The sequence below is a fragment of the Aquarana catesbeiana genome, linkage group LG11, assembly GCF_042186555.1.
Source record: "Aquarana catesbeiana isolate 2022-GZ linkage group LG11, ASM4218655v1, whole genome shotgun sequence".
Taxonomy (NCBI): Eukaryota; Metazoa; Chordata; class Amphibia; order Anura; family Ranidae; genus Aquarana; species Aquarana catesbeiana.
Genome location: NC_133334.1, coordinates 119,604,660 through 119,676,748, shown reverse-complemented (window position 1 = coordinate 119,676,748; position 72,089 = coordinate 119,604,660). Strand labels below are relative to the sequence as shown.

The 72,089-nt window shown below is 42.5% G+C and overlaps 1 protein-coding gene across 1 annotated transcript; it reads right to left on the bottom strand.

The window, feature by feature from the left end:
• Window positions 1-12,410: 12,410 nt before the first annotated feature.
• Window positions 12,411-62,540, bottom strand: TPPP3 (tubulin polymerization promoting protein family member 3). Its single transcript, XM_073604959.1, has 4 exons — window positions 62,273-62,540; window positions 22,710-22,904; window positions 19,929-20,082; window positions 12,411-16,967 (listed from the first exon to the last, which is right to left on the bottom strand). Exons 2-4 carry the CDS (start codon window positions 22,895-22,897, stop codon window positions 16,779-16,781), a joined length of 531 nt encoding a protein of 176 aa, XP_073461060.1. The 5' UTR covers window positions 22,898-22,904; window positions 62,273-62,540; the 3' UTR covers window positions 12,411-16,778.
• Between the last annotated feature and the right edge of the window lie 9,549 nt (window positions 62,541-72,089).

The window sequence follows — 72,089 nt, the reverse complement described above, 5'->3', positions numbered from 1 at the left end:
CCCTCAGTATATCGCTTTCTAAGTTCTGGAACACGAGTCCAATGGATCTGGCTATAGGAACCCCCAAGAACTAGACAACACCAGTCTTGGAGTACATCAGAACTAACTCTTTATTTGAGATCTCACACACATTTATACAGCAGGCTGACTCAAAGCTAACCTAATTAACATGAGCTAATTTACTAAAACATTTACCCAGACCAGATGACAGACTTGTGGGCACCGAGCTTCACACAGTAGTATAAACACAATAGCTGGAGCTAATTACAATTAACAATACAAACAACAATCTCCCCCCTCCTCAGTCTATTCATCAACAGTTCATCTCCTAGCCAGTCTTGGAGGCTAATGTGATCAGCTCACTCAATTAACAGGTTGAGTTCAGAATCAACCAAACCAATAATAGTCTCTACATACATCCTGGGAGATATTGTGGACAAATATTACTGTCCCATTTTAAGTAGTCCAAGATATATTTTCTCACTCACCCTGTGCCAGGATGGCACAGGGTGACTTAGACATAAGATGTATTCTGAGTTCCACGGGCCCTCCCGTCACAGATGTCCTCCGAGATTTGTTGCAGTTATGTGTGGTGTTTTATCTCCATGATATCCTCATATTTTCCAAGTCCCTGGAGAGCCACCACACAGATGTCTGTCGTGTGCTTCAGAAACTAAGAGAGAACAATCTCTTGTAAGCAGGAGAAGTGCGAGTTCCATCGTGAACAGGTTAAATTCCTGGGCTATGTCATTTCCTCTGCTGGTTTTTCAATGGACCCAGAGAAACTTTCCTTACTTTTCCTACAGTGCCCCGACCCGTGGGATTACATCCTCTGCAGCGTTTCCTGGGCTTTGCCAACTATTATCAGAAGTTTATTCGTAACTTCTCGTCTCTGGTCAAGCCCCTGACTGATATGACCAGAAAGGACGGTAACCCACAGAGTTGTTCTCTGGAGTCCATTAAGGCCTTTGAGAGTCTCAAGGCTGCCTTTGTTTCTGCTCTTGTGTTGGCACATCCTGATCCTATGTTACCTTTTATCCTTGAGGTTGATGCTTCTGAGACTGGTGTTGGCACCCTTCTGTCTCAACGTCCTACCTCTGAGAGAGCTCTGCATCCTTGTGGCTACTTTTCTAAGAAATTGTCACCTGCGGAGTGCAATTACAAGATTGGTGACGAGAGTGGTTGGCGATCATTTTAGCCCTGAAATAATGGAGACATCTCCTCGAAGGTACCACTGTGCCGGTTCTCATTCTTACTGACCATAAGACTCTCACATTCTTGTCTGAGGCTAAACGCCTCTCTCCCAGAAGGGCGCGATGGGCTCTTTTCTTGTCAAGTTTTAATTACATTGTCTCATTCTTACCCGGTACTAAGAATGTAAGGGCTGATGCCTTGCAGGGGTGGATCCAGGGGGGCAATGGGGCAATTGCCCCTCCTGAGAATTCAGGCGAGTGGGTGGGCGGGTGGGCGGCTCCACGGGTGAGTGAGCGGGCGGGCTGGGCTGTCGGCCGGCTTGGTTGGTGAGCGGGCAGGAGGCTTGGCGGGCGATCAGCTGGGCGGCTTGGTGGGTGAGCGGACAGCTGGCCAATCAGGGAGTCGGCGGGTGGGGGAGCAGAGAGATGACATCATCTCTCACCGCCCGGCACTTGCCCTGCATCCCTGCAGTGCAGTTCCACCCTCACTGTGCAGGCAGCTGCGGGAAGCAGAGAGATTACTTCATCTCTCTGCCGCCTGGCTGGTAATCTGCTGCCTGACTCTGGGAAACAGCAAGAGACCACTTTAGCTGGAAAGTGACACAGCAAGAGACAATCCGCAATGTGTGGCAGGCGACGTGGCAAGTGACAATCCGCAACGTTTGGCAGGTGACGTGGCAAGTGACAATCCACAACGGGTGGCAGGTGACATGTCTATTGACAATCAGCAATGTGTGGCAGGTGACGTGGCAAGTGACATTCCGCAACATGTGGCAGGTGACATGGCAAGTGACAATCTGCAACATGTGGCAGGTGACGTGGAAAGTGTCAATCTGCATCTGGTGACAGGCGACATGGCAAGTGACAATCTGCAACGTGTGGCAGGTGACATGGCAAGTGACAATCTGCATCTGGTGACAGGCGATGTGGCAAGTGACAATCTTCATCTGGTGACAGGCAATGTGGCAAGTGACAATCTGCATCTGGTGACAGGTGATGTGGCAAGTGACAATCCGCAACCTGTGGCAGGTGACGTGGCAAGTGACAATCTGCATCTGGTGACAGGCGATGTGGCAAGTGACAATCTGCATCTGGTGACAGACAATGTGGCAAGTGACAATCTGCATCTGGTGACAGGTGACGTGGCAAGTGACAATCCGCATCTGGTGACAGGCGGCGTGGCAAGTGACACGCTCAGGGCTCCCACTGATTCTGTATTATGGTGAGTTGAACGATTTCATTTTATATAACAATGTAATAAGAGAAATAATGCACTTCAATCATCCTGACCCATATCAACCATGGTGCCGTGATGATTGAAGCGCCAACACCAGCCAAAATTACCCCCCCAAAAAACGTATTTTCTGGCAGTGCCCCTCCTGAGACTAGACTCTGGATCCGCCCCTGATGCCTTGTCACGACAATTTTCCTCCACTTCCAAGTTGGAGTTGGTTCCGGTTCCTGTGAGTCCTCCTGATCGTATTCTGGCTACGGTTTGCACCAGTCTCACTTCTTCTTTGGGTGACAAAATTCTTGCTGCTCAGGTCCATGCTCCTCCTGAGAAACCTTGTGACCGCTGATTTATCCCAGAGATTCTCCGTACTGCCGTGCTCCAGACTTACCATTCTCCCAAGGCAGCTGGCCACCCTGGGGAGAATCAACTCGTTTAAGCCATTTCCCAAAAATTGTGGTGGTCTAGTCTACGTCCTGATGTAACTGACTTCGTAGTTGCCTGTTCTGTGTGTGCTCAGAGTAAGACTTCACAACACCTTCCAGTGGGCCTCCTACAACCCATACCCAATGGAGAGAGGCCCTGGACCCAACTGTCTATGGATTTCATTGTAGAGTTACCCAACTCCCAAGGCAACACTGTTATCCTTATGGTGGTTGACCGGTTCTCAAAGATGTGTCATTGTATTCCACTTAAGAAGTTGCCCACTTCTAAGGAACTGGTTTCCATTTTTGCTCAGGAGATCTTTCGCTTACATGGGCTACCCAAGGTGATTGTCTCGGACAGGGGTAGTCAGTTCGTGTCCCGGTTCTGGCAAGCCTTTTGTGCACAGTTGGGAATTCAGCTTGCTTTCTCCTCTGCGTATCACCTGCAGTCTAATGGGGCAGCAGAACGAGCCAATCGTCAGATCTATTACCGTGGGCAGAGCTTGCTCACAACAATGCCTTGAGTTCTGCTTCCCGATTGTCCCTGTTTATTGCGAATTATGGTTTCAAACCTCCATGTTGCCTGACTCATTTGTTCCGCAGAGTATTCCTGCATTAGAGGAGCATCTCCGTGGTCTTCGTTCCACTTGGGCACAAGTCCAGGAGGCTTTGCGTTATGCTAGCTGATAGCTACAGACTCCATGCTGACCACAGACTCCTGCCTGCGTCTTCCTACCAGGTTGAGGACAGGGTCTGGCTGTCATCGTGCAACCTCCAACTTCGTGTTCCCTCACTGAAGTTCACACCTCGGTTTATTGGGCCTTTCCGTATTCTGCGCAGCATTAACCCAGTGTCTTACGCATTAGACCTTCCTTCCAATATGGGTATTTCAAATGTATTTCATGTCTCCTTATTAAAACCTTTGGTCTACAACTGCTTTACCACCTGGTCCTCACCCTGTACAGGTTGAGAACCATGAGGAGTATGAAGTACAGTCCATTGTTGACTCCCGTAGGTTCCGTGGGCACATACAGTACCTGGTGCATTGGAAAGGGTACGGTCCAGAGGAAGGCTCTTGGGTCTCATCCTCAGACGTACATGTCCCTGTCCTCCTTCCTGATTTCCATAGATGTTTTCCCCTCAAGCCTGGTGGTCCTCCGAGGGGGAGGGGTCGTTGAGGAGGGGGTACTGTCAGGGCTGGGCTCAGCCCTTCCTTCTCTCAGCTGTCGGCTAATTGCCAGCTCCCATCTCTCTCCACAGTTACTCAACTGTTGCTGATCCTGCTCGTCAGTCCTGCCTACTTAAGCCATCCAGTCCAGAGGAGCTCTGCCTTCGCCCTGGTCAGATCACAAGAAACTATCTCCTGCATTCCTGTTTACCCCTCCCTGATCCCTGACTTCTGACTTGGCTGACTATCCGGTTACTGAACTTTGGCTATGTTTTGACTACGTTTGTTCTTTTTACTTTTATTATTAAACTAGTGTGATTTAACTGTACTTCTGTCTCGGTCTGATTTCATGGTTTCTGACACTGAGCCTGCTTCAACGCCTCCTAGTTCGACTTCCTTCCTGAGCTGGTTTCTTCTGCCGGAGCCGGTTCGTGCTGGGCCAGGGCCCCCTCCCTATGATCATCCTGCGCACTGGGGCCTATCCTAACCCGAAGAAGATGGTGGCCACGGCCCAGGGAGTTCCAGCAGGTGTCGATGGCGGGCCCCCCTCTGCGGTCGGGCCCTCGGACCACGTCCGATGTGCCCAACCGGTCAGTCTGCCCCTGATGGCCACACATTCATCTAATTGGTCCACTGTATGGAGGAGAAACTAAGCTACCCTTGGACAGCAGCATTGTCAGCCTGTGGTGAGAGTAGTGTCAGATGGACTAGCAGATTTAGATAGGCTTGACTAACAAATTAAAGCTGAATTTCAGCTAACACTTTTCAACCACTACAGCGGGGGGGGGGTGAAGTAAGAGACAGGATTGCACGTCTGTGAGCCCTCGCAGAGGTGCAATCCCGATCTGCCTGTGCCCCTCAGAGACAGGGCAGCACTGCACAGCAGGAGGACTGTGTGATTGGCCCTCCTGATCACATGACGGCTGTGTCCAATCACAGCCATCATGTAATGTAAGTAGAGAGCCATTGCAATGGCTCTCATCTTCTCCTCACATAGAGCCTGTCAGTGAGGAGAGGAAGAGATCATCTGTGCTGCAGCCGGGAAATCATTGAGTTTGATTGCTTTTTTTACCCACTGATCACCCAACTAGTGTCCCCAAACACAGTGTCCCCATACACAGTGTCCCAAAACACAGTGAAAACATCTGCCATACAGTTGTCCCAGTGAACATCTGCCCATCATCATCTGGCACATCTGCCTGTCAACATCTGTCACATCTGCCCATCATCTGGCACATCTGCCCATCAAAATCTGGCACAACTGCCCGTCAACATCTGGCACATCTGTGTCATCATCTGGCACATCTGTCCGTTATCACCTGCCACACCTGGCGCAGATCTGTCCATAATAATCTGCCACATCTGTCCGTAATAATCTGCCACATGTGGCACACAACTGTCCATAATAATCTGCCACAACTGTCTGTGATCATCTGTCACATCTGTTGCACATCTGTCCGTGATCTGCCACATCCCAGTAATCAACATCTATAACACATTTGTCTGTGATAATCTGTGCATATCTGTTCACATGGCTAAAAGATTATACAGCTGCAAGGAGGCTTTCCAGATACTCCAGAGTATGGCAGACGAGTGTAGTGAGGAACGCTCTCCGTCAGACTCAGATAGCGACTATGAGCCAGTAGAAAGCAGTGGCTCTGAAATGGAAACTGAGGAGCATAGAATCCTAACAAAGAGGCTCAGGAGATTTGAGCAGGCGCAGGCATCTCCAGGTTAATATGCAGGCATCCACCAGCAGTGCAGTCCTCCAAGATAATATGCAGGCATTCACCAGCAGCGCAACACTCCAGGATAATATGTAGGCATCCACCAGCAGTGCAACCCTCCAGGATAATATGCAGGCATCTACCAACAGCGCAGCACTGCAGGATAGGCAGGCATCCACCAGCAGTTCTGCAACCTTCCTAGAGGATAGGCCAGATGCTAGCAATGGGGCGTCCCATCCACAATGACGCAGGGCCCATACTAGCCTCCCAGACGTTCTACTGTATCCAACATGGCTGCCCGATATGGAAGTAGAACCTGTAATTCCCCTTTATACAGCCCAGCCAGGCCCTCTGATACAGTCTGAAAATGTAACCCCAATTTATTATTTTCATTTATTTTTTACTGATGATCTCCTAAATTACATTGTGGAGCAGTGTAATCTATATGCCAGCCAACATATAGCCACCAATCCAAATTCTTCCTGTGCCTGCCCTCTTGTTTGCAAACCCTTCACCGTGGAAGAATTTAACATTTTCCTTGGCCTAACCCTCAACATGGGGCTGACAAAAAAAAATGAACTCCATGCCTACTGGTCTACCCAACCTATTCACCACATGCCAGTCTACTCGTCTTTGATGCCCAGAAACCCTTTACAAAATGATAATGAGGTTTTTACATTCCAACAACAATGCCCAATGCCTCCCTCAAAATCATCCCGATTATGATAAATTATTCAAAATACAGCCCCTAATCATTTTTTTTTTTTTTTTTTTTGCTCCAGCTTCAAGCAGATGTTTACCTCGATATAAATGTGTAGACGAATCCCTAGTACACTTCACAAGAAGACTTGGCATAAAACAATACCTCCCCAGTAAACAAGCCAGACGTGGGGTAAAATTAGCCAGACATGGGGTAAAATTTTGCAAGGCATGTGACAGGGCCATGGGTTACACATATGATATTAAAATTTATGAGGGAAAAGACAGACAGCTAAACCCCCCTGGAAGCCCTACCTACACGGGAACAAGTTGCAAAACTGTCTGGCAGCTGATCGAACCATTGCTTGGGAAAAGTTACCATCTATACGTAGACAATTTCTACATGAGTCCCCCACTTTTCCTCCATCTGTACCGAAAGAAGACTCTGGCCTGTGGTACAGCACGGACCAACCGCAAGGACTTCCCACAGAGATTGGTCGCCAAGAGATTGAAACGGGGAAATGGCTAGTATACGGAATGAAGAGGTACTAGCCCTGATGTGGAGAGATAAAAGAAGAGATGTCTACATCCTTTCCACAATGCATGATGACACCTTGGTGGAACTGCAGAGAAGAGGAGGTCCCATCAAGAAGCCAAAATGTGTGCATGACTATAACCTTTACATGGGGGGGGAGATATGAATGACCAGCTGATGCAGCCCTACTTGGCCACCAGGATATCACTGTTTTGGTACAAGAAAGTCGCTATTTATTTGATGCAACTAGCCCTGTTCAATTAGTATGTTATTTTTTCTAAGTGCACCCAAAGTACCCTAACCTAGGAAGACGTTATCGCAGCCCTTCTCTATCCTCATGGCCAAGCCCCTCAACTAATTTGCTCCGATACATTAGCCAGACTCCATGAAAGGCACTTTCCTGAAATCCTCCCTCTTACCCAAACAGGTCGCAAACCCCCCAAAAATTGTGTGTGTTCAAGTAGAGGAATTCACTATGACACCCGATACTACTGTCCCCATTGTCCTTCCCAGCTAGGCCTCTGTATTGGAGAGAGCTATCGGAGCTATCACACTTCACTACACTATTAGTAAAGTGAAGATGACATTTTTCCAGTTTCCACTATCTGATACTTCTGTGAATGACCCGACTGTTTATCAACTATGCCTCTGCCAACCATGTTTCTGCCTACCACGTGAATTGACCTCGGCCTGTAAAATGACCATGCTTTTTGCTTGCCTCCTGGACCGATCATTTGCCCTGCCACTGTACAGCACAGGGGTCTCAAATATGTGAGGGACTCCAAAAAAGATTTTCCGAGTGGAGAAAACATTTTTCTCTGGGTTATTGTTTTCTTGGATTAGGGTCTGGAGACTCGGAGGCTTTGTAGAGATTTGGGTGGGAAGAAGCCTCTACCCCTGTCTTCGGGCTTACCTGACCAAGGCCTAAATGTTATAGTGCTGCCTGCTGCCACCTGAACTGGCCATGCCTCTGCCTGCCACCTGAACTGGCCATGCCTTTGCCTCCCACCTGAACTTTCCATGCCTCTGCCTGCCACCTGAACTGTCTGCTAAACCATGGACCGTGTTCATACTTTGCCATATCTCTTTCTGCTGCCTGGAAAATTCCTGGACATTTCCTTTGGCTGTCTGTTCCAATGCTTTGCCTGCTCTGGGAAGATATTCCTGCCTGCTTAAACCACAGGTAATCCTTTTTTTACCCTTTGCTCAGCAGAATATATTTTGGGGTGTAATTCTTGGTGTGTACATGCTATGTGTTAGAAGCCTGAAGGTGCTACTTGCATGTTGGGCCTATGTATGTGGCCAGGCTATGGAAAAGTCTCACACATGGGGTATCGCCATACTCAGGACGAGTAGCAGAATGTATTTTGGGGTGTCATTTTTGCTATGTATATGCTATGTGTTAGAAAGATCTTATAAATTGCCAACTTTGTGAAAAAAAATATGTTTTTGTTTTCTTTCCACATTTTCCACAAACTTGACATGTTCAAAATACTCATTATGCCTCACAGAATATACACTGGGGTATTTTCTTTGAAAAATTGAGTCATTTTGTTGGTAATTCCATTGTCCTGGCACTCCAGGGCCTTCATAAATGTAATATGTACTCAGGAAATTAAATGTGTAATTTATGCCTTTAGAACGCCTGATTGTGCTACTTGGATGTTGGGCCTCTGTATGTGGCCAGGCTATGGAAAAGAAGTATCGCCATACTCAGGACAAGTAGCAGAATGTATTTTGGGGTGTAATTGAAAGTATGCCTGCATTGTGTGTGAGAAATAACTTGTAAATATAACAATTTTGTGAAGAAAAAAAAAAATATATATATATTTCTTCATTTTCCAAAGCATTGTGGGAAAAAAATTGCAACTTCAAAAAATTCTCTATGTCTCTTAATAAATACCTCAGACTGTCTTCTTTCCAAAAAGGGGTCATTTGGGGGGTATTTGTACTGTCCTGACTTTTTGGGGCCTCAAGAAATGAGATAGGCCATCAGTGCATCAGGATTGATCAATTTTCAATAATGCGTAGCATAGCTTGTAGACTCTATAACTTTCACACAAACCAATTATCATACACTTATCAGGATTTTTTTTACCAAAGACATGTAGCAGAATACATTTTGGCCTAAATTTTGAACGAAATTTGATTTTTTTGGATTTCTTTTAAAAAAGAAAGTAGAATATGCAGTTTTTTTTCAAAATATTCGCTGTTTTTCGCTTATATCACAAAAAAATTAAGTGGTGAATAAATACCACCAAAAGAAAGCTCTCTTTGTGTGAACAAAATGATAAACATTTAATTTGGGTACAGTGTAGCATGACTGAGTAATTGTCATTCTAAGTGCGAGAGCACTGAAAGCTGAAAATTGGTCTGGGAAGGAAGGGGGTGAGGTGGAGTAGAGACAGATTGTGTGTTCATACTAAGTTTGAATACCAATCTCTCTCTCCTCCTAGACAGTCCTATTCTCCCTACAGTTAGAACACACCTAGGGAACAGAGTTAACCCCTTGATCGCCCCTAGTTTTAACTCTTTCCCTGCCAGTGACTTTTATACAGTAACATATAGTAACCTAAAGTGTTATTGTTCAATTATTTTTATTATTTCAGGTACTTATGTAGTGCTGTCAATTTATGCAGTGCTTAACACATATGTATTGTACATTCACATCAGTCCCTGCCCTCAAGAAGCTTACGATCTAAGTCACGTGTGACGAAACGCATAGGTGGGAGTGACGCGCTGCTGTCATCGCGAGTCCCCGGAACTGCGGGTGCTGTTTATCTAGGATTCGTTTGAAAGCGTTTTTTAATCTCATGAAATGTGTGTGTAATTTTAATTTTAATTGAATCAATAAATGTGCCCATGGGGTTTAACGCTATCGGAGCATCTCTCTTTTAGTCTCATATTACATGTATATGGAGTGATACCTGAGTGATAACCAGTTACAACCACAAGCCAGTGGAGGAGCCGGAGGGATTGTCATAAGGGAATCTAGGGCCGGGTGCCCTATTATAAGCTCGTTTAACTTCCCTTTAATTAGGGAGTCACACATTAGTTGGTAAGCGTATATTTTACTCATCTGGTGGTGGTTTCACAATGTGAATGCTTTTCCTTATTGTTAATGGAGGTTGATCACATGCAGTGGCGGCTGGTCCATAAGGGGCGCAGACTAATGGGTGTCGATTAGGTCCATCAATTTTCAACAAGCATGTGATTAGAGCCTGAGGCTCTAATTGGCTTGTTTTAGGTTGTCCTCTGTGCCTGAACCCTCCCACTTTTGATTTTAGCGAAACAATATTCATCATTGCATCACTTCCGGTTTCCGGCTTTTCGTCTTGGCCAATCAGGAGGCTGAAGATTTGGAACCTGGAAAGAAGACTAGGTTATCACGGAAGCCACAGAGGGGAACCGTGACTGGGGTGAGTGCTGACCTGGAAGGGTTTGTTTGAGCCCCCAAATTTTTTTTTAGCACCAGCCGCCACTGATCACATGATTAAGAGCTTTTGAACACAGAATAGGATCATCTTTCTTTCACACATTGGACTTTTTATATAATTTTTTTCATAAGAAATCTTTTTTATTTTTCATATTGGTTGATTCGGGGCCAGTTCACACCACATGCAGTCAAGTGTGTTTTTGTTCTGCATCAAAAACGCATGGAAAGTAGGTTATATGGTTTCCAATGGTATAGTTCACACCAGTGCAGTCAGTTCCAGGGCTTTTCAGTTCCAGAAAAAAAGTAGAACATGCTGCATTTTCCAGCACTGGACTGTACCGGAACGCAGTAAAACGCATAAAAAACGCAATAGAACACATCAAAAATGCACTTGACCCTTCTGTAGTGAAAAAAAAACAGGAAAAAAGAAGCAAAAAAAGCACCTGGAATGCATCCGGAAACACTTTAAAAATGCACCGGAACGCATCAAAAACGCGCTAAAAACACGCGTGCAGAAACGCATCTAGAAAGGATCTGGAGTGCGTTTTTGTGGTGTGAACCAGCTGTCATGCAATTTATATCACATTCAAGCGTGAATCTTTTTGATGTAATTACAATATAAGGTCCCTAAGGCACATACATACATACAGTACACATACTAGGGCCAATTTAGTTAAGTGGTTGTCAAGCCACTATAATCTATTCATCCCAGTGTCTGTGCTATATATAAAAAAATGCCAATTTGTACCTTATATCACAGCGTCTCTCAGTGCTCACGTCAGACGGGGAGGAGAGAGGAGAGAGAGGCGAGCAGTCACGTGAGCTGACTGCTCGGGAGATGCTCTGATATTGGGTACAAATCGGCATCTTTTTTATAAAGCTCAGACACTGGGACATATATTGTTATATAACAGAGGGGATGGGATGAATAGATTTTATAGCAGCAGGAGGGGAGGGCAGTGTTTCCAGCTGACAGGCAGGGAGGAGAGCTGAGGATGACAGAGGCACTTAAGCTGACCACGGTGTCAGGGCTCAGCAGCCATGATAAACGATGGTCAGTTTATGGGGGGGGCAGGAACAGTCAGTTATTTTAGGTTATGCAGGGGGCGAAGTGACACAGCACAAGCACTGTGCTGTTATACATGCTTTAAGGGAACATGTTTTTTTTTTTTTTAAGGGTAACAAACAATTTAACCTACCAGCATGTATTTGGAGTGTGGGAGGAAACTGGAGGACCCAGAGGAAACCCACACAGGCACAGGGAGAACATGCAAACTCCAGGCAGGTAGTGTCATGGTTGGGATTTGAACTTACAACTCTAGTGCTGCCAGGTGGAAGCACAAACCACTGTGCTGCCCCTATAACAAAAGATGTGCCTGCACAAGGACAAAATCACAAAGGTATTATTTAAATGAAAGCTGCAGATTTAAAATGATTGCAAATTACTTTTGACATTAACTTGCTAAAAGCACATATAAGAATTTAGTGATTGGGTTCCCTTTAGGCTTTTAGGTTAGATTTGGATAGTGCTTAGCAGAATCCTTCTTCAAACTCTGTCCTAGAAAATGACAGGCAGCACATCCCTCTGCAGGGTGGGGCATGGATAACTCAGGGTCCAGGACACGAGTATGATGAAGGCCTGTCAATTCAGGGTCATGGTTAGTGGAGTTGAGACTTTTTTGTCATGGCAACCAAAACACACTCAAAAACATTGAAAACACCTGGTAGCAACAATCTTTATGTTTTTGTTACCAAAACACAGGACTACATGGCAACGCTTGCATATCCTCAAATCTTAACCCCTACCCTGCCAAATAACATGATTTTGAGATATCTATCCTTATCAATTAAAATGCACAGCACAACGCAGCCACAACCACAGTGCATATCTTCACAATGATATGTGTATGTTTGAAGGATTTTTAGTATTGCTATGTTACCATGCATACTTTTTTTTATTAAAATCTATATTTTTATAAACATAAAATCACACTGATTTACAAAATGATGAATTTATTGCAGAGAAAGAATATTTCATACATACATATATATTTATTTATAGACAGAAAGATATTTTTTATACAATAACCATTCAATTTTGGAACAGTGTAATATACAACCAAGAGAATTAGTTAACTCACTGCATAGCAAGGACAGATTATATAATCATCTGTAACAATGTTATCAATACCTGACATGGTTTAATTCACTAAACTGGTAACAAATGAAGGGAAAATATGCATCTGAAATGACACAACATGGCTCTTTTACTTTAATTAGCTAGCACTAAACATATAGGAGTTGATTTACTAAAAGCAATTGGGTTGGTCACTTTTCAAGGGAAGTTGCACTTTTCAAGGCAATTTTTGGCAGAAATTAGTGAATGTCGGGCAAAGAATACCCAATCACGTGCAAGAAAAAAAAAAAAAAAAAGGATTTTTTTTTCTTGCACATGATTGGATGATGGAAGGCAACAGAGTTTCACCTTCACTGAGCTCTGGTTAAAATTCCCATGCAGAATGCAACTTCTTCTGCAAAGTGAGCAGTCTATTTGCCTTCAGTAAATCAACCTCATTGGGTAAAACGATACACACTATTGGGTTGTTGTGCTAACACAGAGTTATAACATTATATTTTACAATACAATGCATTTTTATAGAATAGATCAGTTATTGAAAGCAAGCATCTGGTTGGCTTCAGTGGGAGGGAATTTCACATCTCTTTTCTTCCAGTTATTGTATGATACCTAATATATAACAGTGACCCATACAGAAGGGGGAGTTTGTGAAATTTGGTACAGCGTGAATACCAGACCAATGACCTACTGATCGCGCAGCCACAACTATCACTATTTTTGGTCTGATGTGTACAACTTTATATTAATTTCCCTACCAAAAGTGTTATGCTGGTATAAACTTTTCATCCAACCCCTATATTACTGCATTTGTTATTTTGCCAATAGAAAGCCAATAGAAAGGAAAATATAGCAAAAAAATAAAATGAAATGAAAAAGGCACTTGTGTGGTTTTAGCCATCAATTTCCTAAATTTTGTGGTCCATGTAACTTCAGCCATGGCAGGGGTGTGTCTTTTGCCTACATAATATGTGCTAAAAGGTGTTTCTCTTTATCATGATAAAGCTGGGATATATGCACATGTTGGACAAAACCAAATCGAAACAGGTTTGTGTCGATGAGCTTACTTTTCATATCAGTTTGAGATGCTTTTCACGTCATCCTGAATGTAGTGCTAGCTGCATCTGACCTGCAAATTAACTCCTTTTGATTTACATTTGACCTATATTCCCACATAGAAGTATGATGAGAGAAGCAAAAGAAACAATATGTCACTCCAGTTTGGCCCAAGCTTGCCCACTGTAGCCAGATGCCCATCCATCTGTTTTGCTGACAGCCACTGTACAAGAAAAACGAATGACCACACACCAGCTATTTCCGACCTTTTATAATTATTCATAAAAGCAGTAGATAGCAGATGAATGGAGAACTTTGATGTGTTTCATGCTCACCCACATTTAATCGTAGAGAGCATGAAATGCGTTAGTTCTCCATTCATCTCTTGTGTACTGACTTATAGATGAATAAAAAAAGAAATCATAAATAGCTGGTGTGAGGTCGTCTGATTTTCCCGAAGAATGGTAGAAAATGCAAACACAGACGACACAGATCCTACTTTTATCTCCTGTCGTATAAGATTCAGGAGAGCTGATTTATTAAAACTGTTACAACAGCGATGTTGCTCAAAGCACCCAGTTTGAATGTAGCTTTTATCCTCCAGTTCTTCACACCTCTAATGGCATCATTCCTTTTGGTGCCAAATATTACCTAACAGCAGGACAACATCTGTATTGCCAAAACTCCAAGAGACAAATAGATATATGACCTCATTAGTAAATTGTCTCATCATATGAAACTTCTTCACACGTAGATCTTTTCTTTCATCAGGCCTGTCTTTTTTTATTCATGTGAAATAATTATAAATCTAAAAAATGTGTTATTTTTCAATACATTTTTGTGAATATTTTGTAAACATTATGTAATACATTTGATGGCAAAATAAAAATTCTAGAACTGATTATTATTTTAAAAAGTTGCATTTCATTGCATGTTTAGTCAATTTACTTTGAATTGATTTATAAACAAACTTGGCCTGTGAAAATTGGGGGCAAGAAATAGCCGTATTGAAAGAAACCAGATTTCACCCGTCATTTTATAGTGTGGTTTATGGAATTAAAATGGGTTAATTGGTTGCTGTAGACAACATCGCTTCAGTGTACATAAATCAAAATTATGTGTGCAGAAAATATTCAGATGAAGTCCCATTTCGGAAGGTATGTCCTATAGCAACCAACCAAATTTTGTATTTATCTTCCACTGCAACGTGTGGAAATTAAAAGGGTATTTTAAGGCGCGAGGCAATATGTGACTAAGTTATTGTAACAGCCTACAGAAGATATCCCCTTTTTTTCTTTGTCATTGAGAATATACCAACACCGTGCTGTGCAGTCATAGGATCCTGTTACACAAAATACCACGCTATCTGATGTTCATTTATCACTAATTTATGGAACATTTTTGTGTGTTATTATCAGTCAACAATGTAGCAAACCTATTTTATCCAATTATATTGAGTGGGAAAAACTTCCAGGCACCACATTATCAGGACAGCTGTCTTGGCAGACATTCATAGATTGCCATTGCTAACCCCTTTATGAAAATGTGTTGTTGTCTGGATGCCATGTTGACCCTCTAGCTTCAGTGCTTTCAAAGTCACTGACCTGCATGCATGGCTTAGTGACAAGTACTGAGCCAGAAAATCAGCATGGAAGCCAGGCAAGTGGGTTTCTGAGAAGAAGGTTGACAGTGGCAATCCCTGGATTTCTTATTGCCATGGACAATTTTAGATTAGTATGTACTACTCATCATGTGCCATTATGCCAATACTAGCATTTAAATACTAGACTGCACCCAGTTTGACTGCTGCATTTCAGGGACCATAAACGCTACAGTTCTACATCTACCGATGTCTATAAATGTTTGCATAGACAATGCCTAAAATAGGATGATCATCGCCAATCAGGCTGATGATGTTCGGACTGTAACACAAATGCCTGTAGGCACATTACAACTTCTGCGGGCAAACCTGCCGACCATCTTGGGAGAAAAAAATGATCGCTGAGGCTGTATTTTCCTGGATAATTGCAGTTGTTTTTCTGAGATTATGCAAGTGGTGGGGGTACCTCCAACATACACTTGCATACTTGGTTAATATAGGCACATTTATGCTAACATCATTCCAAAGATAACACAACAGTCACCTTCTTAAAATTTTGACTGACCTAAAGTGAAACTGTGGAGAGGAAAAAAAAAACAACTGGATTCATACTTATGTTTTCAAAGGTATCTTTTTCTGTAGTGTAGCCAGCCCAGGATGTGCAGAAAGCTATAGGATCAAAGTATCATAGGGTCACACACCTTTTTAACACTTGTGCCTCACTATTGTTTGCCAAGGATGCCCATCAGAGTGATAGGCCACTAGTGAGCCAGTAGTGGCCAGTATGGAGGGGTATGAAGCTAGAGAGCGGGTTGGAGTCAATGGCCATGGAAGTTGGTCACTGTGTACTGTACAGGTCAGAGCACCCTGCTGATCAGGCATCCAGAGAACCTATAGGGACACTTGCTGATGTAGGGTTGCCACCTCATCCCTTTAAACCCGAACACATATTAATTACACAGGTTCTGTGGCTGATTAAGGTGGTAATTTAACTCACTTGGTGCCTTATCTGCATTTAATTAGCCTCAGAACCTGTGTAATTCATATGTGTTTGGGTTTAAAGGGATGAGGTGACAACTCTATGCTGATGTCTGCAATAAAAGATAAGAATTCATTTTTGTATCCACACATTCACTTTAGGCCTTTACAGTTTTCACAAAATGTAGTCCTTACTTTGAAAACTTGAAGAGCATGTGCATGCATCACGGAACAAGTTAGTTATAACAGATAATAAACTGTAATTCAATTTTCAGACATAAATAAGTGATAACTGAGCAGTCAATATAATCAGCTGCTACTCAAAAACAGCAATGCATATACCTCAAACCCAATTAACCATTGTAGAGACGTGCATGATGTCATCAAAACAAAATCTTGTTTTTGGAATTAGCAACATAAAAGGGTAGGAATATTTGTACTTCACAAATCATTCACTTGCTTTGGTGCTAGAAGGGGCCAGAATAGAACCATGATCACCTTCACTACTGCTGTGGACTGCTCTTCACCACTGGGAACAAAGAGGTCAAATATGTCTATGCAGGAGTTAAGGTAGGCTGTCTCCTCTTGAGGAATTCCTATTTCTTTACCTTGGACTCATAAGTGCCAGCATGTTTGTATGCACCTACATAGCCAGTGTTTTCCACAAGGTTCTCCCGGCCACCTTTACCCTTTCCTTTCCCACTCTCATCGAAGCGTTCCTTGTGGGATCCCGTGTATTTGGTTGTGTCTGTAAGACGTTCCACAGCTCCGGCTGATGTAGCTTTCTATAGAAGGGAAAGGTATTAGATGTATGATATTGAGTACATTTTAAAAGAGAAAAAAAGAAACCAGAAACACAGCAAAATAAGCAGCAGAGAATCTTGATGGATTTTTTTTTGTTTTATTTTATGTAGATTAGTGAATGGTTGCAACCCCTGTGTGGGTTTTTTTTTCTTGTTAAACAGTTGTTACAAGGACAGGTGCCCCCCCCTTGCCTACTGGTAACAATTGTATAATGTTGGATTTGCTATCATTTTCTGTCCCAAAGACAATGATTGGCAGCACAAATAGAGATATTGAATCTCCAGAATGAGGGACACAGACAAAAAATACCCGACAGTTAACCCTTCCTTGCTCTTTCTAAAACTACAAAAAAAGTTTTGGCTGAAAAACAAAGATTACTTAGAAACTAAAACTTTTGTTGACACCTATAGCCAAGATTAGGTCTATCTATATAACCAGGTTATATTGTGAGTCAGATAAAAAAATCAGAACCATGGCAAAAACAAAACCCCAAATGTATCCGTATTTGGTAAACACGGCAGTCATTTAAAAAAGCCACATCCTTTTGGGACTGGTTTTGTTGAACAGGCTGTGTTAAGGAGATATGCACTTACAGTATAAGGTTTAGTGTGTTCCCTTTTTTGCTGTCCTGCATCCTGTGTAAAATCAGAGGCAACCCTAAACCTAGAGAGGAGGCCTTCTTTCACTTATATGGGATGATTTTGGAGGTTGTGCTTGGAAAACGAACCCACAGGCAAAGTGCAGGTAGGCACAGCTGGAATGCACGATGAAGGTACAGGTAGAGTTAAAGTGTTTGTTACCCCAACACTTCATATTTCTGATATTTGCCTGCTGTAATAAGTACTTGTATGCGAAAGTCTTCTGTTTTCTTTATTGCTTCCTTTATATGAAATCCCTGGTGTTCCTGCTCGTCTCCTTGCTTTGCTATTAAAAACTGACCACACTAAGCAAGAGAACACACTGTGGTCAGTTCTCAAGCTATGCTCCAATAGTGTGCTCTCCTCCAATAATCAGACTTGTCCTGATATGCCCCTGCTGCTTAGCCATTCGCTGGCAAGCTCAGTGTGCTGCTGCTTTTCCTCCCCCCAGCTCTGATGCAGCTAAGAACAAGGGGAATGAGATCACTTATAAAAAAAGGGAAAAAAGGTATTTAAATTTTTTTTTTATATCTATACAAAAATGTTTTGCCTTTCATTTCTATCTTAAACGAAATGGGTTATTTTACAAGGTGATCATTTACAATCACTTTAAAGCGGAGTTCCACCCAAAAGTGGAACTCTTGCTTATATGCTTCCTCCCCCCCTCAGGTGGAGGGGGAGGGGGGAACAGGGGACAGGTCCCCTTTCCCACTTCCGGAGACGGGCCGTGGCCTGATCTCCCGGAAGTTCGGCCTCCCTCCTACTTCCCTCGCCACCGGGCCAATTAGAAAGCGCAGCGTGCATCGCGCAAATGCAGTAGGGAACCGCTGTGAAACCGAAGGGCTTCATTACCGGGTTCCCTTACCAGGAATGGCGGCAGCAGCACCTGGGAGTCGACAGTATTTGTAGCTGCTGACTTTTAATTTTGTTCACCCAGGTTGGACCTCCTCTTTAAGTTGGGCCTGTATGTGTTGCACATTAGAGCATGGTGTGCTTAGGAAAAGCTTTATGTGGCCATGTGGAGAAGTTTGCTTAGCTGGCATTTCCTGGAGAGAAACTTGGGAAAACCCTGTTTCATTTCAAGCAATAAATACATTTTCTGTACTATTTTGAGTCATAAACAAACCTTAGCCAGATCTAGCCTGCAACACTCAACAACTATATAATATTGTTTCTGTCTCAAACTTAAAGGAGAAGTGTGGGATAGACTAAATAAATAGCATATTTTACCAGCATCATTATATATCTTTTGTTTTTTTTACCTAATTCCTTTTGTTACTGCAGTTGGGACACATCTGTCAGTAAGTAACAGTCTGCTCTCCATTTGAAAGTTTAGAGGGCGTGGTTACAACTGCAGAGATACACCCCCTCTTTTAATCCCTCCTCTACTCGGAGATGTGCTGCTGACTTGTCTGTCTGCTGGAAATCAAGCAGCCTGGATTGGAGGATGGAGGAATACGAGGGGGAGAGCAGCTGCTATTGTGCTGAAGTCAGGAGCTTGCAGACAGCTGACATGAGTCACACTCAGGAGAAGGAAAGTAGAAGGATCCCGACAATATTGTAGGCATTTCACTGCAGGGAGGACTGTAGCCCCTCCCAAAAAACAAAAAAACACCTTTATGTGAGGTAAAAGCCTGTGTGTTCTTGTAGGCAGGTGTTAATTTCTTTTTCTTCTCTCATTTTACTTCCCTCACATTCCTCCCTTCCACTAGGTGTGGTGGACAAGTGAATGTTTTGGGTATTTGTTTTTTTTTTTTGTCATATGTATGTTACATAACTGAATTGTTTAATGGTATTTCTTATAGATAGACCTCTATTTGTTATCAATTTACACAGGAAAATCTATATTTCAGTTTTGATGGAATGAAACCATCGTGAAACACATAGACTGGGTTAGATAATAAATGATAGGCTTCTCCAGGTCTTTTATTAAATGTATTTGTTATTACGAACAAGGTTCTGCACCACATATTTTATATGTTTGAAGACATTTTAACGTGTTGTGTATAATAAAAGCCCATATTTTTTTTTACCGATATTGAATTGTATCTGTTATTATTGAAAACTCCTGGGGGAGCATATTTAAAGTCCCAGAGATGTTGGGTATTTGTATAAAGTATTATAATAATTAGTGTTGGTAAATTCACGTTTGACTCTTTTTCTACCCCTATCATTCTCAATGTCATTGCAGAGATGAGCATAGTATTACTGGCTTCTCAACTGCCTATGATATACAGTTGGGATACAAAGAATGCATATTATGAGTTTTACAGTGATGATAATATGAATAATATATCTTAATACCGTAACTCCCATGCTAGCGGGTTCTTTCCCAGCCACAAGTTTACAGATTGACTCATAGGCTTCCTCTTTACTTTTTCCTTTGAATTTCTTTGATGAGAGCTCTTCCAGTGCCTTCTGAAATTCTTCATAGTTAATGACTCTGGCCGACTTTTGTCTGGAATAAAATAACCATACATGCATAACTTATATTTTGAACATGCATTTTCTCAGTATGAAGCTATCTTTTAACTTCTAACTAGAGATATATAAAAAGATAGTATCATTGTCAGAAACTGGGGCAATTCCAACTCATGAAAAATACATAGAATCAAGACCAAATGTCTTTAGGCTTGACCTTTCCTAAATAAGTCAAAGTAGACACCTGACTCTCACTGTTGATCCTTTACCATAGGGAATATCCTCAATGACCAATCGCAAGTGTGGGGAGGCAAAGTTGGCATTTAAAGGAAAAATTGACAGTGGCTCCCCCTGCTGCCTTTGTGTCCTATGACAAGACAGAGAGAGAACAGCACTGTTGCAGATAAGCACAGCGCTGGATTAAACACAAGTCAGGTAAGTATTTAGGGGGGCTGAGGGGGAACTGATATTGGAAGGTTTTTTTTAACCTTAATGCAGAGAATGCAAAGAAAGATAGAGTGAATGCACTATGATAATAAATGGGCTCTTCTGTTCACATTCTAATGAACAGTCATGGATACTGACATTGCCTAAATGATGGCACCTTCTGACCTGCTGGATAGTTTCAAATATAGATTTGATGAGCTGCTATGTGTAGGTGATAGGTCAGCTTTATAGCCCTGGATGCAAAATCATATGTAAATATATTATCTGGTGGGTATGATGGAAGAGCGCCTGTCCCTCTACACTGACGATGCGCTTTTATATTTAAATGATGCCGGCCCCTCTCTACTAGCTGCCCTGCAAATTTTTGATAACTTTGGGGGATTATCAGGTATAAAAATCAACTGGACCAAATCAGTGTTGTTCCCTCTGGATGATGGTGCTGCCTCTGGACCCCCCTCCTCCCTGTTGCAATGGGTAAAGGAGTTTAAATACCTCGGGATAGTAATTACAAAAAATCCCTCCGACTTTATTGTAAACAATCTAACCCCTGTCTTGAATACTCTACGTATGAAATGCTCTGCATGGGCGAATTTACCACTGAATCTTCTAGGGCGCATCAATCTCCTTATGATGATGATACTGCCTAAATTTAACTATCTGTTCAGAAATTGCCCGATTTGGGTCCCTGTTTCATTTTTTAAGGAGATTGATTGGTTGGTGGGATCTTTTATCTGGAGTGGAGGGAACCCTAGGTTGGCACGCTCCACCCTGTGGTTGACTGCCGGTTTGGGGGGCATGGCTCTCCCCAATTTCCAGATTTATTTTTGGGCTGCTATGTTGGTGTCGGTCCACTGGTGGTTTCAGGGCTCCAGAACCAATGGTGCGGTCTGCCTTGAGGCAAACTGTTTGGGCTTGCTTACCGACTTTCGTAACTTTCCCTACCGAGGACCGGGGGCATACCCGGGGGTCCCTGGGCCTACCCGGGTAATATGGAGGGTATGGGTGGCTGCTAGACGTAGATACCTTAAACCGGGCCAATTATCATCAGCGCATCCTTTATGGGGGAATCCAGCGCTAAAGCACTTTCGTACTACCCCGGACCCGCAGATTTGGGCTAGATATGGTATTACAACCCTGGAGCAAATAATGCCCAGAGGGGAGTTGCTCTCCCTGACAGACATAATGGATAAATTTCAGTTACCCCAATGGATGAGGTTTAGATATCTACAGCTCAGACACGCGGCTAGGGCTCAATTTCCACAAACACCCATACTTCAAGCTGATCCTATTGAGGAGCTTCTCTCTCCTGGAGATATCTCTAAACTCCTATCTACTCTATATAATGCACTTCTAGGTAAGGACTCTCCCAAGATAGAGAAATTATGGGAAAGATGGCATGCAGACATACCATCGTTGGATAAAAAGGGATGGGAGGACTGTCTGGTTTATGGCCCTAAGCTAGCGATAGCATCTAAAGACAAATTAATTCAGGTTAAATGTATCCATAGGGTTTATTACACTCCTCAGAGACGCCATCGTATTTTCCCTGACAAAGACCCAATATCTCCTAAATGCAAGCTTCAAATTGGAACCTTCTTCCATATATTCTGGGAGTGCCCCATTATAACGACATTTTGGACTGCGATATTTGGAGAAATTTATTCTAAGTTACAAATATCCATTCCAGCCTCGCCAGAGCTAGCTCTATTGGGGGTTAATGACGACGAGCAACGATCTTATCATCTTAAATTACTTATCTCTTATCTTCTCTTTTACACCAAAAAAGAAGATCCTCATGAAGTGGATTGACTCCTCCTCCCCGACCATTTCAGCCTGGGAAGCACAGATTGAGGCAGCTATACCCATGTATAGAATGACATATATTAACCGAGGTTGTCCATGGAAATTCGAAAAAGTCTGGGCTCCGTGGATATCCTCCTAATGTCATGCAGTGTTGTTGTGTGAATAGTCTGTTGGTGGGATGGGAGAGGCTTCCGGGTGCTGGAGGATTTGTTCTACCTATAGTATTGATATTTTCTATGCACTGTCCTCTAGTCTGTACACACCAGCTAGATCTGTGAGAAGTCATGTTTACCTTCCATGAAGTGTTATGTACTATGTCAATTGGTATTTTGTATTTTTACCTTTTGTGACAATAAAGCACATCTGTTTCTTAAAAAAAAAAATAAATAAATATTATCTAAAGACTCCACTTACTTTACTTTAGAGAATACAATGTCAACGTCGGTGCCAGTCACAGTTTTTCCATCAATAACTTTGCACTCTTTACAAAGTTTGGCCCAGTTTTTTCCTGTCATTTCTTGACCTGTAGCTTTTGTATCTCCATAGATTGCAAACTTCTTAAAACTTTCTTCTAGAGAAGCAATATCTGAGTTTTCAGCCATTGTCGTCCTGCAAAAACAGAAGAATTTTTTGTTTATGATGAAGAAATGTTAATTATATTGAAAGATCAGTATTAATGGAAGACAGTTTGAGCTTTTAGTCTCTTGTCTCACCAATATTTATATACGCTCACTTTATTGGTAAAATTACTGTGAAATTCAAGACCTAGCTGGGTGTAGTAAGAGCAGCCTTCATTTGACTGCAGGTGTTCTCTCAGATTAACAAACCTGGTAGTGGTGGAATGCATGCGCAGCTGATGGAACGTCACTTCTGTTACCTAATCTGATGGGTCGCCGCTTCTGATGAAACAGCGGCAATAATGGGCACTGATAGATGGCACTGATAGGTGGCACTGACAGGCATCACTGATGGGCACTGTCAGGCAGGGCATGTTGAGCACTGATTGGCAGCATTGGTAGGCATTGATTGGCAGCACTGGTGGGCAATGCTGGGGCTGCACTGACCATCAGAACACTGATGGTCAGTGCCCTGATTATCAGTGTAGATGTCCCCTGTGTGGATTGCCACTTATCGGCTCTCCTTTACTCACGTGCTGTCAGCGTAAGGAAAGGATTGCCGATAACTGGCAAATCCTGTTTTCACTGTGATTGGACACAGCTGGTCACATGGTAAAGAGCAGCTGTAACTGGGCCTTTTGCCCCGATCCCTGGATTAATGCCCCCCCCCCCCCCCCCCGGCAATGTGTGACTGCGTTGTAGCCGTCATTTGGCTATAGCATGGTCATGAAGAGGTTAAAAGTTTTTTTTTTTTCATGCGATTGAGACTACTTCCCCTTCCCCTTCTCTCAATGCAACTCTATCGGGTTGGTTTACTATAGGCAAAAAGACTGTGCACTTTACAAAGTGAAACTTCACTACATACACTAAGCTCTGGGGAAAATTAGTGCAACTGCACCTGCAAAGAATACCCAATCAGATGCAATGAAAAAAAAATAACAGTATTTTTGCTTGCACATGATTGGATGATGGAAATCAGCAGAGCTTCACCACATTCATTAAGCTCTGTGGAAAATGACGCAACTGCACCTACAAAGTACACAGTCTATTTGCCTTTAGTAAATCAACCCCACAAGATTCGGTTAACTAATTAAAAACAATACACTCCCTATGTGGATAATATTCTATTGCAAGAGTTAGTAGATGTAAACCCTAACTGAATGGCATTTATTTTATTGAAGAACTTGATTTCATATTTTGGCTTGATTGCTGCAGAGCATTTCCCAGGGTGGGTTTCCTGATGGTGACAAAAGTGGACCATGCCTGCATAAGGTGTGTAAAAACAGCCATTTCTTTTCTCCTTTGGAAGGCTATGTGATGGCGTGTCAATGCATGATTACAATTAAGAGACACCCAATAGCTGCAAGCCCCTGAAAAAAGGCAGTGTGACCAGGTATTATTTTAATGAAAGCTGAAGATTTAAATAATATTTAAAATGACCTTTAAAATTACATTAACAAGTTAAAGTTTCATGATTTTTTATTGTTTGGTATTTGAAATGACATTAACACAGACAAGCTTTTATGAGATTTTAGTGTGTGTTTACATAGACAATAAAAGGAAAGTGAATTTGCGCTGAGCTCTTGAAAGTGCTCTCTAGTGGCTGATCTACAATAACTAATATATAGAAGGACAGGCTTGTAAAAATGTGAATCACATCCTAAATTACTTTAAAGTGACACTTGTGGTTTAAAAAAATGATATCCAAGCATATGCAAGACGGCTACAGCGCATCCAGAAGTGTCCACTGGGTCTCCGGGACTCAGCGCATTACAGGTCGGGGTAAAGGGTCAATCACAGTGGCCCTTTACCATGTGATCGCTCCGTCCAATGATGGAGCGATCACTTTGTCAACAAACTGGCGTCATGCCCAGTTCAGCTCTTTCCTCATACCGATACAGCGTGTGAGGAAAGGAGAGAGACACTTTGCAGCAACAAGAGTTGGCTTGATTCAGTGTGCCACTACAGTGCTCATCAGTGCCCTACAGTGCTACTACAGTGCCATCAGTGCCACTACAGTGCCCATCAGTTCCACTACAGTGCACATCAGTGACCAACGGTGCCACTACAGTGCTCATCAGTGCCCTATGCTGCCACTATAGTACTCATCAGTGCCATACGGTGCCACTACACTGCTCATTAGTGCCCTACAGTGAACATCAGTGCCCTGCAGTGCCCATCAGTGAGTGCTTATCAGTAAGATCAGAGAGGCCAATCTATAAGAAAGAGCTGAAGCGCCGAACAGTATGTTGTCTACCGGACGCTGAGGTACGGCACATCACGGATCTGGTGGACAAATTACTGGGAGGGGCTGGGGAAGACCCAGCTGTCATGGTGCACATTGGCACCAATGACAAAGTCAGAGGCAGATGGAGTGTCCTAAAGAACGATTTTAGGGACTTGGGAGCTAAATTGAGGAAAAGGACCTCCAAGGTAGTATTCTCAGGAATACTACCGGTACATCAAGCCATACCAGAAAGGCAGAGGGAGATTAGGGAAGTAAACAAGTGGCTGAAGAGCTGGTGTAGTAAGGAGGGGTTTGGGTTCCTGGAGGACTGGGCCGACTTCTCAGTCGATAACCAGTACTATAGAAAGGATGGACTGCACCTAAATGAGGAGGGTGCAGATCAGCTGGGAATGAAGATGGCCAAAGAGTTAGAGGGGTTTTTAAACTAGGCGATGGGGGAGAGGGTCCAGAGGTAGAGATAATCAGCGCGCAACATATTTCAGAGGGTAGTATTGGGGGCATTAGTGGTAGGTTGACCAAAGCACATAAACCCAAGGTAAGTATAGTAGCAAGTCCTAGTTGTAATCTCGGAACACCCAATAAGAGGATAATATGCGACCGTTGTAAACTACGTAGCATGTTCACCAATGCCAGGAGCCTGGCAGACAAGATGGGTGAACTAGAGAGGAGGATTTGGATTTTGTGGGAATTTCAGAGACCTGGTTCAACAGCTCTCATGATTGACTGGCAAACATTCAAGGGTATACCCTTTTATCGCAAGGATAGAGAGGGTAAAAAAGGGGGAGGGGTATGCCTATATATCAAGAATAATGTACAAGTGAATGTGAGAGATGACATCACTAAAGGAGCTAGGGAGGAGGAGGAATCCTTATGGGTAGAGCTCCAAAGTGAAGAAGCTAAAGGGAAAATAATACTGGGAGTATGCTATAGGCCCGCTAACCTGAGGGAGGAAGGGGAGACAGATCTCCTATCACAATTTGGATTAGCAGCAAGGCTGGGAAGTGTTATCATAATGGGGGATTTTAACTATCCAGGGAACCGTGCATTCATCTAGGGCTCGCCAGTTCCTAAATGTCTTGCAGGACAATTTTATGGGTCAGATGGTAGACACACCAACTAGAAATAAAGCGTTACTGGATCTACTGATTACCAACAATACAGACCTGATCACGGATGTGGAAATACTTGGCAATTTAGGTAACAGCGATCAAAAGGTCAATTGACTTCAATATAAATCACACAAATAGGAAACATAAGGGGATTACAAAGACACTGAATTTCAAAAGAGCCAACTTCCCTAAACTACGAACCTTGCTAGAAGGCATAAATTGGGATAAAATCTTAGGAACAAAAAACACAGAGGAGAGACAGGTTTGCTTCAAGAGCATATTAAATAAGGGCATTAGCCAATGCATCCCATTGGGTAATAAATTTAAAAGAGCGAACAAAAGTCCTGGATGGCTTAACTCCGATGTAAAAATGCATATAAAAGCAAAGGAGAAGGCCTTCAAAAAATACAGGTTGAGAGATCATCATCAGCATTCAGACTTTATAAAGTATGTAACAAGAAATGTAAGGGGGCAATAAGGACAGCTAAGATAGAACATGAAAGACACATAGCGGAGGAGAGCAAAAAAAATCCCAAGAAATTCTTTAAGTATGTAAACAGTAAAAAGGGAGGACAGCCCATATTGGCCCCATAAAGAATGAGGAAGGACATCTGGTTACAAAGGATGGGGAGATGGTGAAGGTATTGAATTTATTCTTCTCCTCAGTCTTCACAAGGGAATCGGGGGGGTTCAGTAACCAAAACTGCAGTGTTTATCATGACACATCACAGGAAGCACCTCCACGGTTAACAGAGGACAGAATTAAAATAAGACTTGGTAAACTTAACATTAATAAATTACCGGGACCAGATGGCTTGCACCCGAGGGTACTTAGGGAACTCAGTCAAGTAATTGCCAGACCGTTCCTAATTTTACTGACAGTCTACTGACTGGAAAAGTACCAGCTGATTGGAGAAAAGCCAATGTAGTGCCAATATTTAAAAAGGGCCCAAAATACATCCCTGGGAATTACAGACCAGTTAGCCTAACATCAATAGTATGTAAACTCTTGGAGGGGATGATAAGGGACTATATACAAGATTTTAGTAATGAGAACTGTATCATTAGCAGAAATCAGCATGGATTCATGAAGAATCGTTCTTGCCAAGCCAATCTATTAACCTTCTATAAGGAGGTGAGTTGCCATCTAGATAGCTTATCCAGCTCACCCAGGAGTGGCTGCTCCACACCTTAGCATGATTGGGCATGCTGAAGTCATGTGATGACTTTCCTGGGTTTTGACTGGATGTTAGTGATCATGGGGCATAATCCATGAGACCAGCAGAAGTTCAGTGTAAGAAATGTTGATGCCTGGCCAAGGGGAGTGTAGAGGTGGGCGGGGAGTCTACTGACATCACAACTCCACCCACCGATCCCTGGACAACAGACCTGGCCACAGAATCCGGAGTATTGCAGGGCTCCAAACAGCTATGGGGAGATATTTGACAGGTAAGGATACATGCAGGAGGCATGTATATCCTTATAGATCAGCACTATGGAAGTAATTTAGAAATGATGAGAGTGGGTTTACATCCACTTTAAACTCCATACACACGGGCAGAATGTCGGGAGACATTTGCCGGTTAAAAAAAACCCAACATTCTGCCCGTGTGTATGTCAGTTTGTCTGACATATGGCCGGCATCTGTCGGATGTGCATGCTGGAAAACCAACAGCTGACCGACTCCCGATCAGCGCTCTCAGCCAGTGTTCTGAGGGGGGGGAAAATCACTGTGTAAGAACACAATAGCTCAGCGTGGGAGATTGCTGGACTAACCTTGTATGGGGTTGCACGAAAAAAAAAATCTGTAGTGGGTACCAGGCTTTACACATGCTGTCCCAAAGCCTATGAAGTCAGGAATTTACTGTCAATAATTAACAATATACAGTTAGTACTTATTAACAGGGAACACTATCAGAAACACGCTACAGATCAGAGACAGAGTTCTGTCTGCATTTGTACGATGTTTATTTTAAGTCAATACGATTGTAGATCTAATTAAGCCATAGATATCAGGGATCAGCTCAATATGATTGCCCTTCCAGTGTCATTTGTCATCCATATATACTCAGTCTTGTTCACTTGTGAACAGAGTTCAGCACACTATCTCATTGCACAAGGAAGAAGGCTCATTTTCTAAGCATGCCGTGTGAGAAAAAGTTTTCTGTTTTGCTGTGTATTTAGTGGCAACAAGCAGTTGCTATCTGGCATTCAGTACAAAGTTTACAGCATGATATTTGTACCTACGTTGCGTTGCTATGTAGCTTCTCTTGGTACATTCATTTATGTTAGGGAAGGCACCTCCTGCATGCTAATAATGTATGCTGGTGCCTCTTGCAAGGTGTGAATATTGGACATTAATCTTACGTCAGCTAGATTTCTGGCCTAGACTTGCAAATGTAACCTAAAGTGAACCCTTTCAGTGAATCCACTAAAGTGACTTAAAATCCTTCCTTAGGAAGACTTTTATTTGTAAATCAAGCAGTTCTATTTTTTGAGCAGCTCTAGGTAGTATGTAAATTAAAGCTTAAAGTGGTATTAAACCCAAAACCAAAAATGTAATATATTGCAGCTTATCAATCATTAGGTGTGGTGTCTGCATTTTTTTAAGCTTTTTTCCTCTGGCCGGTAACACACCTCCTGTGTTAGAGTGCCTACACTCCGCATGGAAGAGCAACAGAGACACCTCTGGACAGCGGCATTATCAGTATTGGGGGACAAAAGTGTTAAGCTGGCCATAGACGGTTTGAATCTCATCCTGTTCAGCAGGGACCGGCCGAGATTCGAACCATGTATGGCTGGATGATTGTACCCAAATTGATTGATCGATCAGCTTGGGTGCAACCAGCATGTCAGAATGAAAATCGCTCCATCTGTGGCTGGCTTTGGACCAGGGGTCTTCAAACTATGGTCCTCCAGTTGTTCAGGAACTACAATTATGCCTAGTCATGTCTGTGAATGTCACAGTTTTACAATGCCTCATGGGATGTGTAGTTCCACAACATCTGAAGGGCTGTAGTTTCAAGATCCCTGCTTTAGATTTAGATACACTAACAAACTGAAGCCAAACGCAAACTAACACTTTTTAAGCAGTTACAACAATAAAAAACGAATGCAGCCACCACATCTTGTCGAGCTGCAGATTGATAAATGTTTGCTTTAGGGTTTATTACCACTTTAAGTTTGGTTAAATTTTTTATTCTTAAATCAGCACAAGGAATGGTGCTTACATTGAATGTAAAGTATTCCATGTGCTGGTAGCTGCTATCTTCATTGAAATCTTTATTCTTTGGCACCCAATCCGTATCCTCCCTTTTCCTTGATACCCCTGCAGCTGTAATCTTCTGGTGCTGCAGTGGTTAATACGAGCAGCTTCACCCATTACAGGCGCTTGTCAAAAGTGGCAACTATGCCTGCCCTTTCTGCCCCCCTCCTCTGTTCATAGAAGCTGTACTATCACTTCTTATGGTGAAAAGTGCTCTATGACTGGAGCATGGACAGATAAATGAAAGCTGCGTCTCTTGCATTCCTAAAGTGCTTTTCAATGCGAGGAGCAATTGTACAGCCTATATGAATGAAGCAGGGCAGGGGGCAGAAAGGTCAGGCTAGTTGGCACTTGTACCTGTGACGGGTCCAACAGCTCATATTAACCCCCACCGCACCTGAAGATCACAGCTGCAGGGGTATTGGGGGAACAGGGGGCAGAGAACTGAACTGGATTTCAATGAACACAGCCCCACATACAAGGGGCACACTCTATTCAATGGAGGTACATTCCCTGTTGCTGATTCAGAAAAAAATAAATAAAATAAACTTAAAGTGGTTTCCAGTCAAATACTAACAAATCCTAAACCTACTCCCACCCCCATTCTAAGCCTATTCTATCTACCCTGTGAAAGGAAAGATCTTTACTTACCTATTCTGAGACCACTCAGGTCTGGTCACAAGATCGGCTTCCATCGCCGACTTCTGTGTAGAGGAGGGACAGCCGACAACTGGTGCCCCACAGTAAGCCTAGGAATGACATCACTGCTCAGGCTCTGCAGCCGTGGTTGGTGATCTCTCCTCCTTACTGAAGCCAGTATTTTGTCAAAAGAGCCAACTCACCAAAACCTTCAATTACGTCACTTCCGGTGAATTTCCAGCAGCAATAATTGCAGATTTCGATGACTTGGCTGTTTTCATATAACACATGGCAGCTTATACACTACAGTACACGATATAATGAGTGGACATTGTTAGTCTACCTGCTAGTAACCAACAACATGACCAACATGGCGGCAAAACATTTTTTAGTTCTTAGGTGGTGTTCTGTCAAAACAGCCAACTTGTCGAAATCTGCAATTACTGCTGGTTGAGAGTCTCCGGAAGGGACGTAATTGGAGATTTTGACAAGTCGGCTCATTTGACAGAACACCGGCGCTGGAGAGATCATGTGACCTGACTGAAATGCCCTCAGCATAGGTAAGTATAGACTTCTTTACAGGTTGGTTAGAATAGGCTTAGAACAGGGGTGGAAGCAGGTTTAGGCTTAACTGGTATGTGGCTTGTCTTCCACTTTAAAAGAGAAGTATGGGTTTGGAGTTTTTTCCATAATAATACTTACCAAGGTGAATGCAGCATCCAGTCCAATGCTGCATCTGTCCCCCGACACCGCTACACTGAGAACCAAGCGATTGAACACCGCCGATGGGTCAGTTTTCACAGCTCCTCGAGCAGAGTGCTGCTGCCTGTCAATCAGCAGCTCTCCGCTCTACTCCTTCACGCTTACTGGAGCACAGAGCTGTGGAGGGGCGGAGCGGCTGTCTCAGCCTCTCAGCAGGCTCGCTAAGAGGCTGAGACGGGGATCAGTCCAGGCGGATCCAGACTCCCATTGTTGGGATGACGCGGTACCTGGACTGATCTCTGTGACGTCTGCAGAGAGCGGACTTCAGTGTGCTCTCTGCTGAATAGGAGGAGGTCACAGAAGTGCAAAACAAATTGCACTCCTGTGACCCATAGGAGAAGCCCAGCCAAACGAGCTTTGGCTTGACTTCTCCTTTAAGCTTAAAGTAATTGGACTGGTACCATTTTCAAGAATGGTGGCATATATACTATAATTAGAAAGCCTGCTAAATGTACCTCAATTTGAGTTTTAATATAGATCCAGATTTAGCAGGTTTCTTGCCCTTTTTTCTAGGCAGGGCTGCAATTTTTCATCAATTTGTGCTCTGTACTTCTCATACTGCAATGTGTGTTTGGGGGAGGCAGCAGTGAGTGTTTGCTTGAACCAGTGAACATGCTTAGCCTGAATTTTTAGATAGATCGGGACCTCTATTTCAGTTTCACAATGAAATTGTCCTATTTGAATAGAGTGTAATGCTGGCAGCATAACACAGGTCCACCCAGACAGCTGTCCAGGTGGGACAGAACCCCGATCACCTGACTCCACCCAAATAAATAGGCTCTCCCAGCAGGCCAAGGGACTAAAGAAACCCCCACCAATTGGCTGAGACACCCCATCATGCATAACCTGACCTTGCTAAGCCCTTGTCTATCTAATGTCACCAGCATAACGCCACCTAGCGACAGAAGAGAGAAGGTGCAGGAAATCCGGAACTAGAGAGGAATCAGTGGATCTACTAATAATTAACCAGGGCAACTTCCACCTAGCAAACTAAATTTACTAGCAACCCTGACTAACCACCAGGGTGCTACACATGTTTGCTGGGTCCAGCTTAGTTACTTTTATTCCTTGTTATGCTACGTCCAAAGGGTTAGCAGGGATGCTACAGATATTCGTCGAATTGCGTCGCATAACCCTGTCGGATTTGATCTTCCGGCTCAGCTGCTGTGAGTTCTGCCACTCATTAGGTGAGGATAGATTGGTTGCTGGGGACTCTCTCCCCATCCCCATGTGACAGACTTGGGTGCCTTAGCAGCAGATCATCAAGCACCATTATTGCCAGGTGTAAAGATGGGGAGTTAGTCACATGTTCCCCATACCTGTAAGTGGCAGGTATATCTCTCAGTAGCTGAGCACACAGTAGCATCTAAACACAAGAGAAGTATAAACATCTTTAGGCCTTCTCGTTCAAGTGGACGTATACCAAGGCCTGTATACCAGAAACTTCTAAATGCAGGAAAAAGGGATCTGGGAAGCATAAGGCCTCATCTACATGGAGGCTGAGGCCTATAATGTTTGTACTGGCTGTTTTCTGTCTAGACTCTAGGTGCTGCATGCAGGCAGCCCATTAAAATATTTAAGGATGCAACAGATGCACAGACACAGCTGCTTGTCCTAATGTGACAGGCATGCGGGTGCAAGTGAGCGGCCCCAAATACAGGCATTCTGCTTTCGGGACGATCCCCTGCACCCGCATGTCTGTCACATTAGGACCTAGGGCCTGTGTCTGAGCAGCTGCTGCATCCTAATAGACTTCAACGGGATGTCTGCTTGCAGCACCTTGGGTCTAGGCATAAAACAGCTTGTACACAGCATATGGGCCTCAGCCTCCAAGTAAATGAGGCCTTATGCCTCCCAGATCAGTTTTACTGCATTTAGAAGTTCCTGCTCTAAAGCAGCTTTAGGCACATTTCGATGAATTTAAGCTGTGTTTAGATGAGCTCCGAAAGGTTTTACCCCCTTCAAGACTAGGCCATTTTTTTGCTATTCAGCACTGCACTACTTTAACTGGCGATTGTGCGGTCATGCATGTACCCAAACTAAATTTACAGTATATCATTTTTTCACACAAATAGAGCTTTCTTTTGGTGGTATTTGACCACCACTGGGTTTTTTTGCGATATAAACGGAGAAAAATATTTTTTACTTTCTGCTACAAAACATATCCAATACATTTTTTTTTAAAGCACAACATTTCTTGAAAAAAATTTGCCCAAAATGTATTCTGCTGCATGTCTTTGATAGAAAAATCCCAATACGTGTATATTGATTGGTTTACGTGAAAGTTATAGCACCTAAAAACTATGGTATATACAGTATACTGAGATTTTTATTTATTTATTTTTATACTACTAATGGCGATTATTAGCTAATTAAAATGGGACTGGGACAGTGCGGTGGGCAATCTAAAACTAACTGACGCTGGGGGGGAACCGACTAGTTGCCACTGACATCACAGTGATCAGTACTAATACTAATGTATTAATGACACTGGCTGGGAAGGGGTTGGCCTCTAGGGCAAGCAAGGGGTAAATGTGTGCCTAACAATGTGTAATGTGTGTAATATGTGCTGCTTTTTACTACAGATCTCAGTGTTTCTTATCTCTGCTTCACTTCGCAGAGATAAGAAACACACGCTCCCTTTGTACATAGCACTGTGTTGATTGTCAATACAGGGCTCTGGGCTGTGGTTGCACACAGCTGATCAGCAGGCCCTGGCTGTGAATCATTGGCTAGGACTTGCTGACAGGCTCCTGCTGTGTACAATCACAACGGGTGCCGACGGGGGGGGGGGGGGGGCGCACATGCGTGTGCCCTAAACCCAGAAGCAGGCAGCAACATTTGGGTACGTTGCTTTGCCTGTGCAGGCCGCCCATCCGCAGTACATTGCAGGCGGTCTGCAAGTGGTAAACTGCATTTACTTGCATTTTGGCTGCGTTTAGAGTGTGTAATTGGATCTTTGACACACAGAATTATATTTTCCTCTAAATGCAGCTAAATTGACTGTACCCAAACACAGGCAAATGCACGGTGTGAATGGCACCATTGAAAAATCATTACGTGAATGTATATGCATTTAGAAACATCCTCTGAATGCATATACATACAGGTTTGACAGTGCCAGTGTGAATGAGGCCTTAGGGACCATTCACACCTATGTGTTGCAGTAATGCATGGTAAAAGCATATCTACAGAACATCAAAATGCTATAGTGAGCACTGCACAAATGTAAACTAAAAATACGCTATGTTCAAAAAATAGGGCATGTGTTTTTTTATTCACCTTTATATAAATAGGCAAAATATTACTAAGTAACCAGCATAATGTGTTCACGCTGGAGGTTCTGATCCTGCACTTTCCAAGTTGTGGTCAAGCCAACCCCACATTAGGGGGAACATCATTGTAAAAATTGTGGCTGGAAGCAAACTCAGATATGGAAAACTTGCTACGAAAGTCTCTAAAAAATATAATATAAAGTCCAAATAGAAGCTGCACTCCTCATAGCATTTTACATTGGAATGATGGGTGCTTGAAGTGAACCCTATAAATGATGCCGAGCCAGAACCAAATGCAATGATGTGAAGTCACCAGCAATCTAAATAGATATGTTTTATGTGTATGTGTGTCACATAACGCACAAGTCACCATTTTACCATTGCCTGATTCAATTGTCATGTAAAGTTTTGAAGGGTGTTCCTCTCTCTGATAGCGCTGTTCTGTTTGGGTTTCTCTACAAACTTGTGCTGCTGGAATCAATTAGCTTTACTGTACATTAGAGGCCTAATTCACTAAACAGTGAAGCAAGCTGAACTGAAGTGAAGTGAATCTGGATCTCATTTACGTATGGCGTGAAGTGAGGCAAAATGAGGTGAATCAAAGCTTTGTTCACTTCAGACGTCCAGACATTTACAGAATATTTCTTGTTTTCTTCAAAAATCTGGCAGATCATTGGATGTTTAAAATGCATGCAGATGCGTTTTACTTAATTTCACCTATTGTCACCGGATTTTACACTTGAGTAAAGGCTTCTTTTGGATAAAAATTATTTGGAAATTGATATGGGGGCAATCATGCATGCTCTTTCCCGAGCCAGCTTTGTGTGTCCATTACACACAAAGTGCAGCTGAGCCTTGCCCCTGCTGCATCCTCACTGGCTGTGATTGACAGCAGCAGGAGCCAATGGCTCCCACTTCTTCCTCCCTGTCCAATGAGGAAGAGGGAGAGCCAGAAGAGCCTTGGTTCTCGTGAACATTGCTGGATCGAGATCGGGTTCAGTTAGGTATAAGTGGGGGTTGGGGGGGAGCTGCTTGCAGAAGGTTTTTTTTACCTTAATGCATAGATTGTATTATGGTAAAAAACCTTGTACCTTTAGAACCACTCTAAAGCTTAAATGTAATTATTATATATTTTTAAAATCTGCACCAGGGATGGTACTTATGTTGAGTGAGAAGTGCCCCTTGTGGTGGTGGTTGAAATCTTCCTTCCTCTGGCCCCCGAATACCCCCACAGCTGTAATCTTCCAGTGCTCTGGGGATTAATACAAGCCACTGGACCTGTCAAGGGCACTTGCCAAAATTTAAGGCTATGCTCTCCCTTTCCACCCCCCTGCTTCATGCATAGAAGCTGTACTATCACTTGCAATGAAAAGCACTCTATGAATGGACGATGGGTGGATGAGTGAAAGGTCCACCTCCTCCATTCATAGAGTGCTTTTCATTGTGGGAAGTGATAGTACAGCCCCAATGACTGAAGCACAGGGGCATAGTTGGCATGTTTGACAAGTGTCTGTGACAGGTCCAGCGGCTTGTATTAACCCCACAGCACCAGAAGATCACAGCTGTGGGGGTATCTGGGGAGCTAGCGGAATAAAGATTTCAATGAAAATAGCAACAGAGGGACACTTTCATCCAATATAAGTAGTATCCCTGGTGCTGATTTTAAGAATTTTTTTTATTATATATACAGTGCTGTGTAAAAATATTTGCCCCCTTCCTGAATTTTTTTTTTTATTTTTGCATATTTCTCACACTTAAATGATTCAGATCATCAAACAAATTTTAATATTACACAAAGCTAATCCGAGTAAATCCAAGATGCAGTTTTTAAATTATTATTTCATTTATTAAGGGAAAAAAGCTGTTTAAACCAGTCTCGCCCTATGTGAAAAAGTAATTGCCCCCTCCCATGCTGAATCATGAATGAACTGTGACTAACCACAATTTTTTGGGAAGCTAAGTTAAATTTCAGTTGCCACACCCAGGCCTGATTATTGCCAGACCTGTTGAATCAAGAAATCACATAAATAGAAGCTGTTTGACAAAGTGAAGCACGCTAACAGATCACAAAAAGCCACACATCATGCCACAATCTAAAAAAAATTCAAGAACAGATTAGAAACAAACATATATTGTATAATTGCTATTGTAATGCAATTGTAGGCATATACGACACATTGACTTTTTTAACATACCAGGACAAAGCGTTGTTTACTTAAAGCCTAACTAACTGGCAAACGGTTTTATCACTATATACACAGGTTGGATGATAGGATAAATGAGCTCAGTATTTGTTTAGGGTGCCAAATGATATCAAAGTTTACCTATTCGCTTGTAACATAATTATAGCTCACATGTTTTCTGTAACTGAGCTTGTCAGGATATCTTTAGTCCATGACTTGTTTACAGGGTCTGTATCATACAAGATGGCCTTTTATAAGCCAATCCGCCCTCTATAAGTTCACTTTAATAATATTTCTGGATAATGTTTCCACATCCCAGTTTGTTTGTAGCTGCCATCTATTGTTTCTCTCGCCTTGACTATTGCAACTCCCTTCTCATTGACCTTCCTCTCCATAGGCTATCCCCTCTTCAGTCTATCATGAATGCCGCTGCCAGACCTATCCACCTTACCAACTGCTCAGTGTCTGCCACCCCTCTCCGCCAATCCCTACACTGGCTCCCGATCGCCCAGTGAATTAAATTCAAAATATTAAACACAAAATACAAAGCCATTCACAACTCTGCCCCGAGCTACATCATCTTGTCTCCAAATATCACCCAAACCATCCTCTCTGCTCCTCTCAAGACCTCCTACTCTCAAGCTCTCTCATCTCCTCCTCCCATGCTCATCTCCAGGATTTCTCCAGAGCCTCTCCCATCCTCTGGAACTCTCTACCTCAACCTGTCCGGCTATCCCCTACTCTAGCTGCCTTCAGGCAATCCCTGAAAACTCATCTCTTCAGGGACGCCTATAACACCTCCAACTAATCTTTTACCACTTCCATCAGCTCATTCCCCACAGTTACAACCTTTTGTACCACCTGCCCCATCCTTTTTGAATGTAAGCTCTTCTGAGCAGGGCCCTCTTAATCGTCTTGTATTTTTATTGTATTGTAACTATATTGTCTCCCTTATATATTGTAAAGCTCTGCGTAAACTGTTGGCGCTATATAAATCCTGTATAACAATAATAATTACTATTGCTGTTAAGTAGGAAGTGCATAGTTGTGCATAACTCAAGTGGGCCATTTTACATTTCTAAATGAATGAACATGAGTATGTTTTGTCCCAACCAGCTTTCCTTAAATCTTGTGTAAACCCAAAAACACAAATGTAATATATTGCAGCTTACTAATACAAAGATGAGATGGCTGCAATAGCTTTCTTTTTTAGGCTTTCTTAATTTATTTTCACCTGGCACTCTTGCTAATAACACACTTGCTGCCCTAGGATGACAACACTCACTGACTGTTCTGTTTCCATAGGAGCTTGGGCAGGCAGTCTATCAAGACTAGAGAAAACCTCCTCATTTCTTCTTCATAAACACAGAGGGGATGTGTTCTGTAGTCCACATGTTTAAACTGGGAGATAAGTTAAGTTAAGATAACAGCCAGCAAAGGCAAATAGCATAAGAATTTATCAGCCCACTGGATTTCTAGCAGGATCAACAGTAACTTTTTGCCCTTATGAATACCAAGCAGATATAACAAAACACTTTCAAAGTTATATTTAACAGACCAAAGGCGAATAAAAGAAAGTCAAATAAGATTTATATACACTTTGAGCTTTTGATCGAGCCTTTTCAAACCTCAACCTGAAAGTGTAAAACCTCTATCGGCCTTTGGCATTGGAGAGATTCATACTCCCTCTTTGCCCTTATAACCACTGTCACTGAAAGAAAAAGTAACAGGAAATCCAAATTGTTATAATTATCCCCACAACAGGTAGTTAAGGACATCTTCCATTGGGGACCCTTGCTCCATTGACAACTAAGACCCCTTTCACACTGAAGACCGCCCTGCTCTAGTGGTAAAGCGCTGGTTGTTTTAGCAATGCTTTACCGGCGCTGTGCGGGTGGGAGCGGGGCGCTTTTAACTAGCAAAGAGTAGATGGGTGACAGTCAGGAAGGGTAGAGGGGGAAGTGCCAGGGAGGCCGATTCAGGACTGGAGCATCCCAATAAGTACGCTCCATTGAGTGACATTGGTGAAACCAGTCAGGGACCAGCACTGCTGGAGCTGAGGGTGTCACGGACAAATACTCACCGAGGCCGAGATGCCGAGAGCGGCTCGCCCTTACGACCACGCGCACCCAGACCCCCGAGATGGGTACAGGAGGCTGAGGGCACGTGGAGGCACGGGCTTCCGGGAGGATAATAGGCTCCGGAGCTGGAAGCGGGTGTCCTGGGATCCGTAGGGAGCAGGGCTGAAAGTACAAGCAGAGGTTAGGGTACAAGCAGGTGATAATCAGGGTATCACAAGATCCAGCAGTGCCGTGGTTAAGTTGGCCAGGGTTTGGTGCACAGATCAGGCAACTAGAATCAGTATAGTCCAGCAGAGTAGTAATTAAACAGGCCAGGGGTTTGGTACACAGGTCAAGCAGGTTATAGGTAGGATTGTCCAGCGGAGTAATGGTTAAACAGGCCAGGGGTTTGGTACACAGGTCAGGCAGCAGCACAAAGGGTTAATCCGGGAGAGTAGTAGTTAAACAAGCAGCAGAGGTTTGGTACACAGATCAGGCAAGTAGCACAAGGGTTAATCCGAGAGAGTAGTAGTTAAACAAGCAGCTGGGGTTCGGTACACAGATCAGGCAGCAGCACAAAGGGTTAATCCGGGAGAGTGGTAGTTTAAACAAGCAGCAGAGGTTCGGTACACAGATCAGGCAAGTACAGGGTAAACACAGGCTCAGGGAACAGGGAGAGCTGACGACAAACCAGCAACCCGACTGGGCGCTGGAGCCGTCAGATATAGTCCCCCTGCCCGGCGAGCGCGTCAGTGTGACGCGCTACCGGGCACCCGCACGGGCTACGGCGCGCACACGGGGACCGCCGTGCACCCGCGCGCGCCGCACCATCAGGCCGCGGACGGGTGTGCGGCAAAGTGCTCGTCCCGTGCGCATGCGCACCGGAGCCCGGCGAGCGGAGACGCTCCCTGGCTCCTGACAGAGGGACTCTCCTAGCTGCCGGGGGAAGAACTCCTCCAGTGACAGTGGGGGGGCAGCAAAGGGAAAGGAAAGACAGATTCTGGTGGTAGGGGACTCAATTCTTAGAAGGACAGAGAGGGCAATCTGTAACCAAGACCTGAAGCACCGAACAGTATGTTGTCTACCGGGCGCTCGGGTTCGGCACATCACGGATCTTGTGGACAGATTACTGGGAGGGGCTGGGGAAGACCCGGCTGTCATGGTGCACGTTGGCACCAATGACAAAGTCAGAGGCAGATGGAGTGTCCTAAAGAACGATTTTAGGGACTTAGGAGCTAAATTGAGGAAAAGGACCTCCAAGGTAGTATTCTCAGGAATACTACCGGTACATCGAGCCACACTAGAAAGGCAGAGGGAGATTAGGGAAGTAAACAAGTGGCTGAAGAGCTGGTGTAGTAAGGAGGGGTTTGGGTTCCTGGAGGACTGGGCCGACTTCTCAGTCGGTAACTGGTACTATAAAAGGGACGGACTGCACCTAAATGAGGAGGGTGCAGATCTGCTGGGAATGAAGATGGCCAAAAAGTTAGAGGGGTTTTTAAACTAGGCGATGGGGGGGAGGGTCCAGAGACAGAGATAGCCAGCGCGGAAGATATTCCAGAGGGTAGTATTGGGGGCATTAGTGGTAGGTTAACCAAAGCACAAAAACACAAGGTGAGTATAGTAGCAAGTCCTATGTTGCAATCTCGAAACACCCAATACGAGGACAATATGCGACCGGTCTAAACTATGTGGCATGTTTACCAATGCCAGGAGTATGGCGGACAAGATGGGTGGACTAGAGATACTGTTGTACAAGGAGGATTTGGATTTTGTGGGAATTTCAGAGACCTGGTTCAACAGCTCTCATGATTGGCTGGCAAACATTCAAGGGTATACCCTATACCGCAAGGATAGAGAGGGTAAAAAAGGGGGAGGGGTATGCCTATATATCAAGAATAATGTACAAGTGAATGTGAGAGATGACATCACTGAGGGAGCTAGAGAGGAGGTGGAATCCTTATGGGTAGAGCTCCAAAGGGATGAAGCCAAGGGGAAAAAAATACTGGGAGTATGCTATAGGCCCCCTAACCTGAGGGAGGAAGTGGAGACGGATCTCCTATCACAGATTGGATTAGCAGCAAGGATGGGAAGTGTTATCATAATGGGGGATTTTAATTATCCAGACATAGACTGGGCGGAGGGAACCGCGCATTCATTTAAGGCTCGCCAGTACCTTAATGTCTTGCAGGACAATTTTATGGGTCAGATGGTAGACGCACCAACTAGAAATAAAACATTACTGGATCTACTGATTACCAACAATACAGACCTGATCACGGATGTGGAAATACAGGGCAATTTAGGTAACAGCGATCACAGGTCAATTAGTTTCAGTATAAATCACACAAATAGGAAACATAACATTCAAAGACACTGAATTTCAAAAGAGCCAACTTCCCTAAACTACAAACCTTGCTAAATTGGGATAAAATATTAGGAACAAAGACTACGGAGTAGAGATAGTTTGCTTTAAGAGCATATTAAATAAGGGCATTAGCCAATGTATCCCATTGGGTAATAAATTTAAAAGAGCGAACAAAAATCCTGGATGGCTTAACTCCCATGTAAAAATGCATATAAAAGCAAAGGAGAAGGCCTTCAAAAAATACAAGGTTGGGGGATCATCCTCAGCATTCAGACTTTATAAAGAATGCAAGAAGAAATGTAAGGGTGCAATTAGGACGGCTAAAATAGAACAAGAAAGACACATAGCAGAGGAGAGCAAAAAAAATCCCAAGAAATTCTTTAAGTATGTAAACAGTAAAAAACGGAGGACAGACCATATTGGCCCCATAAAGAATGAGGAAGGACATCTGGTTACAAAGGATGGGGAGATGGTGAAGGTATTGAATTTATTCTTCTCCTCAGTCTTCACGAGTGAATCGGGGGGCTTCAGTAACCAAAACTGCAGTGTTTATCCTCATGACACAACACAGGAAGCACCTCCATGGTTAACAGAGGACAGAATTAAAATTAGACTTGACTAAACTTAACATTAATAAATCACCGGGACCAGATGGCTTGCATCCGAGGGTACTTAGGGAACTCAGTCAAGTAATTGCCAGACCGTTGTTCCTAATTTTTACAGATAGTCTACTGACTGGAATGGTACCAGCTGATTGGAGAAAAGCCAATATAGCACCAATATTTAAAAAGGGCCCAAAATACATCCCTGGGAATTACAGACCAGTTAGCCTAACATCAATAGTATGTAAAGTCTTGGAGGGGATAATAAGGGACTATATACAAGATTTTAGTAATAAGGACGGTATCATTAGCAGTAATCAGCATGGATTCATGAAGAATCGTTCTTGCCAAACCAATCTATTAACCTTCTATGAGTAGGTTAGTTGCCATCTAGATAAAGGAAGGCCCGTAGACGTGGTGTATCTGGATTTTGCAAAAGCATTAGACACCGTTCCCCATAAACGTTTACTGTACAAAATAAGGTCCATTGGCATGGACCATAGCGTGAGTACATGGATTGAAAACTGGCTACAAGGGCGAGTTCAGAGGGTGGTGATAAATGGGGAGTACTCAGAATGGTCAGGGGAGGGTAGTGGGGTTCCCCCGGGTTCTGTGCTGGGACCAATCCTATTTAATTTGCTCATAAACGACCTGGAGGATGGGATAAACAGTTCAATCTCTGTATTTGCAGACGATACTATATAGTTACATAGTTACATAGTTACATAGTAGGTGAGGTTGAAAAAAGACACAAGTCCATCAAGTCCAACCTATGTGTGTGATTATGTGTCAGTATTACATTACATATCCCTGTATATTGCGGTCATTCAGGTGATTATCTAATAGTTTCTTGAAGCTATCAATGCTCCCCACTGAGACCACCGCCTGTGGAAGGGAATTCCACATCCTTACCGCTCTTACAGTAAAGAACCCTCTACGTAGTTTAAGGTTAAACCTCTTTTCTTCTAATTGTAATGAGTGGCCACGAGTCTTATTAAACTCCCTTCTGCGAAAAAGTTTTATCCCTATTGTGGGGTCACCAGTACAGTATTTGTAAATTGAAATCATATCCCCTCTCAAGCGTCTCTTCTCCAGAGAGAATAAGTTCAGTGCTCGCAACCTTTCCTCATAACGAAGATCCTCCAGACCCTTTATTAGCTTTGTTGCCCTTCTTTGTACTCGCTCCATTTCCAGTACGTCCCTCCTGAGGACTGGTGCCCAGATACTAAGCTAAGCAAGGCAATAACTTCTCCGCAGGATGTGGAAACCTTGCAAAAAGACCTGAACAAATTAATGGGGTGGGCGACTACATGGCAAATGCGGTTCAATGTAGAAAAATGTAAAATAATGCATTTGGGTTGCAAAAATATGAATGCAATCTATACACTGGGGGGAGAACCTCTGGGGGAATCTAGGATGGAAAAGGACCTGGGGGTCCTAGTAGATGATAGGCTCAGCAATGGCATGCAATGCCAAGCTGCTGCTAACAAAGCAAACAGAATATTGGCATGCATTAAAAGGGGGATCAACGCCAGAGATAAAACTATAATTCTCCCACTCTACAAGGCTCTGGTCCGGCCGCACCTGGAGTATGCTGTCCAGTTCTGGGCACCAGTCCTTAGGAAGGATGTACTGGAAATGGAGCGAGTACAAAGAAGGGCAACAAAGCTAATAAAGGGTCTGGAGGATCTTAGTTATGAGGAAAGGTTGCAAGCACTGAACTTATTCTCTCTGGAGAAGAGACACTTGAGAGGGGATATGATTTCAATTTACAAATACTGTACTGGTGACCCCACATTAGGGATAAAACTTTTTTGCAGAAGAGAGTTTAACAAGACTCGTGGCCACTCATTAAAATTAGAAGAAAAGAGGTTTAACCTTAAACTATGTAGAGGGTTCTTTACTGTAAGAGCGGCAAGGATGTGGAATTCCCTTCCACAGGCGGTGGTCTCAGCGGGGAGCATCGATAGCTTCAAGAAACTATTAGATAAGCACCTGAATGACTGCAACATACAGGGATATACAATGTAATACTGACGCATAATCACACACATAGGTTGGACTTGATGGACTTGTGTCTTTTTTCAACCTCACCTACTATGTAACTATGTAACTATGTAACCCCAAAGAAGGGGTTAACAAGGGGTTAAAAGTGCCTGAAAGGAGCTGCTGCCGAAGCCCAAAGGGACTTAGCAAATAAAACATGATAGGGGTTTTAATCATTACCTACTCTATCCAAGGCTAAAAACTGTTTTGGCTCTAGATATACTTACATTTTGGGCATTATATCCTATTTCTTAAACTGGATGGACAACTGTCTTTTTTCAGCCTTACCGACTATGTAACTGACTTTCAGTCACAAATCTTTAAGGCCTCTTGCACACAGGAGTAAAAAATTAAAAATTTTGTACTGATCTGAAATGAGATGGATTCTTGTTATTTGGAGCATTGCATACAGTAAAGATCAGTAATACAGTGTTGAGTATGGAGCAGTAAAAGAAAAATATATATTTTTTTAATTTGACTGCAGTAATTTACTCGCACACATGTATTTATACTGTGAGTATAAATGAGTATATTACAATACTGGCATTGAAGAAGAATTTTACTTGTCTATACTCGTCTGTTTGCTTATGCACCTTTACTCGCCTATATTCAACATTACTCAGCTGTTTCCGCACAGTTTTTGGCCCCTTGTACACGAGTGTCACAAGTTCCATTAATTATGACGCCCGTGTGCAAGGAGCCTTAAGCTGGATACACACTATACAATTTTCAGATTTACCAAAACCATATAATATGAGGTTAAACCTTATTACCCTTTCACACTGAGGCGTTTTTCAGGCGCTAAAGGGCTAAAAATAGCGTCTGAAAAACACCTCCCCTGCCACCCCAATGTGAAAGCCCGAGTGCTTTCACACTGGGGTGCTGTGCTGGCAGGACGTTAAAAAAAGTCCTGCAAGCAGCATCTTTGGGGTGGTGGAGGAGCAGTGTATACACCGCTCCTCCACCGCCCCTGCCCATTGAAATGAATAGGCACCGTTGCCAAAGCACCTGCAAAGTGATTTGGCAGTGGTGCTTTTAGGGTACATTTAACCCTTTCTTCGGCTGCTAGCGGGGGTTAAAAGTTTCCCGCTAGTGGCGAATAGCACCGCTAAAACGATGGTTTACCGCAACTCAGTGTGAAAAGGCTCTAAGAGTTTCCATTTTGTATGCAATCAGGCAGGTCCTTTCACTATGTGGTTTTGGTAAATCTAAAGGAAATCTGACAATAAAAGTTGTATAGTGTGTATGGGGTCTTAGACTTTTGGTCTGGTAAGTCCTGGCCTCATTGGGATTAAACAATGCCCCATCATTGGTATTAGGGGTGTAGTAGTGCCCAATCATTGGTATCAACGGGAGGAACAGTGCCTCATTGTTGGTGTCAGTGGGAGGAAAAGTGCCCCATCATTGGTGTCAGTGAGAGGAATATTGCACCATCATTGGTGTCAGCGGGAGGAAAAGTGCCAGATCATTGGTGTCAGTGGGAGGAATATTGCCACATTGTTGCTATCAATGGGTGGAATAGTGCCCAAATATTGGTGTCAGTGGGAGTAATAGTGTCACATTATTGGTGTTAATAGGAGGAATAGTGCCCCATTATTGGTATTAATGGGAGGAATAGTGTACTATCGTTGGTGTCAGTGAGAGGACTAATGCACCATTGTAAGTGTCAGTGGCTGGGACCATGCCCCATTGTTGCTGACAGTGGGGGGGGGATAATGCCCCAAGGGCCGGATAAAAGCAAGTGAATGGCCACAACGAGCCTCGGGTCGCCGTTTGGAGACCATTGCTCTACTGCACACGCCCATTTACTTCTTATGTAAAACATGTATGTGTAAGTGTATCTGCACATGCAAAACAACGTGCATAAGTTTGAATGGAGCCTTACTGATAGCATTAGACAATCTCAGAAGGTAATCATTTCCATATCCTTTTGGGGATCACATGGTGCTACAGCTAAAAATGTGGTCATGTTTTCTAGGGACGGTAAACTGGGGGGAAATAACCTATTACTAATTAGTCAAGGAAAAAAACTTTTGTATAAAACATTCAGACAGACAATCATGAGTGAAGTATTTACACATTAGCCTATTGAGCCGCCAGGTCTGCATTGCAGCTTGGCTCATATATAAAAGCAATGACATCATTCCAGCACAGAACAGTTTGGCAAAGCAAATCAAGTCTTGCATTTAAATGAACCTGTCACCATGAATAAATGTCTACTGCAAACTACTTTTGCATGTCATCCCATGTGTTTACACCATGAGAGCACACTATTTATGGTGGAGTATAGCTTTCTTCCCTTGTGGCTTAGTGGTTGTCAGAGGCTTCCATTCATAAAACTGTTAGGGCAATCAAGCTACTTTCTTAGGGGGAAAATACAGGGGGCAAGATCATAACCTGAATATTTTGCCAATAAAATCATAGACGCACAAGAAGCCAGTGGTGGATTCAGTATAACAGCAACCAGGTTAAAGGATGGTTGAAGCCAGTGGCGTCGCTAGGGTGTGGCTTTTGGGGCTATAGCCCCGAATCTGGGGCCCATAGCCCCAAGTCTCTGCAGAGCTCCCCAAGGGGAGGGGAGGCTCTCTGGGGACCCTTATATAAGTGGGGGGCTCTCTGGGGACCCTGATTTAAGGGGGAGGCTCTCTGGGGACCCTGATTTAAGGGGAAGGCTCTCTGGGGACCCTGATGTAAGGGGGGGCTCTCTGGGCACCCTGATGCAAGGGGGAGGCTTTCTGGGGATATATATACACACACACACACACACACAGATACAAACGTATATTATATACATGTGTATGCCCGCCCAAGCGTATGACTTACTTTACTATGCTGCTATGGGCTCTAGCCCCAGATCTTTTGTAGACCTAGCAACGCCCCTGGTTGAAGCAAGGGGAAATCTCTGTTTTTCCATTTAAACATTCAGTTCAAGATATGGCAGGACATTTACTACTTTGATAAGTACAACAATTTAAAAAAGATGTATTTTGTATTTTTCTCAGTGTACAGCTTTCTTAAGTATACCATTTTTTGTTACTCTATTCTTACCTGAAATCCTGCCAGTAAAAAGCACTTTCTGCCTTTAACAGCAGCGTTTTCAGCCTACCACAAAAGCTCCTTCGGTTGACTGCTGGTCCTATCAGATAGGCCTGACAAGCAGCCCGATGACCAACTGATGGAGTGAACATGGCTCTGCAGCAATTTTGTGTTGTCAGCTTGCAAGGAAGGGCTGTTACTGGTAGGTAGGGATGAGCCGAACATACCTGGGTTTGGTTGTGAGGCAAGTTCGAAAAACATTACAAAAACACTACAAAACTCAATTGAAGTCTATATGAGCTGAATGTTAGGCTAGGTCTTGTCAGACAAATGACATGCAGGCATTGCAATGGGGAATATGTATCAAAGCAAAAAAAAAGAAATGTTTTAAATTGCATTTGATGGGGGGCAGCTATTTTAATGCTTGAAACATCATTAAGAATGCAAAATTTCTTTAAATATCATGCCTGGGGGATGCCTTGACCCTGTCTATGAAGTGGTGCATCTGTACGATATATATAATCCACTGCAGAAAACTGATATTTACAAAAAAAATGGCATTTAAATTGCTGGCAAATGACAGCTTTGGCTGCTTTACTTCTGTTTGTAAACAAACAGCCAGGTATTCCCTTCATCTATACCAGACCCTTATCCTAGATTCGGGCCTGGTATAGATGTCAATGGGGGACCCCACACACGAAAATAAAATGCATGGGTTTCCCCCTAAAAGTACATTAAAAAACACTTATTGTTGATAAGGAACTGCTGTTGATGTCAAGGGGGACCCCATGCAAAAAAAAGTAAAAATACAAAAAGGTGTGGGGTACCTCTAAATTCCAGAAAGGAATCCCCAGTGATGCCAATGACCAAATATGGTCATATCCACATTTGGTTAATGATGTCAGATGGGAGACCCCACTTCTTTGTTTATACATTACCGTCATTTGCCAGGATATGTCATTTGCGTGGCATTCGTGGATTGTGTCCAGGGGGGTTATGGCAGGCATTGGGATTGACAACAATTTTCATTATGATCAACTATGGATGTACATCATAGGACATTTTTAGGGTTAAAGGACTAGTTAAAAAATGTATGTCTATTAACTTTTTTATTTCATTTCTGTGAGTATTATGTACCCTTTATTCATTCACAAGGGGGGCACTATCTGGGACCCCCTTATTGATAAACGGGGCTTCTAGATTCCAATAAGCCCCTTCCTGCAGACCCCTACAAACACCAAGCAAGGGTATTGGGGAAGAGGCCCTTGTCCTCATTAACATGGGGACATGGGTGCTTTGCCAGTGGGGTCCCATTGCTTCCTCAGACAACTATTGACTGCAGAAGAAGGAAGCTGTCATATATAGTAGTGGGAGAAAAGCCTGCTACTGTCGATGAAATTTGACTGGAATGCCAAACGGGCTGCAAGTCCTGCGTTTGGATAAATGCCAGAACGAGCAAAATTTGGTCCGAAATTGTGCTTGGACTGAGCTGGGAGCTCATTCAAAACAATAATGTCTTCTTCATCAAACCAGTTTTGGAAAACCTAAAGTAACTGGGTAATCTGGGATTAAAAAAATGAAGGAAATTTAGAAATATGTATAGGTAGAATTGTTTAATTTGTTAATTATGTATGGTATCACTTTTCTTTTCTATTCAGTGCTACAGTGCCTTGAGAAAGTGAGCATACCCCCAAATTTTCCATATTTTGTCATGTTACAACCAAAAACGTAAATGTATTTTATTGGGATTTTATGTGATAGATCAACACAAAGTGGCACATATTTGTGAAGTGGAAGGAAAATGATGAATGGTTTTCCAAATTTTTTACAAATAAATATGTGAAAAATGCGGCGTGCTTCAATTATAGCTATAGTAAAAAGCACAGATCCCCAAAAGCTCATATCATCCTTTTATAATATGCTCATTATCCCTTCCTCCACGAAATTGGCTTATACCATTAAATCACGCTGGGAAAGAGAGGTGGGAGTAATAGAGGACGAGGAATGGAGTGAGGCTCTAGACAATTGTAAGGTTGTATCTCTAAAACTTTCTGATAGATTGACACAAATTTATATCCTACATCGATCATACCTCACTCCTCTCCGAATAGCTAGATATAAACAAGATCATTCTAACTCCTGTCCGATGTGTATGCAAGATATAGGAACGTTCTTTCACTTAATATGGTCCTGCTCCATAATCCAGGGATTTTGGAACATGTTAATCTATCATATTCTATATGTTAAAGTAAAATTTCTGTAACATGTAAAACTAACCTGTCTACAAGTATTGCCAAAAAAACAAAAAAAAAACAAAAAAGCTCATAGGTTGAATACTCTAATATCCGAACAATGTGTATTGTACTTTATACCTGACTGTACTGCTTGTTTTTTCTCAAATAAAAACCTTTTTGATTTAAAAATGCGGCGTGCATTTGTATTCAGCCCCCTTTACTCTGATACCCCTAACAAAAATTTAGTGTAACCAATTGCCTTTATAAGCCACCCAAATAGTAAATAGAGTCCACCTGTGTGTAATTTAATCTCAGTATAAATACAGCTGTTCTGTGAAGCCCTCAGAAGTTTGTTAGAGAACCTTAGTGAACAAACAGCATCATGAAGGTCAAGGAACACACCAGACAGGGATCAGGGAACTTTATCAGAGATAGAGTTGTGGGGAAGTTTAAAGCAGGGTTAGGTTATAAAAAAAAACAAAGCTTTGAACATCTCACAGAATACTTATTCAATCCATCATCCGAAAATGGAAAGAGTATGGCACAACTGCAAACCTATGAAGACATGGCCACCTACCTAAACTGACAGGCCAGGCAAGGAAAGTATTAATCATAGAAGCAGCCAAAAGGCCCATGGTAACTCTGGAGGAGCTGCAGAGATCCACAGCTCAGGTGGGAGAATCTGTCCACAGGACAACTATTAGTTGTGCACTCCACAAATCTGGCCTTTATGGAAGAGTGGCCATTGTTGAAAGAAACCCATAAGAAATCCCATTTGCAATTTGCAAGAAGCCAGGTGGGGGACACAGCAAATGTGGAAGAAGATGAGACCTAAATTGAATTATGTGTGGCGGAAAACACTGCACATCACCCTGAACACACAATCCCCACCGTGAAACATGGTGGTGGCAGCATCATGTTGTGGGGATGTTTTTCTTCTGCAGGGACAGGGAAGCTGGTCAGAGTTCATAGGAAGATGGATGGAGCCAAATACAGGGCAATCTTAGAAGAAAATCTGTTAGAGTCTGCAAAAGACTTGAGACTGGGGCGGAGGTTCACCTTCCAGCAGGACAACAACCCTAAACATACAGCCAGAGCTACAATGCAATGGTTTGGATCAAAGCATATTCATGTGTTTGAATAGCCCAATCAAAATCCAGACCTAAATCTAATTGGGAATCTGTGGCAAGACTTGAAAATTGCTGTTCTCTGTGTACATCCAATCCAATCTGACAGAGCTTGAGCTATTTTGCAAAGAAGAATGGGTAAAAATGTCACTCTCTATATGTGCAAAGCTGGTAGAGACATACCCAAAAAGAATTGCAGCTGTAATTGCAGCGAAAGATGGATCTACAAAGTATTGACCCAAATAAATACAGATGCACGCCACACTTTTCACTTATTTATTTGTAAAAAATGTTGAAAACCATTTATCATTTTCCTTTCACTTCTGAATTATGTGCCACTTTGTGTTGGTCTATCACATAAAACCCCAATAAAATACATTTACGTTTTTGGATATACTATGACAAAATGTGGAAGATTTCAAGAGGTATGTGTGCTAATATACAGTAATAATTGCAGTACTTCAATCAGTATAGTTCATATAACGTGATATAATATAGTTCCACTGTCATGTGATTGTTAAAAAGTCCAAGTGAATAGTCCACATCCGTCGCCACAGTTATAATTATCAACACCGTGTGAAACTCCTTCCACCAAACCGATGAAATGCACACTCACCGCAAGGATGCGCTGCCAGATGGTAAGCAGCAAACAGGCATTTACATTAAACTTATGTGAGCATCAATCACCACCTCCACAGGATTGGTCACCTCCACACTTCTCCTCCACTGGAGGCAGCACTCCGTACTTGTACTCATAAACCACACACCATGACTTTAAATCTGAGACTGGGATTCCTCTAGAACCTCAGTTGTCACAGAACCATATTTAAGGTTTAAGAGTCAAGCCAGTATAGCCATGATAACTTCTTTTCCAGGAATCCTCCAGGACAGTCACATAGGACTGGCTCTTCCTCCTCACAGCTCTTCCCTCAGTTTGCCTCTTGTGGCAGCTCCCATCGATTTGGTGGAAGAAGTTTCACATGGTGTTGATATTTATATTGTGGTGATTGTTGTGGACTAGTCACTTGCACTTTTGGACTATCACATGAAAAGTGTGACTATATAATATCATGTTATATGATTTATACTGATTAACCACCTCAATACAGGGCACTTTCACCCCCTTCCTGCCCAAGCCATTTTTCAGCTTTCAGCGCTGTTGAACTTTGAATGACAATTGCGCGGTCATGCAACACTGCACCCAAATGAAATTTTTTATCACTTTTTCCCCACAAATAGAGCTTTCTTTTGGTGGTATTTGATCACATCTGTGGTTTTTATTTATTGCGCTACAAACAAAAGAAGAGGGACAAGTTTGAAAAAACACAATATTTTTTACTTTTTGCTATAATAAATATCCAATTTTTTTTTTTTTTTTAACACATTTTTTCCTCAGTTTAGGCCAATATGTATTCTTCTACATATTTTTGGTTAAAAAAAAATCGCAATAAACGTATATTGATTGGTTTGCATAAAAGTTATAGCGTCTACAAAATAGGGGATAGATTTATAGCATTTTTATTATTATTTTATTTTTTTTTTTTACTAGTAATGGCGATTTTTATTGTGAATGCAATATTATGGCGGACATATCGGACACTTTTGACACATTTTTGGGACCATTCACACTTATACGGCGATCCGTGCTATAAAAATGCATTGATTACTGTGTAAATGTGACTGGCAGGGAAGGGGTTAACACTAGGGGGTGATCGAGGGGTTAAATGTGTGTCCTAGGGAGGTGATTCTAACTGTGGGGGGAGGGGACTGACTGGGGAGGTGACCGATCGGTGTCCCTATGTACAAGGGACACACCATCGGTCTCCTCTCCTCTGACAGGATGTGGATCTGTGTGTTTACACACACAGATCCATGGTCCTGCTCAATTACTGGGCAATCGTGGGTGCCTGGCGGATATCACGGCCGCCGGGCACGCGCATCGGGTCCCCAGTGATGTGGCGGGCCCCCTAGTGGCTCAGGAAGGCGATCACGTCATATGACGTCCGCCCAGAATGAGAGCTGCCTCGTCCCGCCGTCATATGACAGTGGGCGGGTTTCTAGTGGTTAAAGAGCTGCAATTATTAAGCCCCATACACACTATCAGATTTTCTGCTGATTTTTGTCTTCAGATTTACCAAAACCATGTAGCACAAGGGCCTGTCTGATTGCATACAAATTGAAACACCTAAGGTTTGACCTCATATTATATGGTTTTGGTAAATCTGAAGACAAAAATCAGCAGAAAATCTGATAGTGTGTATGGGGCTTTACTGTATATTTGCTATATGACTAAAGCTGTCCATACATTTAGCAAATTTTGGCTGGTTTCTGATTAATTCACCCAAAATTCTTCGATTGAAAAATTGAAGGAGCCAGACGAAAAAATTTTGTCTGAACAGTGGCTGAATCAAATCAGATGTAGCCACCATTTGACTATTCTGACATAAACCTTCGGTGGCTGTCAAAGTATAATAGATGCAGAAGGAATTTTGTTCATCTACACTGTGTAGGAATTTATGGCCAGCTTTAGAGTTGTACGGAAAAGGCGATTCTATCACTTATATTCAACCAAACATTACTTGGCAGGACTCTGCATTCACTATATCTGGTCTCCCACAGTATACAAAACATGGAAAAGCAATTATTTTACTAAATAAAAACTGCTAAATACCTTTTCTCATCAGCAGTATATAGCAGTCTTGTGACTTCTATCAGTGTCTGGTTAAAGCTTGTAGGAGGAGTTTTCATTCTCCCCTGACTGTCCTATGAGGCTGCAGGACCCCTGACCCTCTGTCTGGACAGTGCTGATTGGCCCTGTGCTGATTACATGCAACCTCCCAAGAAAAATAAAAACTCTGTAGCAATACACACCAAACTGAGCATGTGCAGAGTGACTCCAAAGGCTCGGTACTATCAGCAGATAGATTGGGGACAGTGGAAGAAGGGTAGGATCAGAAAAGACAGGATCAAACAGCCTTTTTACACAATGCAGAGGATTAACCCCTTAGGTTCCACAGTGAGTATAACAAGCATGCGTTACTGCATATACAGACTGATTTTACTGTTGTGGGTTTAGTAAAACTTTAAAGCTGAACTCCAGGCAGATATAAAAAAACACAAATGAATGCAGCTCTGTACTCCTTCATAGAACATTAAATGTATGTTTTAAATGCAAGCAATATAAGTACCTCACTTTGACCTCTCATCAGACTCTTGAAGTGCCTTTCCAGCAAAACTCAGACTGGGAGAGGGAGAAGCAGCACAACAAGCCAATCGTTTGTGCTACAGTGTTAATGTTCTAACAAGAGACATGGTAATAGGAAGAGAGAGCACAGTGATGAAGCATGAGCTCATTAGTTTGAAGCCTCTGCTGTCACTGTCCAATCACAGACTAGGGGAGGGACAAAACCTGTAACTGTTACATAACTACAGCATAGAAAAAAGCAGGTCTTCTCCCATCCTGTGCCAGGCAGGGCTGTGCTGTATGGTAGATCTGTGTAAATATCACAACTATATGAACAGAAATAGAAATTATTCCATTAGCTGCTAACCATGCAATGAGTCACAAGAGAGAAAGGGAAATTTGTAGCCATGTGGTAGCCCAGTTTACGATACGTGGTATGGTAAGGCCCCAAAGGGAGAAATGCTTACATCTGCTATCAATGACAATTTTGGAATATGAAAATGGCACCAGAAACATTATGTTGGTTGACATAACTGCATGCAGTAGCTTCTTACTGGAGGCAACAATGGAGTTTTATAGAGTGGAGTTTTTTACTTTTTTTATGGAGTTTTATACTTCTGCAAACCCATGTGTTAAACCATGTTACTATACATTGTATCAGCACATTGTGATCCACGCTACATATACTGCTCACAGGAGTAAAGCAGCTGCCTTCAGTATTTTATTCACTATTGGCATTTTGACCACTTTTAAAATATACAGAAACACCTGTCAAATGTGTGAAAATGTATTTATAGAAGTAAGACATCAGTTACTATAGATATTCACAGGAGGTCAGTCATTTTACCTTATGTAATGGGGGTTATGTCTTTCACATACATTCTGTTTTATATACATCATTGTATTGATATAAAAAAAAAACCTTACTGAAGAAAGAGTTTATTAAATTGGTGATAATCTAAGAAGCACTTGCATGATGAATCCTTGATACAGTCATACAGTCACTAAGAGGGTTGTGCTGTATTATTGGAGGAAACTAAAATGAAAAGTGTTGGCCAAAGCAATTAGACGCCGTCAAGTTGTAGGGCATACTAATTAAAAATGATGTTATGTTTATTGCTATGGGGACTATTTGCTTTCAGTCTTCCTTTGTATCATCTCCCTGTCAAGCATTTTTTGTGCAAACATTTTCCCTAGCTCATTTCTGAAGGGTGGAGAAACATTCACCAGTTATGGGGCTGTGAACCTCTGTCAAGAATCTAAAAGTATGACCGAGAGAATAAAGTCCCTGCTGTGAAAGACAAATGTCCAATAAAAAATGGAAATAAGGCTATTTATGAAAGTGTTAGCTAATTTCTTTTGCTTAAAGAATATGCAAACGGAATCAGTATAATCTCAAATAAGAATTAATGCATGAAGTTACTTTGTCAGGATCTTCCTGTTAAAGCATCCCACCCAAACCATCTGGGTTCTACCACCCAAGTATATTGCCTGTTTCCATTATTGTGTTATAGTAAAGTGTGGAGTAAAAGTCCAGCAAGCTACATTTTGGATGTTTTGACCGGTTGTAGTTTGCTATTCAGGTCAATTCAAATGGAGCATTTTAAATAATGTTTGTATGTGTTTTAGTGGGAACATGCCCCAAACAGGATTTCTCTAGTCACATGCAGAGGCCTAACTACCACCATAGCGACCCATGCGGGCGCTATGGGGCCCGCAGCCGAGTGGGGCCCAGTGAGGATAAGAGCACCGCCGGCACAGTCTCCCAGCCAGGGGAAGAGAGAGGAAAGGAAAAGGCGAGCTGTCCGTATCAGCAGAGAGCTGAATTGCCCGATGTAATAGCTTTCATTAGAACTTCCAGTGTTCCCGGGGCTCACGTCACATAGCTCCACCTTTTGGCCCGGTGCCTTTGATAGACAGAACGCCGATCCAATGCGGGACATGTGACATCATCAAAGGCGTCGGGCCAAGAGGTGGGGCTATGTGACAATGAGCCCCAGGAAGACAGGAAATTCAAATGAAAGCTATTACAGCGGGCAATCCCGCTCTCTCATGATTCCGGGTGGCTTGCCTCTTCCTCTGCATAGGTGGGGCTGTATGGGACACAGGCAGACCAGGCTGTATTGGGCACAGGTCATGCTGTATGGGGCACAGGTCACGCTGTATTGAGCACAGGTCACGCTGTATGTGGCACAGGTCACGCTGTATTGAGCACAGGTCATGCTGTATGTGGCACAGGTCACGCTGTATTGAGCACAGGTCACGCTGTATGTGGCACAGGTCACTCTGCATTGACACTAGGGCAGCTGTGGGGGGGGGGGGATGTTTGCAGGGGGGCCCACACAACATTTTGCTATGGGGCCCTGCTATTTCTAGTTACGCCCCTGGTCACATGAGCCTTATTTAGGGTTATGGAGCCTTGTACAGAGAGGAATAAAATTAATGATCAGGCAAGGTTTTCTAAGTAAAAAGTTCAGCTTGCTACTGCCACAGGAATTGTCCATCCTCTCAAGTTCCGTCAAGGTGCAGGATCAGACTTGCCAAAAAGCCTTGATATGTTTGACACGTTATGGTTAAGCATAAATGTGTGAAATGCGCCGAGGGTTTTTTGTCACTGTATGTGGCTGAATATGCCAATTTTAAGGTCCAAAGAATATCTTTACACTAGTTTGGATCTTGAATTATTTTTGCAATATTTTGTAACCCAGCTAATCGTTTTGTTTCAAGAAAATACTAATTTGGGACTTTCTTGCACCATATGATTTAGGCAATTGATCATTGCTGAATTAAACAAACAAGACTGAATTGAAAGACTATGATCTTATATCGATGAATTTCTTTAGTTCTACAATATATAGTTTTCCAGAGAGACAAGAGTTTTCATTAATGAAGACAGGAAATAATAATAGCCAAAAATTTTCTCAGCAGTGCACTACCTTAGATGTTATATATTAACAAAAGTAATGGTATATGAAGCCCACAATTAAAAACAATTTAAACAATATTGACCACACTCCCTGGGAGAAACGTGTGAGTAGAACAGCAAACTCAGCAATAATCAATAAGTTAAAGAACTGTAATAAAAATTACTATTTTTTCAATTAGAGTACAGTAATCTAGAAACTCCCTCAATGTATATAAAATTACATTAGAAAATTAAATGGACTACTCACAAGTTTCTCTCTAGGCAGAATCCTATAGAACACCAATATAGGATTACAATAAGGCAAATAATGATCCTGTTGGAATATCAGTCTGAGGACAATCCTAAAGGGACCAAAGCTGAACATTCAGCAGAATTTAGTATTGCATGTAATGGAATTTTGGGATGGAAGTGGGCTACACATTAACAATAAATCAAACAGGTGTTCCTTCAAAAAGGTTCCCACAAGAGACACCCTTGGCCTTTGGGATCTTGCAACATAAACCCATAGGGGAAAATCATTTGCATGCCATACAAAAACATGTTTTCTTTACAGTGAGGAAGGTTTAGAACTTTTGCTTGTATTTGGTTGTTGCATGTGTCCCTCTGAGGGCGAATTTCCCTCACGTCCTGTCCAGGCAATAGGTGTCAAATGAAACAGGAATAGAAACGAAATTACTTTCATGGTCAACATTTAAAATCAGTCATAAAAATATTATTTTAAGGCACACAGGGTGTTTTCCGATTCTGACAGAGGGCCTAACCCTTTTAATGGTCAAAACTAAGGAAATGTTTTGGCTGATGTTGGGCTTTAGCAATCAGGTTACACTGCTGTTGAACAAAGACTCTGTAACAGGGAGAGCAGTGAATCTCAGATTTCACAAGGAGTGCTGTCAGATGTCCATCAACAAGGCATCTAAAGACCTACCTAGAATATATATATATAGAATATAGAATAGGGGGGTCTAAAGTAAGTCACATGTTGGCTTATAATTGTTTCTTAGGGACTCAAGCTGTGAAGATTCCTGCCATCTTGGAGTTACCTTCTCAATAATATAGAATACGCTACCTTCTCAATAATATAGAATACATTATATGTTTTGTTATAACCATGGCAGGTGTGTAGATCTGAGAACACAAGCACAGAGATTTTCCTACCAGAGTCCCAGAGATATACAATAACAAAAAATAAAGTGATTTAGCTAGCAGTAGTTAGTCACATGCAATTGGACGTCTTCTGTAATGTTGAAGGCATTTTGTAAATCAGCCAAGCCACTTCTTCAGTTCTGATGAATGTCATGAATATCCCCCAACATTTATAGATGTTTGTTCATGACACTCATTAGAACTGAAAAAGTGGCTTGGATAAGCTGTGCAACATTTTCAACATTACAGAACGAGTGCAGCTGAATGTGACTAACTACTAATAGTTAACCATGACCTGGATAAATGAGAACCTTCAAAGATATTGAGTGGTTTAACTCTCCAGAATGTACAAGAAACTGAAGGATCAGTTTTGTATAAACTGACATTTTAAGCCAGTGTCTTACATATTGGTCCACAGGGACTAGATCTTTCCTTAGAGTTCTCCACGTAGATTCACAGCTGAAGTGACAAATGAGCTACATTGGAATATTTCTAAGCAGCATGTCTTTGTTCTGTCATGGTTCCAGAGGACCACAGCTGGGCAACATCACATGAAACGATATCTGTTTACAATTTCCTGACATAAATGGTTCATTTATGTTCCGTGTCATATGTACATTATTATGCATTTTTGGTTCTGTTCAGTCCTAACCGGTCCTGTAATAATAAATACAGTAATAGCACAGCACCCATCAGCAGGCATATCTATTGGTGATGTTTATGATAATTCAAAGACCTCAACCTTGTAAATGTTTCTGCCATTTAACATTCATATAGTTACCATAACACTCTGGATAACTTAATCATTTATGGTACAAATCCACCACCCCATTCTGTATCCATGTGAGCCTTGCAGGGGGATCATGACACTGCTGTTTCTCATTCTACCAATCACCATTACAGCAGACTTTGGTGACGTAAGCGAGCAATAGCAGAGAAAGCTTTGGGGGAGGCGGCGGGTCACTTTTCATAGTGATTTGATAAAAACATTGCTATTTCCTCAATGTTCCTGTTAATGGAGCCATTAATTTAGTGTCACAGGGGACAGCAAGTCTCGAGTATGGCATAAGGCTATAGAATATTTATGTAGCTGCTCTAAGATTTCTAAGTGTACAGGGCAATGACAGGATCTCTAGAGACAAAGAACACAGATGTTCTTGTAACAAATGAATATTCCTTGTAGACCTTCATATTGTTATGGTCACACCGCCAAAGAGCCTAATTTTTTTGTTTTCCTTTAAGTAAAAATTTCTTATCCTTAGTTTGTGATATATAGTGACGTTCTTTTAGTTTTTGACGTATTATAGATATGATGCAAATAGTAAAATATGTTATAAAAAGAGACGGCATGATGTAAACGGCATACTATATATTTACTATATAAATGTGTGATATAGTATATAGAGAAGAAATTGTTCAGCCATTAAATTGTAATGTATATTGTGAACATAACTACACACACACCCACTGTACATAAGACAAACTATAAATGTATACAGCAGATATTCTGTACATGCATGGCTTATGTTGTAAATGAATAGATATTTACTTTGAATAGATGGCACATGCTGATGTACAAATAGACTGTGCATAGCAGAGGTTTGGCATATATAACAATAGTAGGTATAGAAGCAATATGTTGTCTATAGAGGCAGGAAGTATTTTTTATCGCTTTAAAGGATATAGTTTGTAACATTTTTAATCATATTTCTGATTTGGGGTGGTCAGACATAAGTAATCATTATGTGTGTTCTCATTGATTTTACCAGTTGGCATCATTATAGCAGGAATACAGATCCAGGATGGACTGTCTAGAGATGAAACATTATATTAGTCTGGAGCCCCACCCTACAGAGCTGAATTGAATATTTGCTGGTTAGTTCAGCCCTTCTCCTCTATTTTCTATTCTAAATTATGTTCTATAAGGAAAAATCAGAGATGATTTTTTTATTTCACACAATAGTGTTTCTGACACTGAGAGATGATCACTAGCAAGTGACAGTGATCAACATTTGCTGAGGACACATTTACCTACCTACCAAGTTTAATGTAACTTTGGATGTAAGTAACAGCCTAGTCACATCTAGTATGTAGTACATGGGAATGTAAACTTCAAGACATGCTCCTGCAGGCTTTTATGCCCCCATAGTGGATAGAATGTGTACTCTATTCTGAGCATACACATGTGGGTAGGAATAATTGCTCACAGGTTAATGCATTTATCGTATGAATAGGGGAATCAACCAATGTACCATTTGCATTAAGATTTAGAGTTAAAGCCGGCCATACATGGTTCAGCAGGGACCGGCCAAATTTACTAATATGGATCGACTTCTGTACAACCAGCCTGTCTGGTTTTGTTGCAGACAGTCTCCCCACTGTCAGAATTCAATAGCTCAGTGGGAATTGGGTCATTTTTTTTTTTATTCAACCTGTTGGTTGAAAGAATAAAATGAATCATGTATGGGCAACCTAACATTTTCACTTCCAGGTTCCTTTAAACTGGCCATAGAGAGCAGAGGGTGGCTGGAAGAGCAGGCATAGTCTGGCTGTCTTCAGGTATCTGTGCACTTCCCTCAATATGAACAGTTGCATTGGATAGTCATTCATGTTCAGGCCTATGAAGCAGGGCAGGGGAGGTGAATCTCCAGCCTCAGCTTATTGGGGGGTGGGGATGGTGAACAGTAATGAGTTTTCTAACTTGTCCAATTGTTAAACCATTCAAAGAGCCTTAGGTTGGCATTGCATGGATCAAAATGCAGATGGTTCAGCAGGTATTGGCTGAATTTCCATCCATGTATGGCCACTGTGGTTGATCAGAAGTTGATCTGCCTGATCTGATGGAAAATTTTTGCTTGATCAGTGCCGCAGGCTATAGACTGCAATGCTGATCAATGTATTTTGATAGCAGGGAAGTCTCAAGAATACAAAGACACAGTGGTGAGAATTCCCCCATCCACCTCGAATGTTGTCAATGGGGAAATTGGGTCAGTGATTTTGTTTTTCTCTCTGGTTTTACAGAAAAAATGAACTCATCTATAGTCAGCAGCTTCTAACACCATTTATTTATTACAGGTATTTTATTATTATTTATTTTGTATTTTATACAACAATTTATACAGCGCTTTACATATTGTGTACATACACATCAGTCCCTCTCCTCAAGTTGCTTAGAATCTAAGGTCCCTATCTCACATACATACACACATACAAATACTTGGGCAAAAATTAAAGTAGGCCATAGATGGATCAAAATTCAGCCAGTTCAGCAGGGACCAGCGGAATTTCAATCTATGGGTGGCCACTCCCCCTCAACAAAAGTTGATCGAATAATCGACTTCTGTTGAATGGGTTTGTTGTAAAACTTTTCTCGATCTGTGGCTGCAGCTGCTGATAAGTGTATATGGAAAGTGGAGAGTCCACACTATCAGAATGCAATATTTCAGCAGAGAGGATTCCTCTGTTCACCTCACTTGTGTGGATGGAAGATTAGGGTCATTTTTTTTGTTCTGCCCATTGGCTGAACAAAAAAAAAAAAAAATCCATCTATCGTAAGCTTTAGAAAGGAGCCAATTCACCAACCAGCATGACTTTAAAGTGTGGGAGGAAAGTGCAGAGGAAACCCAGGCTAGTACAGGGAGAACATACAAAATCTATGCAGGTTTCATTCTCTTTGGGGTTTGAACCAAGGATCCCAGTGCTGCAAGACAGGAGTGCAAACCACAAATAGGAAATTGGAATACCATTATCTAATGTGCATAGACACCTTTACATCTATAGGGCACCTATAGAAATGTGTAAGATCGGTAGTAAATTAGTGATATTTGTTGTGCTTGTGTATATAATATGTATATTTGATTGCCATAGAAAGATTGTGTTAAAAGATCAGCTTCTCACTGCTGTACTCCAATACATGGATATACTAAAGATGCCTTCATAGCTCTAACACTCTTAGTTTTACACCCCATAACTAACAAGAACCCATTGGTATCACTCCATGTACTTGAATTGATTCTGCACTGACCCCCACAGTCAACTGCCACTTCTCATTCAATATACTGAAATACAATACAGAAGGAATACTCCTCTAGTAGACTCCAGTATAACAGCACAGGACAACTCATACATAGTCCTGCACATAATATGAATAAAAGCATGGCAGATTGACAAAAAATGAATTTCACTATCATGCTATTTTTTTGGATTTATTTTTAGATTTAGTTTAAAACATTTTTTCCCCCAAATATTAGATTGCAAAACAATGCCTATTTGTTTATTGTAACTTTTGTTCTAAGTCATAGATACAACAAATTGTACACAATGGATTATAGGATTCTGAGCAGTTTATGATTTGTGTTTTAACAATCTGTCTATATACTTTTGAATTATGTGATGAGCACAGTGGAAATCTTTCTATACTATGGGCTCTGTAAATAGCTTTCCACAGCTACATATCACATTTGCCAGGAAAAGGTGGAATGACATTTTAAATCATTATACACAACATACAGATATGTCATGACAGCACCAAATAACCGGTACCATCTCCCATCCAAAAACTAGATTTGCTGACACAAACCCTAATTATTTACCTAAACCATTGTAAAATGATATGCAATGTAACAAATAAATCACTGCTCCTCTCTGGAAGCAAGGGGCTAATGAAAAACCATTACAGTCCCTTTCCCACCCTGCAGGAACAGATGTAAAAATCTGTCTTCGGCTCATGCACAGTAGCTGGGAAGCAAAGATAAAAATACTACAACATTAGCAGACAAGAGAGACTGAGGCAATGTTTATATGAAAACATGCCTGGGACACCATGCATGACTATATTCAGCCACAGAGCACGCCAGCACATCTTAGCGCTGGCAAAAAAAAAATCTATTCCATTCGGGGAAAACGACCATCCAGCAAAAAGCATCTTTTAGAATTTTATCCCTTTCGCATAGATACATGCATCGTTTTTCATTTTTTTTATGCACCTGCAGAAAAAAATGGCATAGGAATTTGGAAGCAAATAGATTGATACACTGATTTCTCTAACAGGTGAAGATTAAGAAATCAAATTAAAAAAAAAAAAAAAATGATAATTTTATTGTGGAAGAAGTGTGCCTGTGCTATGTGCAGTGACTGGAAGAGAATCCTGCTCTTACCTCCTGATTCCCTCTGTTCTGCTATAGACGCCTCCTCTCCCCGCCTGGCCTGTAGAATGAAATGCTGCTTTAAAGACTGTAGGGCTATTATCTTGTGTTTATTCCTGTATCCATAGAGACATCCTGTAAAACATCAAGGGAGTGTAATATAAATATAAGTGACCAAGGTCATTGAGAGAGGCGTAAGAGATGTACTCTTCTTGCTTGCAGCAGACAAGATTTCACTTGGTGAAGATGCAAGGCTGTGGATGGGTGCTGTTGGGAGGGGTGTGTCAGAATGAAACAAAGGCTGGCAATTAGGCACCGTCATGTACTGGCTAGCTGTTCCAGGACTGGGCTACAGTGTCTCCCACATTTTGCTGTAGCTATAGAAATAATAAATATTATACAAATATTGCATATATAAAAGTCAGACGTAAAATCAAACAATTCCGCAGCTGAATAATATCACAAAATATTTCAATAAATAAACAAAGAGTAAAATATATATATATATATATATATATATATATATATATATATATATATGCAAAACATCAACTGCTTTGTGCAATAACAGTGAAAAACAGCACAATGCAATTTCAAAAGTATGTTTCTTTTTCTGGCACAAACATTTAGGCTATGTTTCCACTAGTGCGTCCCCAAAGTCGCGCGATTTTGCCGCGATTTTTTACCGCGATTTTACCGCGACTTTTTACCGCGATTTGAAGCAATGCCTGTATCTATGGACCTCAAGTCGCATCAAAGTGGGACCAAAGTAGTGCAGGGACTACTTTGAAGTCGCTGCGACTTGAAGTCGCACAGATATGAACGGTACTCATTGGAAATCATGGGAAACAATTTGTCATGCGACTTTTCAGTCCCAAGTCGCATGAAAAGTCGCACTAGTGGAAACAGAGCAAGGCTCGATTCACACAGGGACGACTTTGCAACGCGACTTTAACCCGACTTCAACACGACTTGTGGATCCGACTTTCAATGAACGGGGATCCGACTTGGATCCCCGCCACTGTGTTTGGTATGAATCTTTAGGGGGAACTCCGCGCCAAATTTTAAATAAAAATCCGGCATGGGTTCCCCCCCCCCCAGGGGCATACCAGGCCCTTGGGTCCGGTATGGATCTTGAGGGGAACCCCCCTACGCCGAAAGGACGGCGTGGGGGGTCCCCCCAATCCATACCAGACCCTTATCCGAGCACGCAGCCCGGCCGAACAGGAATGGGGGTGGGGACGAGCGAGCGCCCCCCCCCCCTCCTGAGCCGTACCAGGCCGCATGCCCTCAACATGGGGGGGTTGGTGCCTTGGGGGAGGGGGGCGCGCTGCGGCCCCCCCACCCCAAAGCACCTTGTCCCCATGTTGATGAGGACAAGGGCCTCTTCCCGACAACCCTGGCCGTTGGTTGTCGGGGTCTGCGGGCGGGGGGCTTATCGGAATCTGGGAGCCCCCTTTAATAAGGGGGCCCCCAGATCCCGGCCCCCCACCCTATGTGAATGAGTATGGGGTACATGGTACCCCTACCCATTCACCTAGGGGAAAAAAGCGTCAATAAAACAAACAGTACACAGGTTTTTTAAAATAATTTATTAGGCAGCTCCGGGATCTTCTTCCGACTTCGGGGGTCTCTCCGCCGTCTCCTCCCGGTGTCCGCATCTTCTGCCGGCTCCTCCGCTATCTTCTGCAGCTCAATTGCTAGCGGTGGTCCGGACTTCTGCCTTCTTCTTTTCTTCCAAAGATGTTGACACGACGCTCTCTCCAGCTGGAATGGTCTCTGAACGCTCCGCAACGGACTTATATAGGCGGTGACCCCGCCCCCTTATGAGGTCACTGTCCCAGGGCATGCTGGGGCTGTGCCGTCATAAGGGGGCGTGGTCATCACCCGGTGACCACGCCTCCTAAAACGTCACAGACCCAGCATGCCCAGGGACTGTGACGGCATAAGGGGGCGGGGTCACGGCCTATATAAGTCCCTTGCAGAGCGCACAGAAACCATTCTGGCTGGGGAGAGCGTCGTGTCAACATCTCTGGAAGAGAAGAGGGAAGAAGATGATCCAGAGGTCCGGACCACCGCTGGCAAAAGAGCGCCAGAAGATAGCGGTGGAGCCGGCAGAAGATGCGGACACCGGGAGAAGACGCCGGAGAGACCCCCGGAGTCGGAAGAAGATCCCGGAGCTGCCTAATAAATTATTTTAAATACCTGTGTACTGTGTTTTTTATTGACGCTTTTTTCCCTAGGTGGATGGGTAGGGGTACCATGTACCCCATACCTATTCACATAGGGTGGGGGGCCGGGATCTGGGGGGCCCCTTATTAAAGGGGGCTCCCAGATTCCGATAAGCCCCCCGCCCGCAGACCCCGACAACCAACGGCCAGGGTTGTCGGGAAGAGGCCCTTGTCCTCATCAACATGGGGACAAGGTGCTTTGGGGTGGGGGGGGCCGCAGCGCGCCCCCCTCCCCCAAGGCACCAAACCCCCCATGTTGAGGGCATGCGGCCTGGTACGGTTCAGGAGGGGGGGGGGGCGCTCGCTCGTCCCCACCCCCATTCCTGTCCGGCCGGGCTGCGTGCTCGGATAAGGGTCTGGTATGGATTGGGGGGGACCCCCCACGCCGTTTTTTCGGCGTAGGGGGTTCTCCTCAAGGTCCATACCAGACCCAAGGGCCTGGTATGCCCCTGGAGGGGGAACCCATGCCGGATTTTTATTTAAAATTTGGTGCGGAGTTCCCCTCAAGATCATTTGAGCACAAGTCGCATGCCGAAGTCGGATCATGCGAGACGGCGATCCGACTTCAATGATAGTCAATAGGCTGAAGTCGGATCCAAGTAGTACAGGGAGTACGCTCTGAAGTCGGAGCGACTTCAGTAGTGTCTATTAAGACGCTCCCATGCACTGTAATGTGAATCTCTTTTTGGGGCGACTTGAGGGCTTACAAGTCGGATCCCAAGTCGCGGTAGTGTGAACCGAGCCGAAGTGTCTACATTCAGATTTTTTTTTTATTCAGAATTGATTTTATGCTATTTTTTTTATACTAAGCATCTACAGTGCCTTGAAAAAGTATTCATACCCATGGAAACTTTCCCCATTTTGCATGTTACATCCAAAAATCTAAATGTATTTTTGGGGATTTTATATGATATATGACCAACACAAAGTGGCACAGAATTGTGAAGTGGAAGGAAAATGATAAATTGTTTTCATTTTTTAAAAAAAATAAATATGTGAAAAGTGTGGCTTGCATTTGTTTTCAGCCCCCCGAGTCAATACTTTGTAGAACCACCTTTCTCTGCAATTACAGCTGAAAGCCTTTTTGGGGATGTCTCATCTAGATCTAGAGAGTGACATTTTTGCCCATTCTTCTTTGTAAAATAGCTCAAGCTCTGTCAGATTGGATTGAGAGCATCTGGGATCAGCAATTTTCAAGTCTTGCCACAGATTCTCAATTGGATTTAGGTCTGGACTTTGACTGGGCCATTCTAACACATGAATATGTTTTGATCTAAACCATTCCATTGTAGCTCTGGCTGTATGTTTAGATTTGTTGTCCTGCTGGAAGGTGAACCTCTGCCCCAGTCTCAAGTCTTTTGCATACTTCAAAAAGTTTTCTTCTAAGATTGCCCAGTATTTGGCTCCATCCATCTTCCCATCAACTATGACAAGCTTCCCTGTCCCTGCAGACGCTGAATAAAAGCATCCCCACAACATAATGCTGCCACCGCCATGTTTCACGGTGGGGATGGTTTGTTCAGCGTGATGTGCAGTGTTAGTTTTCCACCACACATAGCGTTTTGCTTTTAGGCCAAAAAGTTGCATTTTGGTCTCATCTGACCAAAGCATCTTCTTCCACATGTTTGCTGTGTCTCCCACATGGCTTCTTGCGAACTGCAAATAGGACTTCTTATGGCTTTCTTCAACAATGGCTTTCTTATTGCCACTCTTCCATAAAGGCCAAATTTGTGGAGTGCACGACTAACACACGTGTACACACGGTCGGACTTTTCGTCTACAAAAGTCCAACGGACGCCGACGGACTAAAGCTGGCTGGTAATCCGATCGTGTGTGGGCTTCTCCGGACTTTCAGCAGACTTTTTCAGCCTCAAATCCGACGGACTTTAGATTTGAAACATGCTTCAAATCTTTACGTCGTAACTACGACGGACCCCGAAATCCGCTCGTCTGTGTGCTAGTCCGACGGACAAAAACCCATGCTAGGGCAGCTATTGGCTACTGGCTATGAACTTCCTTATTTTAGTCCGGTGTACGTCATCACGTACGAATCCGTCGGACTTTTGTGTGGTCGTGTGTAGGCAAGTCCGTTCGTTAGAAAGTCTGCTGCAAGTCCGCCGAAAGTCCGCCGGAAGTCTGTCGGACAGGCTGTCGGACTTTTGTAGACGAAAAGTCCGACCGTGTGTACGCGGCATAATAGTTGTTCCGTGGACAGATTCTCCCACCTGAGCTGTGAATCTCTGCAACTCCTCCAGAGTTACCACAGACCTCTTGGCTGCTTCTCTGATTAATGCTCTCCTTTACGGATGAGCCAAACACCCCCCCGTTTGGTTCGCATCCAAAACATGCGAACAGGCAAAAACTTTGTTCGAACACGCGCGCGAACACTGTTAAAGTCTGAAAAATCAAAAGTGCTAATTTTAAAGGCTTATATGCATGGTATTGTCATAAAAAGTGTTTGGGGACCTGGGTCCTGCCCCAAGGGACATGTATCAATGCAAAAAAAAGTTTCAAAAACGGACGTTTTTTCCGTTTTTTAATAATGCTTAAAGTGAAACAATAAAAGTGTAATATTGCTTTAAATTTTGTACCTGGGGGGGTGTCTATAGTATGCCTATAAAGTGGCGCATGTTTCAAGTGTTTAGAACAGTCCGAGTGCAAAATGACATTTCTAAAGGAAAAAAAAATAATTTAAAACTACTATCGCTAGCGCCGGCTATAATGAATTGTCGGTCCGGCAATACACATAAAAGTTCATTGATAAAAACGGCATGGAATTTCCCCAGGGGGAACCCCGAACCAAATTGTAAAAAAAAAATGCGTGGGGGTCCCCCTAAATTCCATACCAGACCCTTCAGATCTGGTATAGATATTAAGGGGAACCCCGCGCCAAATTTTTTTTAAAAATGGCATGGGGGTCCCCCTCAAAATCCATACCAGACCCTTCAGGTCTGGTATGGATTTTAAGGGGAAACCCGTGCCAAAATGTTTAAAAAAAATGGCGTGGGGTCCCCCCAAAAATCAATACCAGACCCTGATCCGAGCACGCAACCTGGCAGGCCACAGGAAAAGAGGGGAGGACGAGCGAGCACCCCACCTCCTGAACCATACCAGGCTACATGCCCTCAACATTGGGAGGGTGCTTTGGGGTAGTGGCACCCCCAAAGCACCTTGTCCCAATGTTGATGGGGAGAAGGGCCTCATCCCCACAACCCTTGCCCGGTGGTTGTGGTGGTCTGCGGGGGGAGCTTATCAGAATCTGGAAGCCCCCTTTAACAAGGGGCCCCTAGATCCCGCCCCCCCTGTGTGAATTGTTAATGGGGTACAAATGTGCCCCTACCATTTCACAAAAAAAGTATCAAAAATATTAAAAAAGACAAGAGACGGTTTTTGACAATTCCTTTATTAATTTCTTCTTCTTTCCCGGCTTCTTCTTCCATCTTCTTTCTTCTGGTCTTCCTTCGGTGTTCTTCTTCTTCCTCCATAGTTACATAGTTACATAGTAGGTGAGGTTGAAAAAAGACACAAGTCCATCAAGTCCAACCTATGTGTGTGATTATGTGTCAGTATTACATTGTATATCCCTGTATGTTGCGGTCATTCAAGTGATTATCTAATAGTTTCTTGAAGCTATCAATGCTCCCCGCTGAGACCACCGCCTGTGGAAGGGAATTTCACATCCATGCCACTCTTACAGTAAAGAACCCTCTATGTAGTTTAAGGTTAAACCTCTTTTCTTCTAATTGTAATGAGTGGCCACGAGCCTTATTAAACTCTCTTCTGCGAAAAAGTTTTATCCCTATTGTGGGGTCACCAGTACAGTATTTGTAAATTGAAATCATATCCCCTCTCAAGCGTCTCTTCTCCAGAGAGAATAAGTTCAGTGCTCGCAACCTTTCCTCATAACTAAGATCCTCCAGACCCTTTATTAGCTTTGTTGCCCTTCTTCTACTCGCTCCATTTCCACATCCTTCCTGAAGACTGGTGCCCAGAACTGGACAGCATACTCCAGGTGCGGCCGGACCAGAGCCTTGTAGAGTGGAAGAATTATCGTTTTATCGTTCCATCTTCTTCTTCCCCCGCTGCTTCTTCCTCCGCTTCTTCCTCTGGTCTTATTGTCCGGCATCTTCCTCCAGCTTCTTCTCCGCTTCGTCCTCCGCACGATCCGCCTCAGTGGGAGTCTTGTGCTGTGTGATGCTTCTGTTGAGGTGATAGTTCTTAAATATTGGAGGGGGAGGCCACCCAGTGACCCCACCCCCATCTGATGCATGTGGACTTCCCTATGGCTTTCCCCGTGTTGTCAGAGGAGGGCGGGGTCACCCTTTTTACATAAACACATGCCCCTGTGGAAGACTTGTTAGTCGAAACGCGTTGGACCAGCGCCTCTAGCTCCCACGTTGACATTTTATTTACCTTTGTGATCACTTTTTATACCTTTTTATACTACATGGTATTTTATCCCGATAAACCTATTTTGGTTGACCTGCGCCATGTGGAGCTCCTTTTTTTTCCTTTTCCTCATGTCTGAGTGTTGATGACCATCCTTGGACCATCTTCCCTTTGGAACGGTTTGGCGGTCGACAGCCTTGGAATTTTCATTTGGGAACCATTCTTCACTCCGTAGCATTTTGAAGTTTATTTTGCTGTCACATATTTACTTTTTACATTTTTATGTATTCACTTTGCCCTTGCACTTGAGGTGTTTTGGATGCACATACACACACACATATATATATATATATATATATATATATATATATATATATATATATTGTCATTTTTTCACCTTGACATTAATATTTAGCGCTACACTTATTTTTTGGGATTGATAATAAATGGTTTCAGCCAAAACACTAACCATGAGTGAAAGAAACGTTTTTGTGTTATCATTCATATTCTCTGAAAAATGGCCAAGAAATCATAAATTCTGCCAGGGTATGTAAACTTATGAGCACAACTGTGTATATATATATATATATATATATACACACACAAATACTTTATATATATATATATATATTACTCTTGCCTATTTGTATATGTATACCTTGGCATACAAGAAAATCCTTATTACTGAGTTTTAATTCAGAATATGCAGAGCATAAAATGAAAATGCAGTTTTCTATACAGTTGTACACAACTGAACTTTAGTGGAATTAAAGCATCATTGCCCTTGATGAATGTAGCACGCTGTCATTTTGTATTTGGCATGTTAGTAGAAAAGTGACATAAAAAGAATCTCACACAAAAGTGATCAGTCACTACGTAGAGGCACACTTCTTTTACAGGGTGTTACCAGTAAAAGTGTATACCTCTCTAATACATGCACATAAACAGTGCAACTATGGAAAAATACCTGTAGATCCTGCCAGAAAGCAAGTGTGCTTTTAAATGTATGCTTAGTGTCTGTTCTGCTTTGAAATCCCAAGCAATGTTATCTGTTCTTGCTCAGCTCTCCTCTGTGTGCTACAGAACACTTCCTTCTTTTTTATATAGATGAGTAGAGTTTAGCGAATCTATCAAGTCATTGCAACTTTTTATGTCACACGTTATTTGCGCAGCAATTTTTTTCAAACCTGTTTCTTTTTGGTTAAAAAACCCCACTAAAGTTAGCCCGATTTTTTTTTGTATAATGTGAAAGATGATGTTACGCTGAATAAATAGATACCTAACATGTCACACTTTAAAATTGTACACACTGGTGGAATGGCACCAAACTTTAATACTTAAAAATCTCCATAGGCGAGGGGGCAGGAGGCGGAGCCTAGTGGAGCAGACATGCATTGTTAGAGCTCCACACCGCTGAGGAGAGAAGAGAAGGACAAAGTGGAGCCTGCAGGCTCAAAAGGTATCCATTTGAACCTGTTTGCCCCAGGGAACAAACTGTGAAAGTTTGGGCAGGAAATATGGTACTGGGAGGAAACTGTGTCAGAAATAAAAATCACCTCACAAAGAGCTCACAGGCACTCACTGCAGCTGAAGCAGCTCCAGTCACCTCACAAGATACAGCACCAGGGCGCTCTCACAGACAGAAAATGTCACAGCAAGACTCTCCATTTGAGTCAGATACAGAACAAATTCTCTCACAAACTTCTCCACAAGCCTCCTCAGTATCCCCAGTAATATTATTACAATTTGAAAAGATGCTTCATAAGGCTTTAAAACAAACCTCAGACCAAATAACAAAAAGCCTAACCAAAGAAATAAGAGAGCTGGGAAACCGCACCACAGCCTTAGAAATAAAAATGGATGAAATTGAAATTACAACCCAAGAAAATATAACAGAATTGGAACAATTAAAAAAAGAGAATTTAATACTTCAAACTAAGCTTGAACATTATGAAAATAGAGCCAGACGTTCAAACTTGCGCATAAGGGGAATACCTGAAACTGTGACAGACCTGCAATCTATTATTACTGCTCTATTACAAGAACTAAAGCCAGATATCCCTATTGAACGTTTAGAACTGGACAGAGTACACAGAGCCCTCACAGCCAAAAAGAAAGATGGACCCCCACGTGATATAATCACAAAATTTCATTATTACAGAACGAAAGAACAAATACTAATTGCTGCAAGAGAAAAAAAGGAACTTAATTTTCAAGGACACAATTATCAAATTTTTGCTGACCTATCCCAACTTACTATTACTAAAAGACGATCCATGAAACCCCAACTAATGGAACTGCAACGCCACAACATTATGTATCAATGGGGCTTCCCCTTTTCAGTCAGATTTAACTACCAAGGTACAATTTACAGAAGCAGATCAGCAGATGAACTACAACAAACCCTTTTAAAATTAAATCTGACAGAACCCACAAGCAGCAACACTCCCACACGCAGAAGAATGGCATCATTTTCACCTTCAGGCAGCACCCAGAAAATTTCAGAACAAAATGGGAATCATCATTCTCACAAAAGAGGCCGTTATGCCACATCATCCATGGACCAAGAAGATTCAATGGACTGACATCCTAATTCCTGATATCTCTTCATTTATTATACTAAGAGATGGTTCTCTATAAAAAACCTGTATTTATAACTGAATGTAACTGCATTCTGATAGTCACACACTGTGTGGGATCATGTTACATTCCAGTTATATTTCTTATTACTTCTGATTCATATAGCCTTAGAATATATAAGTGAAATAAGGAAATTCTTGTTCAGTTATATATTATCAGGTAATAACAATAGATTTATTACTTTTTAGGACAAATATGTTCAATAATCCAGAAGTAATGGAAGCTTTTTCTTTCTTTTCTTAAAACAAATATATTATTACCTAACTAGTTCCTAGAATTATGTTTTTGTTTATTCTAATCTGAAGCAATACAACCTCAATTTTATGAGTTAACATATCTAAACAGTTACATATGAATAAAATATGTAATTGTTTACTCTAAAAGGGTTAAAATCCCAAAATAATTCAAACTATCTTCATCAATACCAAAGTTATTAACAGTACCTTTCTAACTGAATTATTTAGCCTAGGGCAAGACTAACCATATACAACCACCCTGGAATAAATAATTTCAACAAAAACTATATTCTGCACTCCAATTAAGGAAACATCATTTTGATGTCTTTTGAC

Coding starts and splice junctions, on each gene's coding strand:
- TPPP3 (XM_073604959.1), bottom strand. CDS start 22,897: ATGGCTGAAAACTCAGATATTGCTTCTCTAGAAGAAAGTTTTAAGAAG. Junction 20,083..22,709: donor ATTGTATTCTCTAAAGTAAA/GTAAGTGGAGTC, acceptor ATTTTATTCCAG/ACAAAAGTCGGCCAGAGTCA. Junction 16,968..19,928: donor CCGCTAGCATGGGAGTTACG/GTATTAAGATAT, acceptor TCCCTTCTATAG/AAAGCTACATCAGCCGGAGC.